Consider the following 72089-nt stretch of genomic DNA (forward strand, 5'->3'; position numbering starts at 1 on the left):
AATAGTTAGTGTAGGGTCTGTAAAGCCTGCCAAATCAAACAAACAGTCCTTCTCAGGACTAATATCCATCCCAGATATCAGGCAGGCAGGCAGGCAATCTATATAGGAGACGCAGTGGTTATACCAGCAAACGCTGCACTACAGTCCTGTGTGCTCCTGTTGCTGAAATTTCTGGACTTAGCTCCAGGTCTTTTTTCATCTAAATCCTCTTTTTTTTTTTCCTCCTTCACACTGTACAAATACCCGTCTTATTAACCTTTTGGTGTCCCCCGCCCCCCAAAAAAAAGGAATAGTGTCTCCCTGATTGTTCAGACACAAATATATCTGTTTAAAATAGTCTGGTGTAGGCCAGAGAAATAAAAGTGTGGTTTTGCAGTTCCACGGTTCAAACCTCTGTATTATCTACTTTTGGGCCATTTCTACCTAAAATAAAAACAGTTTGAGTGTGTCGCTCACTGTTCAGCCGCAAAAATAGCTATTTAAAAAAGTCTGGTATACACCAGTAAATTATAACTGTGGTTTTGCTGTTCCACGGTAAAAAAATCTCTATTATCCAGCTTTTGGTATTTTTTCCGTAAAGAAAAACAGTAATAGTGTCTCCTGATTGTTCAGACACCAATATATCTGTTTAAAAGAGTCTGGTGTAGGCCCGAGAAATAGAAGTGTGGTTTTGCAGTTCCACGGGTCAAATCTCTGTATTATCCTGCTTTTGGCATTTCTTGCCGTAAAGAAAAACAGTAATAGTGTCTCCTGATTGTTCAGACACAAATATATCTGTTTAAAACAGTCTGACTGTGGTATACACCAGTAAATTATAACTGTGGCTTTGCCGTTCCATGGTAAAAAAACTCTATTATCCAGCTTTTGGCATTTTTTGCCGTAAAGAAAAACAGTAATAGTGTCTCCTGATTGTTCAGACACAAATATATCTGTTTAAAAGAGTCTGGTATATACCAGTAAATTATAACTGTGCTTTTGCCGTTCCACGTTAAAAAATCTCTATTACCCAGCTTTTGGTATTTTTTCTGTAAAGAAAGACAGTAATAGTTTCTCACTGATTGTTCAGACACAAATATATCTGTTTAAAAGAGTCTGGTGTAGGCCCGAGAAATAGAAGTGTGGTTTTGCAGCTCCACGGTTCAAACCTCTGTATTATCCACTTTTGGGCCATTTTTACCTAAAAAAAAACAGTTTGAGTGTGTCCCTCACTGTTCAGCCGCAAATATATCTATTTAAAAAAGTCTAGTATACACCAGTTAATTATAACTGTGGTTTTGCCATTCCACGGTAAAAAATCTCTATTATCCTGCTTTTTGTCATTTTTTGCCATTAAAAAAAGGAATAGTGTCTCCCTGATTGTTCAGACACAAATATATCTGTTTAAAATAGTCTGGTGTAGGCCAAAGAAATAGAAGTGTGGTTTTGCAGTTCCACGGTTCAAACCTGTGTATTATCCACTTTTGGGCCATTTTTACCTAAAAAAAACAGTTTGAGTGTGTCCCTCAACTGTTCAGCTGCAAATATATCTATTTAAAAAGTATGGTATACACCAGTAAATTATAACTGTGGTTTTGCCGTTCCACGGTAAAAAAATCTCTATTATCCAGCTTTTGGTATTTTTTCCGTAAAGAAAAATAGTAATAGTGTCTCCTGATTGTTCAGACACCAATATATCTGTTTAAAAGAGACTGGTGTAGGCCCGAGAAATAGAAGTGTGGCTTTGCAGTTTCACGTGTCAAATCTCTGTATTATCCAGCTTTTGGCATTTCTTGCCGTAAAGAAAAACAGTAATAGTGTCTCCTGATTGTTCAGACACAAATATATCTGTTTAAAAGAGTCTGGTATACACCAGTAAATTATAACTGTGGTTTTTCCGTTCCATGGTAAAAAATCTCTATTATCCAGCTTTTGGTATTTTTTCCGTAAAGAAAAACAGTAATAGTGTCTCCTGATTGTTCAGACACAAATATATCTGTTTAAAAGAGTCTGGTGTAGGCCCGAGAAATAGAAGTGTGGTTTTGCAGTTCCACGGGTCAAATCTCTGTATTATCCTGCTTTTGGCATTTTTTGACGTAAAGAAAAACTGTAATAGTGTCTCCTGATTGTTCAGACACAAATATATCTGTTTAATAGAGTCTGGTGTAGGTCCGAGAAATAGAAGTGTGGTTTTGCAGTTCCATGGGTCAAATCTCTGTATTATCCTGCTTTTGGCATTTTTTGCCGTAAAGAAAAACAGTAATAGTGTCTCCTGATTGTTCAGACACAAATATATCTGTTTAAAAGAGTCTGGTGTAGGCCCGAGAAATAGAAGTGTGGTTTTGCAGTTCCATGGGTCAAATCTCTGTATTATCCTGCTTTTGGCATTTTTTGCCGTAAAGAAAAACAGTTATAGTGTCTCCTGATTGTTCAAACACAAATATATCTGTTTAAAAGAGTCTGGTATACACCAGTAAATTATGACTGTGGTTTTGCCATTCCACGGGTCAAATCTCGGTATTATCCTGCTTTTGGCATTTTTTGCCGTAAAGAAAAACATTAATAGTGTCTTCATGATTTTTCAGACACAAATATACCTGTTTAAAAGAGTCTGGTGTAGGCCCGAGAAACAGAACTGTAGTTTTCCTCTTCAACGTTTCTAATCTGCTTTTTATTACCCTTTTTCCATTGATAGTGCGAGTGTAAGCTATTTTACTTCATTTACAATGGGCAAGGCGCGTGGCAAGGGACGTGGAACTGGACATTCTGGTGATGGTGCGTGCAGAGGACGGGGCCGTGGCCAAGGTGAAAATGTACCACAACCAACAGCCACATCTTCTCACTCTCAATTCTTGACCGAATTACTAGGGAAGCACAGAACAACACCAGTTTTACGACCTGATCAGTGTGAACAGGTTATTAATTGGATAGCAGATAATAGTTAAAGTTACCTGGGCACCACCACCTCCGGTCTGTCTTCCACACCGTCAAATCTTAGTAGCGGTGAGTCTCGACCGCATACTCCTCCTCACCCTGATGCTCCTTCCTCCCACCATGCCGAGTGTCGTCAGACAGCAACTGATCCTACACTTGGACACTCTGAAAAGCTGTTCACTGGTCCATTTCCAGATTTGTGCCCCTCGCCTGCTCCGCTTGAAATGGTGGAAGAGGAGATCCCATGCAGCGATGCCCAAATATTTGAACAGCCACGGCCACAGGAAGTCGACACTGGCAATTTGTCACAAGAGGTGGACGATGACGAGACACAATTGCCAGGAAGTGAGGAGGAGGATCGTGGTACGCAAGTGGAAGAGGAGGAGGTGGTGGATGATCTAGTAACTGACCCAATGTGGCAGGAGGACATACAGAGCGAGGCCAGCAGCACACAGAGTGAGGGAGGCAGAGTACCCCAACAGGCAGGAAGAAGCAGTGTGGTGGCCGCACACAGAAGGCAGGCAACAGTTCCCCGTAACACCAACACGAGGGATGTTGCCAGTACAATCTGTAGGTCTTCCAGAGTCTGGAATTTTTTTAAAGACTCTGCTGATAACCCCAAAAAGGCCATTTGTACCACCTGCCATGCAAGCATCAGCAGTAGTGTTGAGCCACCCCCGTAGTGTTCGAGTTCGGTTCGGTTCGTCGAACACCCGTGTGTTCGCCGAACTGTTCGTCGAACTGTTCGTCGAACACCTTCGAACACCGTTAAAACCAATGGCAGGCAAACAAAAACACATAGAAACACATAGAAAACACCTTCAAAGGTGTCCAAAAGCTGACAAACTGCTCAGAAGACACAACTAACACATGGAAAAGTGACAAGTACATATAGTCATGCGAAAAGAAAAGAGGTGGAGGAGTAAAAGGAGGGGGAGACACAGATATAGGCATGTCATGCCCTTCTAAAATCCAAAAAGTGAGAAGCCGAGACGGCCAGTCCGCTCCTGCCCGTGCCACCTCCGTGTCGCCGGGTTTGTGCCAGAGCCGCGGTGAACCCTGACGGCCAGCCCCCCTCTCCCAATACTGGTGCCTGTCCGCTGGTGGGTCGAGAGAGCCCCCCTGTGGTGGAGGCAGCTCTAAGCTTTTTAATTTAAATTGTCCCTCTAATTTGAATGAATACACTTTAAATCCATTTACAAGGATCTATTGGAGGGCAAGTCTCATGCCAGCAGCCGCGTAATTCCAGCTCCAGTAGCGTCCACTAAAGCTGCTGCAGTTAAAAAGCTTTTATAAGGATCGAGCTCGGCTGTCCACCGCAAGGCATCCTAGTGCCAGTCCCAGCCCCTATGCCTTGGGGTGCCTCCTGATGCTCTTCACTAAGTATCCCGTGGTCCCGAAGCATTTCCTTTGAAAAAATTAAGTGTCCAAACTACAGGTGGTGTAGCTTGCTTAACAGCCGGGATAATCCGCTGACTAGCAGACACTGCTACTAGGCACAAAGTATTTCCTGGGCTAGATGCAGTTAAAAATTTGTAAGTAGATACTCTCGTTGGATGCTGAGAAAGCATTCCATAGAGTCTCCTGGCACGCCATATATGATTCTCTTAAAATGCTTGGGGTAGGGGTCTAGGGGACCCTTTTATAGCCAAAATCACGGCCCTGTATCACAATACGTCACCTAGGCTGAAGATAAATGGAACTGTAGCACCGAGGGCTCGGTTGCTACAGACGTATTGCACCTCACCCAGAGGTGTGATATCTCACTCTCAGATAAGGATGGAGTGTGGATCAGGACCCGACACCTGCATGCATTACACCACATTGCCGTGGGGCAGGGCGACCAATATGCCCCTGAGATGGGCACGACAGTCCCTGTCCCTGGCTGGAGTGGGGGGAGGGAACACTGAGGAAGGGGAACCCTGCAGTGCAGGAGCAGGGAGGAAGCAGTTCCTGGGTGCATTGAGAAGGGAGTATAAAAGGTGGGCACCATCTTAGTTCAGTGCAGAGAAGTCTGAGCAGAAGTGGCAGGGAGCAGGGGCTCTGCATGAGCTCTGCTCCGGAGGCGGGCCTAGTAACAGAGGCCCAGGCCTGCAAGAGGGAGAAGGAAGGAAGAGGAGCGGAGAAGGCTCCAGGAACGAGGAATGAAGGGATCCCAGGGGTGCGGACGGGCGAGTCGCCACCGCACGCCCGAATCCACCTGCGTGGAGGGGTCAGGCCAAAGGGGGAGACCGGTCCACGAACTAGTGGAGGCAGGAAACGACCCTCAGCTAGAAACCGGAGGCTCTGACATTTTATGTGGCGCAGCCCCTTGCTCCACCCGCTAGGAAGGCACCACATAGGGTCAGGGAAACTGGCGCCAAGTTTACCAAGAGGAGGCCCGAGGCAGCCGGACAGAAGTGTTGGTAAGAAAGGCCAGACAAAGGACACACAAAGGGGGTCCTGTGAAGCGCTCCAAAGTTATCTGGGAGTTGTCTGAGCCCCTCACCTGGTGAGCACAGTACGACGTGGGCAGCCGTTACCTGCAGACGTGGTCTGGATAATAAGAACTGTGAGTAAAGGCCCTGAACTGCATCACTGACTCCGTGTCGTTACTGCTGCTGCCCTGCACCATCACCCCCATCCTCCGCATACACTGCCCTGAGGCTATACTCCTCCCGTGGGGAGTTATGCTATGCTCTGCTGCACCCACAACACCAGCCTTAGCGGTCTGCCCTGTAGCGGCGGTTCACTCTGACCGCAATCCACGGGTGGCGTAGTCGGACATTTAAACATCAAAACCACATAAATAGTTCCGCCACTGGTTTGACCGCCCTGAGCCACGGAACCGGATCGCCGCCACGAAGACTACAACCACCAGCATCCACCAAAAAGGGTCCGGCTCCGGGTGTCCCAAGGCCCAGGGGGTGCGTCAGAACATTTTCATCACCTTTCACAATCACCAATGGGACAAGGCAGGGATGTCCTCTGTCCCCTCTCTTATACATCCTAGTGACGGAGCACCTGCTCTCATCAATTCGCCATAACCCCAATATTAGGTGGATTGAGGTGGGAGGCACCGAGTACAAGTGCTCTCTATTTGCTGATGATGTCCTAGTATATATCACTCAATCACATATATCCATCCCTGCTGTTATGGCTGAAATAGATCACTTTGTTACATGGTAAAATTTTAAAATCAATGCAGCGAAGTCTGAGGCCCTCGATGTCTCCCTCCCTAAATCCATATAGGATTCCATCCAGTCCAACTTTCCCTTTGCCTGGCCCTCACAGGGTATCAAATACTTAGGAATTCCTATTCATAGAGACCTCTCCCATCTATGTTATCTTAATTTTGGGCCCTTTATTGAACAATTCCATACAGACCACGGTTGGCAAGTTGGAACTGTGAGATTCACTATGTGCACCACTGGTATTTTGTGGAAAAGCACATGTAAGATTCTGCAACAGTCTCTGCTGATACTCCTGCATGCGTGCATCCCTTTCTATGGCAGGAATAATTTCTGCAAATTTACTTTTGTACCGGGGATCTAACAGTGTAGCAACCCAGTAGTCAGGATTATTTCTAATTCTCACAATTCGAGGGTCATGTTGCAGGTAGTGCAGCAAGAAGGCACTCATGTGTGTTGCGCATCCAGGAGCACCAAGTCCCTGTTGTGTTGGTGGCGAGGTAACAATCATGCTTCCTTCCTCTGTCCTCTCCCCCCAACCTCGCACAACAGAAATGTGATCAAGGTCTCCCTCATCTGATGAGTCTTCCATCAGTTCGTCCTCCACTTCTTCCTGGGCTCCTGCACCTTCCTCACTAGTTTGGCTGCTACCATGCGCCCTGGTAAAATCATCTCCCCCACCCTCACATGCCTGCCGCCCTGGTGCTGCCGACCGTCTGGACCTTGCAGATGTTAGCCCTTCCGCATACAACTCCTCCTCCTCTACTTCCTCCACCTCCTCTTGTGCCACCACCTGACTCCGAATTCTGTTTAACATGTGCTCCAGCATGTAAATCACCGGAATAGTCATGCTGATAATGGCATCGTCAGCACTAAACATCTTCGTCGCCATTTCAAAACTGTGCAGAAGGGTGCATAGGTCCCTGATCTGAGACCACTCCTCCAGCGTGATTTGCCCCACCTCTGAATCTCGTTGGCCCAGGCTATACGTCAGAACGTATTGCACCAGGGCTTGTCGGTGCTGCCACAGTCGCTGCAACATGTGCAGAGTTGAATTCCACCGGGTAGGCACATCGCATTTTAGCCGGTGAAGTGGCAGGCCCAACGACTTCTGTAGAGATGTAAGTCGCTGAGCTGCGGGATGCGAACGGCGGAAGTGAGCACACAGCGACCGTGCCCTCTGCAGAAGGCCATCTAGTCTGGGATAGTGGGCTAAAAATTGCTGGACAACCAGGTTCAACACGTGAGCCATACAAGGCACGTGTGTGACATTGCCCCGGCGAAGGGCCGCACCCAGGTTTGCAGCATTGTCGCACACGGCCTTCCCTGGTTTCAGGTCCAGTGGAGACAACCATTCATGAAATTGGTTCTCCAGAGCTGACCACAACTCCTCAGCTGTGTGACTCACATTTCCCAGACATTTCAATGTAAAAACCGCCTGATGACGTTGAGCCCTACTGCCAGCATAGTAAGGAGGTGTGCAGGATCCCTTCTGCGCAGTTAGAAAGCTTGTGGCATGACCAGACAGGCTTTGGGTGCAGGTGGAAGACCGAGAGGAGGTTGAGGAGGCAGAAGCAGTGGAGGAAAAATGACATAAAGAGGATTGACGCACAACTCGTGAGGACGGCAAGACTTGGACAGCAGCCCCTTGTCCTGCTGTCACCATAGTTACCCAGTGCCCAGTCAGCGACATGTAACGCCCCTGTCCATGCCTACTCGTCCAAGTGTCTGTGGTGAAATGCACCCTGTCACACACAGAGTTTCTCAAAGAAGCGGTGATGTTGTGTGCGACATGCTGGTGGAGCGCAGGCACACCTTTCTTTGAGAAGTAGTGCCGACTGGGCATCTGGTACTGGGGCACTGCGACGGACATAAGGTCTCGAAAATCCTCTGTGTCCACCAGGCGGAAAGGCAGCATTTCTGTAGCCAAGAGCTTGCAGATGGTGAAATTCAACCTCTTAGCTTTCTCATGGCTAGGAGGAAATGGTCTTTTACTTGTCCACATCTGAGGGACCGAGGGCTGGCTATTGTGCTTAGACGGGGTTGATAAGGGTGTCCCCGGCAAACTGCCGGTCTGTGAGGAAGATGCAGGCGGACATGTTAGGTTGCCTTGATCCAAAGGTGGTGCTATAGATGTCGGACAGCGCTCAAGACCAGTTGGTGTTACCACCTCCAAAGAAAATGATGACCTGCCAATCACGCTGGCTGTTGCGGGTAAAGAGGTGGCAGGTCTGCGCCCCAAAACAGGTGTGACTGCTGTCCCCCCAGTCACAGAGGATGAAGAGGCCGCGGATGCACAAGATATGGCAGACGGTGGTTGGCCCGGCCGGCTAGACCGCATTGTAGCACACTGAGCTTCCCACTGCAACTTATGCTTCATGTCCATGTGCCGGTTCATGCATGAAGTACTCAAACTATGTATTTTTTGGCCTCTACTTAGCTTTTGCTGACAAATGTTACAGATAACACGAGTTGGGTCATCTTTATCGATCTGAAAAAATGCCCAGGCTATGCAAGGCTTAGCACCCATGCGACCTGAAGAGCCACCACGACTTGTGGTGAGAGGCAGAGTTGTGTTGGAGGATGCAGTTGTTGACGTGCTTCCAGTACTACGTCTCTGTCCAGGAAGGCGCAACCTGACCTCGTCGTCACTAGCATCTTCCTCCACCTCCTCTGCTGACCTCATCTCTTGGCTGACTGTGGGTTGACAGTAAGTGGGATCTCCGACCTCATCATCATCACCCTGTGCGTTATCACACCCGTCGTCCTCAGAGCCAACCTGTTCCTGCCCTGACAAAAAACTAAAGTTGTCGCTCCAATCAGGTATTTGAGTCTTATCATCGTCTTCCTCATTGTCTCCACCAACAGGAGTTACAGTTTTGGAATGAGGGTCTACATTATGGTCAGAACCTTCTGCGTCTGGTCCTGGATCCGACTCATAAAGATTCTGGGCATCAGTGCAGATCATTTCCTCGTCTGGATTCACAGAAGCGCTGGAGTCGACCTCTGATTCCCAGGCTATAGTATGAGTAAACAGCTCTGCAGACTCAACCATCTGTTCTACCTCATACTCAGACGGGCAGCTGGAGATTTGGGAGCTGTGAGGAAGCAAGTGCGATTTGGGTGACACCTTTGAGGACTGGAGTATTTGTGATGTTGAAGTTGATGTGGAGGAGAGCCCACTTAAAGGAGCACTTGATATCCGTTGAAGCACCTGCTGTTTTTCTGCCTCATCTGGAATTTGTAGCGATTGGCGTGGCCGTAAGAAAGGGATCTTATCACATTGTCCGCTAAAAGAAGTAGACATTTTAGTTTGGCTGGAAGATGGTCTTTCTTCTGCACCTACCCCACGGACACAACCTTTTTTCCCCTTCCCAACACGCCTATTCCCCTTTCCACCAGCAGCAGGCCTTTTTCCACTCATTTTGGTGGTTAACTAATTCACAACTCTGGAGTTGTTTGCACAAAAAAACAATGGATGGTAACCGAGCAGACCTGAGTGGCCAAACTGTGGTATTAGGCCAAAACTATTGGCTGGGTTAGATGCAGAAAAAAATTATTTTTAATTTGCAACCTGATGGAGGTCAGTATAGATGGACTAATAGACCAAGTCCCACACACCGCTAGAAGTCCAAATATTTTTTCAGAGCTAGATGCAGAAAATTTTTTTATTCAATTTGCAACCTGATGGAGGTCAGTATAGATGGACTAATAGACCAAGTCCCACACACTGCTAGAAGCCCAAATATTTTTTCAGAGCTAGATGCAGAAAAAAATTATTTTTAATTTGCAACCTGATGGAGGTCAGTATAGATGGACTAATAGACCAAGTCCCACACACCGCTAGAAGCCCAAATATTTTTTCAGAGCTAGATGCAGAAAAAAAATATTTTTAATTTGCAACCTGATGGAGGTCAGTATAGATGGACTAATAGACCAAGTCCCACACACCGCTAGAAGCCAAAATATTTTTTCAGAGCTAGATGCAGAAAAAAATTATATTCAATTTGCAACCTGCTGGAGGTCAGTATAGAAGGACTAATAGAACAAGTCCCACACACTGCTAGAAGCCCAAATATTTTTTCAGAGCTAAATGAAGAAAAAAATTATTTTTAATTTGCAACCTGATGGAGGTCAGTATAGATGGACTAATAGACCAAGTCCCACACACTGCTAGAAGCCCAAATATTTTTTCAGAGCTAGATGCAGAAAAAAATCATTTTTAATTTGCAACCTGATGGAGGTCAGTATAGATGGACTAATAGACCAAGTCCCACACACTGCTAGAAGCCCAAATATTTTTTCAGAGCTAGATGCAGAAAAAAATTATTTTTAATTTGCAACCTGATGGAGGTCAGTATAGATGGACTAATAGACCAAGTCCCACACACCGCTAGAAGCCCAAATATTTTTTCAGAGCTAGATGCAGAAAAAAATTATATTCAAATTGCAACCTGCTGGACGTCAGTATAGAAGGACTAATAGAACAAGTCCCACACACCGCTAGAAGCCCAAATATTTTTTCAGAGCTAAATGAAGAAAAAAATTATTTTTAATTTGCAACCTGATGGAGGTCAGTATAGATGGACTAATAGACCAAGTCCCACACACTGCTAGAAGCCCAAATATTTTTTCAGAGCTAGATGCAGAAAAAAATTATTTTTAATTTGCAACCTGATGGAGGTCAGTATAGATGGACTAATAAACCAAGTCCCACACACCGCTAGAAGCCCAAATATTTTTTCAGAGCTAGATGCAGAAATTTTTTTTATTCAATTTGCAACCTGATGGAGGTCAGTATAGATGGACTAATAGACCAAGTCCCACACACTGCTAGAAGCCCAAATATTTTTTCAGAGCTAGATGCAGAAAAAAATTATTTTTAATTTGCAACCTGATGGAGGTCAGTATAGATGGACTAATAGACCAAGTCCCACACACTGCTAGAAGCCCAAATATTTTTTCAGAGCTAGATGCATAAAAAAATTATTTTTAATTTGCAACCTGATGGAGGTCAGTATAGATGGACTAATAGACCAAGTCCCACACACCGCTAGAAGCCCAAATATTTTTTCAGAGCTAGTTGCAGAAAAAAATTATATTCAATTTGCAACCTGCTGGAGGTCAGTATAGAAGGACTAATAGAACAAGTCCCACACACTGCTAGAAGCCCAAATATTTTTTCAGAGCTAAATGAAGAAAAAAATTATTTTTAATTTGCAACCTGATGGAGGTCAGTATAGATGGACTAATAGACCAAGTCCCACACACTGCTAGAAGCCCAAATATTTTTTCAGAGCTAGATGCAGAAAAAAATTATATTCAGTTTGCAACCTGATGGAGGTCAGTATAGATGGACTAATAGAATGATGCTATGCCCAAAAGATTTTACTTCACTAGGTGCAGTAAAAAAATTGGTATTCTATACACAGGTGGTATATCTTGCAACACAGATAGGCTACTCCACTGACTAACACACTCTGCAATAGGCCAAAAAGGATTAGCTTTGCTAGATTCAGCCAAATGCTGTGAAAAAAACTTGCACAGCACTGGCACAGACCTGCCTGGCAAAAACTGATAGGAACTGATGTAACCTAGTCCTGAAAAGGACTCCAATTACAATTAGTCTTTACTCCCACAATCTATCTATTTAAGAGCACAGACCTGCCTGATAAAAGTCGTAGGAAATGCTGTAACCTAGTCCTTAAAAGGACTGCAATCACAACTATTCCCTACTCCCAAGCTATCTGTATATTTGTGCGAAAATTGGCTTGAAATTAACAAGGTATAGCACACACAGCAACAGCGGTGCCGTCTAACACGCAGCTGCAGCAGTGAGAAAATGGTGGCGACGGGGAAAATGGCTTGGTCTTATAGGGCAAGGACATGTGACATACACTGCCAATCACACATGCCCTTGCTTGTGTGAAAAAAAGCACTTCGCTCCGTGTGTGCGCTGCTGATAGGCTGACAGATTGCACCTCCCCACTGCAAATGCGGGAGAGAGAAAAAAAAATGGAGATCTTCATTGTTCCTGCAGAGATCCATCCCCTGCCCCTCCCCCCGCCCCGCTGTACACTCAAACTGCGTATTAACATTAATTTTCATCATTACTGAGAAAAAATCCAGTTATGATTTTGGTGCACGAACAGTTATCGAACATAACCTCGAACAGCCGAATTTTTCTCAAATTGTTCGTGTTCGCCGACCGGCTCGAACACCGCCCAAAACAGCTCGAATTTGAGATTGGCGAACAGTTTGAGGAGAACAACGCTCATCTCTAATCAGCAGGGGTGACAAAACTACCAGCCTGACCACCACCAGCATGATCAGGCACATGGCAGCAAAGCACCCGACTTTGTGGGGTGAACCCCAGGGTCCACGACCAGTGTCAGCGGGTGTCACCACTGCTTCTTCCGCTGTTGTGTGTGCAATAGAACCCCCTGTTGTGTGTGCAAGGCAATCCCCTGTCCATACTGCATGCAAAGATGCCCCCTCCTCTCAGTCTTCACTTGTTATGGCAGTTTCTCAAGAAACAGCATCATTTCCACGTCCCACCGCAGCGTTCAATTGTCCATATCCAAGACCTTTGAACGAAAGCGGAAATTCGCAGCCAACGCCCCACAGGCCACTGTCCTAAATTCGCACATTTCACGACTGCTTGCGTTGGAAATGCTGCCTTTTAGGCTCGTGGAGACGGAATCCTTCAGCAACCTTATGGCAGTCCCTCGGTACTCGGTCCCCAGCCGACGCTATTTTGCCCGGTGTGCCATCCCCGCACTACACAAGCACATGTCTCAAAACATCTGCCGTGCCCTCAACAACGCAGTTACTGGGAGAGTCCACCTGACAATGGACACGTGGACAAGTGCTTGTGGCCAGGGACGGTACATCTCCCTGATGGCACACTGGGTAAACATAGTGGAAGCCGGGACCCAGTTGGACCTTGGGACGGAACACATCCTCCCCACACCGAGGATTGCGGGCCCTATGTGAGTCAGAGTTGCCCCTACAGTGTACTGCTCCTGCGCATCATCCTCCTCCTCCTCCTCATGTTCCATCTCAGATATCACCACATCAGTTACAAGCTGGAAGCAGTGCAGTACTGCCTCCGCCAAGCGGCAACAGGCTGTGCTGAAACTCATAAGCTTAGGTGAGAAACCTGACACTGCTTGTGAGTTGTGGACAGCTGTGAAAGAGCAGGCATATCTGTGACTGAGACCGCTGAACCTACATCCAGGTATGGTCGTGTGTGACAATGGCCGTAACCTGGTGGCGGCTCTGAGGCGAGGCAAGATCACACACGTACCATGCCTGGCTCGTGCTTTTTAGTGCCGCTGGGGGAATTATAACTGATAAGCGCACTCGCCTGTCAACTGACAATGCTGAAAAGCTGACCCTTATCAAAATGAACAAGGGCTGGAGTGGGCCAGACTTCTCATCACCACCAAATGACAGCAGAGTAACATAAAGTTAAATCCACTGTGTTATTTCGGGAGGTGTATTCACATGCACCACTTCACACCCACACATGGGTATACGCTTCCTCATTTCGGCTGTTTTAAGCTCTTCTCCTTATCCTCAGCCTCCATCACCACTATACCACCAGGGTGACCATGGTCCATGTTGCCATTATTGAAAGTTCCTCCGTCCTTATTTTTGTCAGCTTTTGCTTGGAAGGCATAAGCAAAGACTATGGGAGACCCACTCCCCAATAATGGGAATAATGTTTGTAATATGCTGTACTGCATGGCTCTTGTAAGGGGCATTGCAAGTTCCTCCGTCCTTAATTTTTGTCAGCTTTTGCTTGGAAGGCATAAGCAAAGACTATGGGAGACCCACTCCCCAAAAATGGAAATAATGTTTTTAAGATTCTGTACTGTATGGCTCTTGTAAGGGGCATTAAAACCATTTTATTAAGCTACTGTGACCTCCACCACTTTTCCAAGGGGCATTAAAACAGTCTTGTTAAGCTACTGTGACCTCCTCGTCTCTACCAAGGGGCATTAAAACTGTCTTGTTAAGCTACTGCGACCTCCACGTCTCTTCCAAGGGGCATTAAAACTGTCTTGTTAAGCTACTGCAACCTCCACGTCTCTTCCAAGGGGCATTAAAACCGTCTTGTTAAGCTACTGTGACCTCCACCACTTTTCCAAGGGGCATTAAAACAGTCTTGTTAAGCTACTGTGACCTCCACGTCTCTTCCAAGGGGCTTAAAAACTGTCTTGTTAAGCTACTGCGACCTCCACATCTCTTCCAAGGGGCATTAAAACCGTCTTGTTAAGCTACTGTGACCTCCACGTCTCTTCCAAGGGGCATTAAAACTGTCTTGTTAAGCTACTGCAACCTCCACCACTTTTCCAAGGGGCATTAAAATCGTCTTGTTAAGCTACTGTGACCTCCACGTCTCTTCCGAGGGGCATTAAAACTGTCTTGTTAAGCTACTGCGACCTCCACCACTTTTCCAAGCGGCATTAAAACCATCTTGTTAAGTTACTGCGACCTCCACGTCTCTTCCAAGGGGCATTAAAACTGTCTTGTTAAGCTACTGCGACCTCCACGTCTCTTCCAAGGGGCATTAAAACCATCTAGTCAAGCTACTGTGACCTCCACGTCTCTTCCAAGGGGCATTAATACAGTCTTGTTAAGCTACTGCAACCTCCACCACTTTTCCGAGGGGCATTAAAACCGTCTTGTTAAGCTACTGTGACCTCCACGTCTCTTCCAAGGGGCATTAAAAACGTCTTGTTAAGCTATTGCAACCTCCACCACTTTTCCAAGGGGCATTAAAACCGTCTTGTTAAGCTACTGTGACCTCCACGTCTCTTCCAAGGGGCATTAAAACCATTTTGTTAAGCTACTGCGACCTCCACCACTTTTCCAAGGTGCATTAAAACCATCTTGTTAAGCTACTGCGACCTCCACCACTTTTCCAAGGGGCATTAAAACCGTCTTGTTAAGCTAATGCGACCTCCATGTCTCTTCCAAGGGGCATTAAAACCGTCTTGTTAAGCTACTGTGACCTCCACGTCTCTTCCGAGGGTCATTAAAACCGTCTTGTTAAGCTACTGCGACCTCCACCACTTTTCCAAGGGGAATTAAAACCATCTTGTTAAGCTAATGCGACCTCCTTGTCTCTTCCAAGGGGCATTAAAACCGTCTTGTTAAGCTACTGCGACCTCCACCACTTTTCCAGGGGGCATTAAAACCATCTTGTTAAGCTACTGCGACCTCCACCACTTTTCCAAGGGGCATTAAAACCATCTTTTTAAGCTAATGTGACCTTCGTGTCTCTTCCAAGGGGCATTAAAATCGTCTTGTTAAGCTACTGCGACCTCCACCACTTTTCCAAGGGGTATTAAAACCATCTTGTTAAGCTACTGCGACCTCCACCACTTTTACAAGGGGCATTAAAACCGTCTTGTTAAGCTAATGCGACCTCCATGTCTCTTCCAAGGGGCATTAAAACCGTCTTGTTAAGCTACTGCAACCTCCATCATTTTTCCAAGGGGCATTAAAACCATCTTGTTAAGCTACTGCGACCTCCACCACTTTTCCAAGGGGCATTAAAACTGTCTTGTTAAGCTAATGCGACCTCCATGTCTCTTCCAAGGGGCATTAAAACCGTCTTGTTAAGCTACTGCGACCTCCACCACTTTTCCAAGGGGCATTAAAACCGTCTTGTTAAGCTACTGCGACCTCCACCACTTTCCCAAGGGGCATTAAATCCATCTTGTTAAACTACTGTGACCTCCACGTCTCTTCCGAGGGGCATTAAAACCGTCTTGTTAAGCTACTGCGACCTCCACCACTTTTCCAAGGGGCATTAAAACCGTCTTGTTAAGCTACTGTGACCTCCACGTCTCTTCCGAGGGGCATTAAAACTGTCTTGTTAAGCTACTGTGACCTCCACGTCTCTTCAAAGGGGCATTAATAGCGGCTTGTTAAACCACTCTGAACTCCACAGCTCTTCCGAGGGACATTGAAATGTTGTTTTTAATTACCTCTAACCTCCATGACTTTTCCAACGGGCATTGCATTTCCTCCTAATTTTAGTCAGCTTTTGCTTTTCAATGCAAAGGTGAAAACTAAGGGAGACCCACTCCCCAATAATGGGTAGAAGGTTTTTAGTACGCCGTAATCCACCTCTGTTTGAAGGGGCATTGCAGTTCCTCATAATTTTTGGAAAGCCTTCCATTCACTGCTTAGGCCAACAATGTACAGGAGACCCAGTTGCTATAAATAAAAAAAACGGTTTAGTTAAGGCCCTCTGACCTCCATGTCACTTCCATGGGGCATTGGAGTGCCTCGAAATTTTTGGTAGGCATTGCACTCACTGTATGCCCTATAACTGTGCAGCCGAACCGCACCTTTTGTTACAGAAACATATCCTACAAGACATATGTGGTTGACTAGCCTGATATTGATGTGAATTGTCCCTGTTCCTCCTGCTCTTTCTCCTTTGCCACCACCTCATCCATCATTTATCACCTGATGCTTTGTTTTAACAGGAGTCATAGAACTGGGATAGTAGCAGGAAAACATCCAGCAATCCTCGGAGGAGGTAGGATATGCGAAAAAACACTGACCACCTCAGGCCTAGCCGCTACTACATACATGCGCTTGCATTCCAAGAAAACAAAGCAGATGCTAACTTCTATCATCATCATCATGCTCCTCACCTTGGCACTCTCAACTCCCCTGATGGAGAAGCCAGGGCCCACCAGAGGAGTCTGGTTCTCTGGTGGGCTCGTCCAATGCTGCCCTAAAGCAGGCCAGGCTAAGAAAAGTGTGGGGGAAGTTCCCAGGAGAAATAGGGGTGGCTGGGGACCATTTATGGACACGCGACCGCCCCCAGGCGGCTGGGGACCGTGTGTGGACACCCAGCCGCGGGGCGGCTGGGGACCAAGTATGGACACCCGGCCGCTCCCTGGCGGCTGGGGACCGAGTGTGGACACCCGGCCGCCGGGTGGCTGGGGACTGAGTATGAATAACTCGCTGCTGAAGCAGCCATGAGGTAGTGGCCAGCTTCGACCTCCTTCAAACTAAAAGGCTCCATTTCAAGTGCAAGCTAGCAGTATGGCATTGCAGCCTGGGGGTGGGTGGGTGGGTGGCAGGCTGCACACTTACGCTTGCATTCCAAGAAAACAAAGCAGATGCTAACTTCTATCTTCATCATCATGCTCCTCACCTTGGCACTCTCAACTCCCCTGATGGAGAAGCCAGGGCCCACCGGAGGAGTCTGGTTCTCTGGTGGGCTCGTCCAATGCTGCCCTTATGCAGGCCAGGCTAAGAAAAGTGTGGGGGAAGGTGACAGGAGAAATCGGGTCGGCTGGGGACCGTTTATGGACACACGACCGCCCCCTGGCGGCTGGGGACCGTGTGTGGACACCCGGCTGCGGGGCGGCTGGGGACCGAGTATGGACACCCGGCCGCCCCCTGGCGGCTGGGGACCGAGCGTGGACACACGGTCGCCGGGCGGCTGGGGACTGAGTATGGATACCTCGCTGCCGAAGCAGCCATGAGGGAGTGGCCAGCTTCGGCCTCCTCCAAACTAAAAGGCCCCATTTCAAGTGCAAGCTAGCAGTATGGTATTGCAGCCTGCGGGTGGGTGGTTGGTTGGCTGCATATTTGCGCTTGCATTGCAAGGAATGGGGTAGGTACAATTGAACACTGCCCTGGGACAAGGACTTGCACGGGGATAGTTGCAAGTCTGCATCTTCTGATGCGGCAAGGATCACTACTGATGAGCACACTTTTAGGCAGTGACTTGGGTGTCAGAGATGCTTCCAGGGGTCTTCCCCATGCTGTTCCCATGTCTTTTCAGCACTGTATGCATGTGTCACACAGCACATGGCCAGATAAGTTTGTAAAATGTTAAAATGACATTTCCTGGTGAATGCATTTGTCACGGTTGAAAGCAATACAAAAGTGCAAAAACCCATAAAGAATGCTACTTGTGAACATAGCCCAACGTGTAGAGGAGTATTTTTGTTTTTGGTTATTTATTTTACCTTATACACAATTCTTAACCCTGGAAAGCAAATTCCTTAATATATTTCACAGGAAAACTGTTTCAGTTAAGTTTTTGAACGTTTTATTGTGAGCCCGTAAAAGTGGCTTAATATCTCTGACCACGTTGTTGACATCAGTGACCTGGGGGTCAGAAATGCTTCCTGGGGCGATCCCCATGCTGTCCCCATATCTTTTGAGCACTTTCACTATCGTTTTGGGCACTTTTTAGGCTTTCTACAGACTGCCGGGGGTGCCGCCGCAAAAATGCTCGGGTCTCCCATAGACTAACATTGGGCTCATTGCTTGGGTCGAGCACCCGAGTATCATGGTGTTTATTTTTTTTAATGTGTGCAGTGATGGGGGGCCATGCAAACCAGGATAGAGGGGCCATACATACCAAGATTGGGATGAGGGGGCCATGTATACCTGGATTGGGTCTGAGGGGGCCATGCATATCAGAATTGGGGATGAGGGGGCCATGCATACCAGGATTGGGGATGAGGGGGCCATACATACCAGGATTGTGGATGAGGAGGCCATGCATACCAGGATTGGGGATGAGGGGGCCATGCATACCAGGATTGGGGATGAGGCGTGCCATATATACCAGGATTGGGGATGAGGGGGCCATGCATATCAGGATTGGGGATGAGGGGTGCCATATATACCAGGACTGGGGATGAGGAGGCCATGCATATCAGGATTGGGGATGAGGGGGCCATGCATTTCAGGATTGGGTATGAGGGGAGCCATGCATACTAGTATTGGGGATGAGGGGTGCCATACATACCAGGATTGGGGTTGAGGGGTGCCATACATACCAGGATTGGGGATGAGGGGTGCCATACATACCAATATTGAGGATGATGAGGTCATGCATACCAGAATTGGGTTGAGGGGAGCCATGCATACCAGGATTGGTGATGATGGGGTCATGCATGCCAGGATTGGGGATGAGGGGTGCCATGCACACCTGGATTGGGGATGATGGGGCCATGCATACCAGGATTGGTGATGAGTGGGCAATACTTACCAGGATAGGGAAATTTACCAGTAGCTGCTGCATTTCCCACTCTAGGCTTATACTCGGGTCAATAGGTTTCCACAGTTTTTTGTGGTAAAATTAGGTGCCTCGGTTTATATTCGGGTCGGCTTGTACTCGAGTATATAAGGTACTTTTATTCTTTTTTTTTTCATAATAATATTTATTTATTGGTACAGTATATTTTTATTTTTTTGGATTATTTTTTCATTTTGTTTAAAATATTTTTACAATTTGTTTTTTACTTTTTTTACAATGTTGTTTACTTTTATACTTTATCCCACTATGGGACTTTCATTTTTTGGTAGCAGATCGCTTGCACAGCATAGGGATGCAGCAGTATCTCTGTGCTATGCAGGCTGTCAGCCCCTGCAGACAGAAGTTAGATAGATCGTGCACTGAGCATGATCTACCTAACTTGCTAATGCCTGGTGACCTGGACAACATCAAGTCACCATGGCAACGATCGGGACCCAGCGCACACAGCACGGGACCCCGGATACAAGGTAAGAGGGGCGCTCTTACCGCTGCATGCCCCAGAAATGCTGCGATTGACTTCGATCACAGTATTTCGGGGGTTAATGAGTCGGGAGCAGTGTGGAACCACTCCTGACACATAGTACTGGGTGTCATCTGTGAGAATCAGCTGACACCCAGCGGTGATCACCCCGCACAGCTTCTGTGTGGGCGCGATCACATTGTGCATAATAGTATGTACCTGGTCCAATAGACCCAGGGACGTACTATTACTGACAATGTCAGAAAGGGGTTAAATATAACTAGGGAGAGAGAAACTAATTAACACAACCTTTGAAGCAGAGACCACCTGCTGGGCACAGGTGATTAAAACAGGATATCTGCTGGGGAAAAGACAGTAAGCTGTGACATCTGTTTACGCAGGAGAGGAGAAGTGCAAAGGCTGCCTTTTTTTCCAAGGAAGAAGCATCCTGGGTACAAAGGATTTTTTCTGAAAGTGGTCCAGATATTGTGTCTTCATTGTTCAGATATAAATACTTGGATTTTGTATCAATCCAATATTTATGGGATATAGCAAAGGGACAAACAGAACGCATTCACTCACATCACTGTAGGGCCATTAGAACCCTTCCAACATAATAACGATCCAATGATGCATTGTCACGCAAAGTGTTGGAAAGACTAAGTGCAACACAAAGGCAAGGGTGGAAGGGAGCCCAGACTCTAGAGATAAGGGGGGGTGGAGACCTCCTATGTTGATCTGATATCACCCTGTCTCCCCTGACAGTCCCTATTTTGGCTCCTCGCCAATCGCCGCACAGGAACCTATACCCTGTTTTTCCCTAGCGCTTGACCCTGGATAGGGAAGGGGGGATGAGCACTAGTCGATCCCCACTAACAACTAAAGACAACAAGGGAGACACACAGGGGAAAGTAACTTAGCTTTAGCCAACTTCAGAGAGATAACTCCAAACATCCTCCTAGCACCACAGAGGAAGTTAGCAGTTTGAGAGCTCCAGCATTCACAAGGAAACATGTGAGTATCACCGGCCCCTCCCTGCTGCAAAGTGAAACTATTTATACACCCAATTAGAGCAGGAGGGAGGTAGCCACTGGGTCCTAGCGTGAGACAGTTTAGGAAGATGTCTGTAATGCCAAATGTACAGATCTTCTGCAACCAACTGCAGGGCGACTGTCTGTCCCATCTGACACACCCGTGACATGCAAACCAGACCATGTTTGATCTCTATGCAATGGTAAAATCATGATAATAAATATGACATCAATATCTACTGCCTGGAACCTTCAGGGCCAAAGATATTCTGTAAATTGGGGATCTCATAAAATTCTAACAGACCAAGCACATTCCACAATCTGCCCCATCATGAGGTCATCAAGGGGATGTATGTGGGAGTAACTTTGAGCTAATAAAAAGCAGTATTTGGGTCTGGGTTATTTGTCAGTACTTGGAAGACATAGTTCGCTGTGGTTCTGTCCATTTTCCCAATCAGAGTGCTTCCCTCTGCTAAGATCTAAGCCACTTCCATTATCAGGTTTGTTATTCCTTTTTATTTTACTGGTTTAGGGCTAGTAACAATGATATGATTTGACAGTAACATTTTTTATTTAGCAATTTATAGATTTTTTACCTGCTATTTTTTATTTATTCATTAAATGTATTTATGTTACACATTGTGCCCTCATAAGGTCATAAAACACCTTTTGCGAGGCATTTCAATATTTTTATTTTCATCTTATTTCCCTTGTAACTGGGGCCAGTTACTGGACTCAGTTACAGGGGAAATGCAGCCTGCTGATTCCTTAGCAGAGCTGTCTGGGTTTCCTATGACATCTGTCTATGGAGGAGGAAGTGCCATCAGCACTTATGCACTGTGTACAGTCATGGCCAAAAGTTTTGAGAATGACACCAAAATTATATTTTCACATGATCTGCTGGCCTCTGGTTTTTATTAGTGTTTGTCTGATGTTTATATCACATACAGAAATATAATTGCAATCATATTATGAGTACCAATAGGTTATATTGACAGTTAGAATGAGTTAATGCAGCAAGTCAATATTTGCAGTGTTGCCCCTCCTTCTTCAAGACCTCTGTAATTCTCCCTGGCATGCTCTCAATCAACTTTTGGACCAAATCCTGACTGATAGCAGTCCATTCTTGCATAATCAATGCTTGCGTTTTGCCAGAATTTGTTGGTTTTTGTTTGTCCACCCGTCTCTTGATGATTGACCACAAGTTCTCAATGGTATTAAGATCTGGGGAGTTTCCAGGCCATGGACCCAAAATCTCTATGTTTTGTTCCATGAGCCATTTAGTTATCACCTTTGCTTTATGGCAAGGTGCTCCATCATGCTGGAAAAGGCATTGTTGGGCGCCAAACTGCTCTTGGACGGTTGGGAGAAGTTGCTCTTGGAGGACATTCTGGTACCATTCTTTATTCATGGCTGTGTTTTTAGGCAAGACTGTGAGTGAGCCGATTCCCTTGGCTGAGAAGCAACCCCACACATGAATGGTTTCAGGATGCTTTACAGTTGGCATGAGACAAGACTGGTGGTAGCGCTCACCTCTTCTTCTCCGAATAAGCTGTTTTCCAGATGTCCCAAACAATCGAAAAGGGGATTCATCAGAGAAAATGACTTTGCCCCAGTGCTCAGCAGTCCACTCCCTGTACCTTTTGCAGAATATCAGTCAGTCCCTGATGTTTTTTCTGGAGAGAAGTGGCTTCTTTGCTGCCCTCCTTGAAACCAGCCCTTGCTCAAAGAGTCTCCGCCTCACAGTGCGTGCAGAAGCACTCACACCAGCCTGCTGCCATTCCTGAGCAAGCTCGGCACTGCTGGTAGTCCGATCCCACAGCTGAAACAGTTTTAAGATACGGTCCTGGCGCTTGCTGGTCTTTCTTGGGCGCCCTGGAGCCTTTTTGACAACAATGGAAGCTCTCTCCTTGAAGTTCTTGATGATGCGATAGATTGTTGACTGAGGTGCAATCTTTGTAGCTGCGATACTCTTCCCTGTTAGGCCATTTTTGTGCAGTGCAATGATGGCTGCACATGTTTCTTTAGAGATAACCATGGTTAACTGAAGAGAAACAATGATACCAAGAACCAGCCTCCTTTTAAAGTGTCCAGTGATGTCATTCTTACTTAATCATGACTGATTGATCGCCAGCCCTGTCCTCATCAACACCCACACCTGTGTTAATGGATCAATCACTAAAACGATGTTAGCTGCTCCTTTTAAGGCAGGACTGCAATGATGTTGAAATGTGTTTTGGGGGTTAAAGTTCATTTTCTGGGCAAATATTGACTTTGCAAGTACAGTAATTGCTGTTAAGCTGATCACTCTTTGACATTCAGGAGTATATGCAAATTGCCATTACAAAAAATGAAGCAGTAAACTTTGGAAAAATTACTATTTGTCTCATTCTCAATACTTTTGGTCATGACTGTATAAAGTTATAGAGAAGTCGCAGATGATACTAAACCATCTATGCATGCTTTATGTGGACTGCAGCTGTATCCAACAGCCGGATTTCATTTCCTGCAGCTACACGATCGTGTGCAGATGCGCTAATGTGCAGTGACATTTTAGAACGTCACTGCAGAGTAGGAGCCGGACCACCCTGACATTTAAAGTCTATGGATGGTTCAGATACATTAAAACTAGAGCCAGAATGTGTTTCCAAATAAATTTTAAAACCTAATCTAAACATTAATTTGTAATCAAGGGTCCAACTAAAGGGGGTTCTAAGGTAGTGGGTCTTAAGTGACTTATTCCACATAAGAAGAATCCAGTTTTATAAATAGGGCATGGTAGAGGAGCTACTTCTACAAATTTACATTGAGGCCCAGGAGCTGTAAAGGGCTTTTCCAGTAGCAAAAAAAATATTACCTGTATATAATGTATTTGATAACTTCCAGATCGGTGGGGATCCAAATCACTGAGGTTCCCACAATCAATAAAACAGGGCACTTTTCCCCTCGTCTGAATGGAGTGGCAGTGTGCATACTCGACCATTGTTCTTTTCATTCCTTGTGGACTGCCGGAGAAAGCTTCTTACTGAAATACCCATTTAAGTTACAGCTCTGTTATGTTTATTTCAAGGAGTCACGAGTTTCACTGTTTGATTGTATAGCAATTTAAGAAGCGCACATTTTCATACCTATCATTTTAATCTGTACTAAGTGTGGTAACTTATAATATCTGATTTTCCATTGAGTCATTCATTTTTTATTGCTTAGTGAATCTGCATTAAAATGTCAGCAGAAGAAAAGTAAATTTCATAGTAATTAACAGATGGCAGACCTGATAGTTTGCTGGAGGACAGTAAATCATTATGGCATATAATATATATTCAACATGCATTATTTATATGCATATACTGACCTACAACTGCCTTTATGATGATGAAGTTTTGAATATGCATTTCAGCAGCTCTTGGCCTGATTAAATAAAGGTTGCTTTGTGATTTAACTTATTAACATAGCTTGTTCTGCTAAGAAGTGATTGACATAAAAAGCTACAACGATTTGCATTTTTACGATAACATGCAATACAACAATGAATTTAACTCTTACCTGGTAAGAGATATGCATATACAAGAAATGCAGTTTGTAGTTAAAACATTACATAACATTACATACATTGCTTAGATGAATAATGTGTGATTATTTTTTATAACACATACATATTTAGCGTTCCCCGTCATTGAGGCTTTGGTTCACTATATGTGTAATAATTGTCTTAAATTTTTCTTGCTGCTATGTTATTTGAGAATATTTTTTATAATAATTCAAGCCTTACTGTGAAGTCAGCAATCCGTGCATTAACATCTTTGAAAGATTAGGGTAAGCATGTGCTTATACACAGCATGTCATGTGTTAAAGCATAGGTACAGAGAAACAGCCTCAGTCTGATTAGACAATAGGTTACTTTAAATCTCTTTTAGACAAGACGCTAAAAAACTCTAGAAATAGAGGGTAATTATATCATGGGTCTATTAATAGTGGTCTGGCAGCTCTAAAAGCTACCTTAGACAGACTTTGCGCAAGCCACTTCATTTACTAGATTCCCGGTCTTGCCCTGGCCTTCACCCTTTAATTCCTGCACAGGGATCTGGACTTACACAGGAGTCCCTGGGTTGGGCCCACAGAGTCAACTGCTGGCTGGTGGTGCAGACTGGCAGACGTGGTCAGGTAACCTGGTGACAACCAGGAGGTTCCCTTTGGTCATGGGACAAAATAAAAAAACAGAAATCAGGGAATAGGTCAAGGTCTATAATGGGGAAAAGCACTACAACAGGAGCTGAAACCTAGAGATGTAAACCAGGCAAGTGAAACTGTATCCAGCAGCTCCCAAAACCAAGCTGGGAGTATTAGTAGGGTGTGGTGCTGTCTGATTGGCCAAGCCAGAGAAAGTGCTTATAACTCCATCTGGACAGGACAAAAACCCATGCTGCCAGACTGGATGGTACTACAGGTCCCTGCCACTGTAGTCCATGTGGCTGGAGTCTGCCCCTCTCAGAGATTCTGGTCTTGACGTCTCCCACATCACCTGTTCCACCTGCAGAATGAATATGGCTGCACCTGATGACTTGTACGGAAGTACAAATACAAAATAAAGGAACACTAAACCTAGAAATGAAAGCTCAATTTAAAGAGATGACAAATGTTCCATTATCTGCAGCAAAGGTGTACCTAGGTTTTCTGGCACCCGGGTCAAGAATTCAGTTTTGCGCACCCACCCTTCATCCCAAGCGCACATGTGATTTGCACACTGCCGTATAACTGCACGGACTTGCCGGCACCTCTCCTGACCTGAGCATGACAGCATGATGGATTTCTTTGCTGCTGTTAAGGTCAGGTCGAGAGAGGTGCCGACCAGTATGAGGCTATGATGCGATCCTCGCACAAGAAATACAGCAGTGTGTCTCTGCCATTACAGTCACATGCTGATGAGCTGCAATTCCTAATTCTCTCAATGTCCAGTGAAAAACTGAGAGAAGCAAGAAGAGAAGCTAGTTGTCACATGACCGTAATATTGAAAATCGCATATGAGTGAATCTCCCACACACACACAATAAATTTTCCCCAGCTCCGTTACACTAAATCTTCCCCCACACACAGTAAATTTCTCCCAGCCCCGTTGCACTAAATCTCCTCAACACAGTAAATTTCCCCCACTACAGTAAATCTCCCCCACCACAGTAAATGCCCCCTCACACAGTAAATCTCCCCCAGCCCTGTTACACTAAATGCCCCCCACACACAGTAAATCTCCTCCAGCCCCGTTACACTAAATCTCCTCCAGCCCCATTACACTAAATCTCCCCCCTGCACACAGTAAATCTCCCCCAGCCCCATTACACTAAATCTCCTCCACACAGTAAATACCTGCCACACAGTAAATGCCCCCTCACACAGTAAATCTCCCCCAGCCCTGTTACACCTAATCTCCCCCCCACACACAGTAAATCTCCTCCTGCCCCGTTACATTAAATCTCCCCCAGCCCCGTTACACTAAATCTCCCCACCACAGTAAATACCCCCACACACAGTAAATATGTGGCGTCCCTGTGGGCCCAGTTGCCACAGATGTACTGCATCTCACCTAGAGGTGTGGTACCCCACTCTCAGGTAAGGAGGGAATACTACCCGGGACCCACACATCTACATACAGCACTACACCACTCCAGACAAGCAGGAGGGGCAAGATGCACTTGTCCACTGCTGAGCCCTGTCCCTGGCTGGAAGGGGAGGGGAACCAAGAGAGGGGGAACCATGTAGTGGGTGTGGTGTGGGTGGAGGAAGAAGATCAGTGGAGCACAGACAGAAAGGGTATAAAAGACAGAGAGAAACATCTAGAAGGGTCCAGAGTCCAGTCCTGCTAAGGAGAGCAGTACAGAAGGGTCCATGCTCCTGGCTCCAGTGCTTGGAGCAGGAGTTCAGGAGAGTGAGGAGTGGAGAGAAGAGAGGAGCAGTGAGGAGGGCTCCAGGAAGACAGAAGGATCCCAGGGGCACGGCGAGTGCAGAGGCCACCCATGCGCCTGAATTCACGCTGACGTGGAGGGATCAGGCCGCAGAAGGGGACTGGCCCCAAAACTAGTGGAGAACAACCAGGCACAGCAAGCCAACAGCAGGCTGCAGCATTTTCAAGTTATTGAAGCCAAAACCCAAAATTACATCGCTGAAAAGGTGGCCACATAGGGTCCAGGGGACAGCATGTCGCCCGACAAGGCCCGAGGCCACTGGCTTGGGACACTGATTGTGAGGCGCAGGGCAGGAGGGTGAGAGCCAGCGCAAGGAGACGACCGGGAAAGGTACATAGAACGGGGTCCCGTTTAAGTGCTCCTGAGGTACCTGAGAGTTTGCTGGACCACTACCCCAGAGGACACCGGACGACATGGGCGGTTACACACTGGTAACAGTAACCTGGAGTCTTGAACAACTGTGAGTAAAACCTGAAGACTGCACCTAACTGTGTCCTTGAATAATTGCTGCGCCATCACCAGCCGTGCACTGCACCGCACGAACAAACATCTACCTCATAAAATCTCAATATACTGCCCTGGGGCTTAGCTCTGCCCGTGGAGAGCTGCACTATCTCTGCTGCATCATCATCAGCCCCAGTGGATCTGCACCGCAGCAGCGACCCCCTATAGCTGCATACCACGGGTGGTGTCACGAACATTATCTCTAAAAACTTTATTCCCCTTTTAATTTCCCTTTAATTGACCGCCTTGTGTCACGGACCGGGTCACTGCCACCGTGACGACCCCCAGCACCGACCGGCCCAGCTACCGAGTACCCCACGGCCCAGGGGGCGCGTCAAATACATCCACAAACAGTAAGTACCCCCACAGTAAATGCTTCCCACACACTAAATCTCCCCCATCACAGTAAATACCACCTCACAGTAAATACCCCCCACACACAGTAAATACTCCCTGACACACAGTAAATACCCCCCCGAGAGTAAATACCCCCACGCACAGTAAATACCCCCCAGACAGTAAATACTCCCTCACAGTAAATATCCCCCAACAAAGTAAATATCCCCCAGCCCCCATTACATTTAATCTCCGGTGTCTTCAGCTCCACTAATGTGGAGCACTTACCACCAATGCTCTTTGCACTTCTGGGCACTGGTGAATAACGTTAGCAGCGTGATCACATGACCTGATCACGCTGCTGGCATCGCTCTGACCTGGAAGTCAGAGTTTCAATTGTTCTCGCGACGAAGCACGTGAGAACAATTGTTCACTAGGAGCTGGCGCACTGCATGTTCTGTGAGCCAGCTGTCCGCTTGACAACCAGCTCAGAGAACAGCCGACTCCCAGTCTGGGGGTTGGCAAAATGCAGATGCCAGGGGAGACACTTCGGACCTCTGCACTGGGCGGCCCGACTGCGCCCCCCAGGCCAGCTGCACCCGGGACACATTCACTGCCTACTCCCCCACCCCACCCAATACACCTCTGATCTGCAGGACCCTTTCACATTCCGATGGAAGTCTCGCAGAGAACATCGTTATTATTTCCTACTGATCTTTTTATTATTTTTCTGTGTGTATCTTCCATGTTTGTTCTTTCTTTTAAGACTACAACTTGGTATCTGTTTAATATCACATGCTAATGTGGATTTAAGCTGGTTGTACAGTGGCATGTAAAAGTTTTTGCACCCATGGTCAAAATTATTGTGAAAAGTTAAGCAAGTTGAAAATGAAATGATCTCTAAAAGGTCTAAAGTTAAAGATGACACATTTCTTTTGTATTTTAGGCAAAAAAATATACACTGCTCAAAAAAATAAAGGGAACACTTAAACAGCAGAATATAACTCCAAGTAAATCAAACTTCTGTAAAATCAAACTGTCCACTTAGGAAGCAACACTGATTGACAATTAATTTCACATGCTGTTGTGCAAATGGAATAGATAATAGATGGAAATTATTGGCAATTATCAAGAACCACTCAATAAAGGAGTGGTTCTGCAGGTGGGGACCACAGACCACATCTCAGAACCAATGCTTTCTGGCTGATGTTTTGGTCACTTTTGAATGTTAGTTGTGCTTTCACACTCGTGATAGCATGAGACGGACTCTACAACCCACAGAAGTGGCTCAGGTAGAGCAGCTCATCCAGGATGGAACATCAATTCGAGCTGCGGCAAGAAGGTTTGCTGTGTCTGTCAGCGTAGTGTCCAGAGGCTGGAGTCGCTACCAGAAGACAGGCCAGTATGCCAGGAGACGTGGAGGGGGCCGTAGGAGGGTAAAAACCCAGCAGCAGGACCGGTACCTCCGCCTTTGTGCAAGAAGGAACAGGAGGAGCACTGCCAGAGCCCTGCAAAATGACCTCCAGCATTCCACAAATGTGCATGTGTCTGCACAAACTGTTAGAAACTGACTCCATAAGGGTGGTATGAGGGCCCGACGTCCACAGATGGGGGTTGTGCTCACAGTCCAACACCATGCAGGATGCTTGGCATTTGCCACAGAACACCAGGATTGGCAAAGTCGCCACTGGCGCCATGTGCTCTTCACAGATGAAAGCAGGTTCACACTGGGCACATGTGACAGACGTGACAGAGTCTGGAGATGCCGTGGAGAGCGATCTGCTGCCTGCAACATCCTTCAGCATGACCGGTTTGGCAGTGGGTTAGTAATGGTGTGGGGTGGCATTTCTTTGGAGGGCTGCACAGCCCTCCATGTGCTCGCCAGAGGTAGCCTGAATGCTATTAGGTACCGAGATGAGATCCTCAGACCCCTTGTGAGACCATATGCTGGTGCGGTTGGCCCTGGGTTCCTCCTAATGCAGGACAATGCCAGACCTCATGTGGCTGGAGTGTGTCAGCAGTTCCTGCAAGATGAAGGCATTGAAGCTATGGACTGACCCGCCCGTTCCCCGGACCTGAATCTGATTGAGCACATCTGGGACATCATGTCTTGCTCTATCCACCAACGTCACATTGCACCACAGACTGTCCAGAAGTTGGTGGATGCTTTAGTCCAGGTCTGGGAGGAGATCCCACAGGAGACCATCCGCAACCTCATCAGGAGCATGCCCAGGCATTGTAGGGAGGTCATACAGGCACGTGGAGGCCACACACAATACTGAGCCTCATTTTGACTTGTTTTAAGGACATTACATCAAAGTTGGATCAGCCTGTAGTGTGTTTTCCACTTTAATTTTGGGGGTGACTCCAAATCCAGGCCTCCATTGGTTAATAAATTTGATTTCCATTGATGATTTTTGTGTGATTTTGTTGTCAGCACATTCAACTTTGTACAGAACAAAGTATTCAATGTGAATATTTCATTCATTCAGATCTAGGATGTGTTATTTGAGTGCTCCCTTTATTTTTTTGAGCAGTGTTCATTACAGACCGAAAGTCTGGACACACCTTCTCATTTAAAGATTTTTCTGTATTTTCATGACTATGAAAATTGTACATTCACACTGAAGGCATCAAAACTGTGAATGAACACATGTGGAATAATATACTTAACAAAAAAGTGTGAAACAACTGAAAATATGTCTTATATTCTAGGTTCTTCAAAGTAGCCACCTTTTGCTTTGATGACTGCTTTGCACACTCTTGGCATTCTCTTGATGAGCTTCAAGAGGTAATCACTGGAAATGGTCTTCCAACAATCTTGAAGGAGTTCCCAGAGATGCTTAGCACTTGTTGGCCCTTTTGCCTTCACTCTGCGGTTCAGCTCACCCCAAACCATCTCGATTGGGTTCATGTCTGGTGACTGTGGAGGCCAGATCATCTGGCGTAGCACCCCATCACTCTCCTTCTTGGTCAAATAGCCCTTACACAGCCTGGAGGTGTGTTTGGGGTCATTGTCCTGTTGAAAAAAAAATGATGGTCCAACTGAAAGCAAACCGGATGGAATAGCATGCCGCTGCAAGATGCTGTGATAGCCATGCTGGTTCAGTATGCCTTCAATTTTGAATAAATCCCCAACAGTGTCACCAGCAAAGCACCCCCACACCATCACACCTCCTCCTCCATGCTTCACGGTGGGAACCAGGCATGTAGAGTCCATCCGTTCACCTTTTCTGCGTCGCACAAAGACACGGTGGTTGGAACCAAAGATCTCAAATTTGGACTCATCACCAGACCAAAGCACAGATTTCCACTGGTCTAATGTCCATTCCTTGTGTTCTTTAGCCCAAACAAGTCTCTTCTGCTTGTTGCCTGTCCTTAGCAGTGGTTTCCTAGCAGCTATTTTACCATGAAGGCCTGCTGCACAAAGTCTCCTCTTAACAGTTGTTAAAGAGATGTGTCTGCTACTAGAACTCTGTGTGGCATTGACCTGGTCTCTAATCTGAGCTGCTGTTAACCTGCGATTTCTGAGGCTGGTGACTCGGATAAACTTATCCTCAGAAGCAGAGGTGACTCTTGGTCTTCCTTTCCTGGGGCGGTCCTCATGTGAGCCAGTTTCTTTGTAGCGCTTGATGGTTTTTGCAACTGCACTTGGGGACACTTTCAAAGTTTGCCCAATTTTTCGCACTGACTGACCTTCATTTCTTAAAGTAATGATCGCCACTCGTTTTTCTTTACTTAGCTGCTTTTTTCTTGCCATAATACAAATTCTAACAGTCTATTCAGTAGGACTATCAGCTGTGTATCCACCAGACTTCTGCACAACACAACTGATTGTCCCAACCCCATTTATAAGGCAAGAAATCCCATTTATTAAACCTGACAGGGCACACCTGTGAAGTGAAAACCATTTCCAGTGACTACCTCTTGAAGTTCATCAAGAGAATGGCAAGAGTGTGCAAAGCAGTCATCAAAGCAAAAGGTGGATACTTAGAATATAAGACATATTTTCAGTTGTTTCACACTTTTTTGTTGTTTATATAATTCCACATGTGTTAATTAAAAGTTTTGATGGCTTCAGTGTGAATGAGCAATTTTCGTAGTCATGAAAATACAGAAAAATCTTTAAAAGAGGTGTGTCCAAACTTTTGGTCTGTACTGTATATCTTTTCATCTTTTACATTATAAAAACTACAAGGAAATTGGACTGATGCAAAAGTTTGTGCATCATTGGAGATGTGTGTGCTCAGATAACTTTGACCAAGGTTTCAGACCTTAATTAGGGTTATGGCTAGTTCACTATCATCGTTACGATAGGCTAGGTGATGCAAATTTCCCAGCTTTATAAAAACCTAGCCTCCTCTAACCTTGTGACAAAAAACATCAGCCATGGGTTCATGACTGAATAGTATTGGCACAGGGAACATTTAACGGGTAGAGGGAAAAATGGATGAAATGAAATTTGAACAAATTGTTGATGCAACATAACACTATCTGTAAAAAAACTGTTGAAAAGAGTTGAAAAGAGCATAGCTTCTATAAATGGATAATGATCCTAAGCACACGTCAAATTCCACACTAGACTACCTCCAAAGGCGCAGGCTGAAGGTTTTACAATGGCCCTCAAAGTCCCCTGATCTGGACATCATTCAAAACCTGTGGCTAGACCTCAAAATAGCAGTGCATGCAAGAAGACCCAGGAATCTCACAGAACAGGAAGAATTTTCCAAGGAAGAATGGGTGAAAATCCCTTAAGCAAGAATTGAAAGACTCTTGGCTGGCTACAAATGCATTTATAAGCTGTAATACTTTCACAAGGGGGTTCTACTAGGCACTAACAATGCAGGGTGCCCAAACTTTTGCATTGGCCCATTCTCCTTTTTTATAATTTTTAAAATGTAAAAGATAAAAATATTTTTTTTTTTCTAAAATACAAAGGAAATGTGTCCTATTTAACTTTAGGCCTTTTAGAGGTCATTTCATCTTCAACTTGCTTAACTGTTCACAATAAGGGCTCTTTCACACGTCAGTATCTCCAGTACGAGTGGTGACAGTTTCCACACTTACCGGAGACACTGACACATGCAGACCCATTCAAATGAATGGATCTGTGAACACCTCAGTGTGTTTTTGTGGACCGTGTGTCCGTGTGCTCCACACGGAGACAAGTCTGTTTTTTTGTGGACACACAGTCCACAAAACGTACCACACAGATGACATCCTTGTGTCATCCGTGTGACACGTACTGGCGCCTGGGAATCGCGCTGCTCCCAAGCGCCGGTGCTGAACGCCGCCCTCATCATGGTTCTCTGTGATCAGCACCAGCAGGCACCATGATGAGGGTAGTAGAAGTGTACTCTCAGTGTCTCAAAATTAAGAATAAAATAATAAAATCCTTATACTCACCTCTCCTAGGTGTCCCCCACTGTCATCCATACAATCGCTGCTGCCAAGGAGCCGGGGAGAATTAGCCTCTCCGGAGCTGCTAATGAAAATTGGATGAAGAACACTGATGACACTTGAATCATTTTTGCATACATGATAAATAACTGATATTTGAATGAGGCCTAAATGGATACTGGAAAACACTTGAGGAAAAAAATAAAAAACAAAACAAGTGAATACATACAGAATAGGCTTCAAAAAGGCACAAATTAATAACAAGCTGAATACACCAAAAACTAGACAAAAAGGTGCAAACTCAATAATTAATTCAGCGCTATTTCTTTAGGTAATTCCTTTTTCCAATGGATCAGTGTATATTCACATCTGATTTTCAATACTATTTAGTCATGAAGGTTCACTGGTGTCATAATACATTTAATTTCCTAACAGTCTTAGGGTGTGTTCACACTGCATATTTTTCCAGCGGTCAAAAAGCCAGGTCTGCAAGTAGAGGATGCTTTGAATGTTTTTTTTTCTCTAGGGTTTGGTAAACCTGAAGTGTACTCTTTAATTTTAGTGTCTTTTGCTCCTTTTCAATATTTTTTTCCTTTGCCATTTTTTCAGCATTTTATTACTGTTGTTTTCCCAACATTTTCTTTAATTCTATTAAAAAGAAAAAACCACTAGCAATTTTTGAAGCAAAAACACTGACAAAATGCTCAAAAAATTACCCAGGCGACTTCTAGGCATCTTTTCAGGTTTCCCCTAGACCTTATTATAAAGTACTGAGCCTCTTCTTAGCAGAAAAAATCAGCAGAATGTACATTACTTCTTTTAGTTGCTTTTCGTCTCTGAAAGCCTGAAGCTTTTAAAAGATGTTCAAAAGCCTATACAGATGAACAGCGAGTCGTTTTCCCATGCAAATTAATAGAACCATTCTTTTGATTTTTTTTGTGGTTTTGCAGCCATCTTTTCAGTTTTCCCACTCAAACATAGTGGTGAAAGATACATTTTGTTCATAACCTTAACAAAGTTGCATAGATAAATACCTTTATATGCACTCTATGACAAAAAGTATATGAAAACCTGACCATCACAAATACACTGATCAGCCATAGCATTAAAACCTGTATCTGCCACCAGGATATTAACAGCAAATTCTTTAAGTTTTGCAAATAGTGCGGTGTGGCCTCCATGGATATAACCTGTTTTTCAAGCACATCCCACAAATACTCAATCTGAATAAGATCTGGAGAATTTGGAAGTCAACATTTTGAATCTCCAAGTTTTCCCAGAAGAATATTGCTTCACCTTCTTCACCTGCATCCTGATACCATATCTTTTGCAGGTAGGTGGGGCACACAAGATTTAAAAGAAAATATGTTTAATCAGACCAGGCAATCACAGTCCATTGTTTTATAGTTCAATTCAAACAATTGAAGAAAGTGGCAGCAATCAACGTTAAATTCTTCAGTCCCTATATTAATTTTTCAACATAACATTATGGCCCCGATTCATCAAGACTTGAGATTCTGAGACTGGTCCTGATTCATTAAGAGGGGTACCCCTTCCACAAATCTTACTCCAGTCTCAGCTGGAGTAAGATTTGTGGAGTAGTCAATTATGCTGCTTGTTATGAATTTTACAAGCGGGGGTCGCAACACCCCTGTCCCATCCCAGTTCTGCCTGCTTTGTTGGAGCGAGAATGGTGTGAAGATGGCAAAAGTCACATATTTTTGTGCAACCTTGCGTTTACGAGTCACAAGAAAATGTGACTTTTCAACATTTTTTTCGCAAGAATTCTAGCGAAAAAGCTTTGTTGAATCACCCCTATTGTGTATGAGAAAAGAAGTTTACTGGCTTTTATGTGTGACACGTGTGTGCATCCTTGAGTGCAAGTGCCATTTTCTTCTATTATTTGGATATTTGATACATCGCACAAGATGTGCTATTTTGGTAGTGCTCTGAATCAGTCACCTAGCCATTACAATCTGACCCTTCTCACATGAATTTAGATCTGTACGTTTGCCTAGTAATCCTCTTGTAACAAACCAAATTCAAGATATGATCGTTTTCTTGATAACTAATATGTCTCACCCGTGACATGTGCTGTAATATTATGGCCATGATTTTCGACAAGACATTTGAAAATCATGGGAATTAATATGGATTACTACTTTTGCAGCTATCACAGCGGCCTTTATTCTAGGATGGCTTTCTAAAAGATTTTGGAGCAATTTTTTCCTATTGAGTCAAAATAAGATTTATACTGCTTGACACTGATACGGATTGAGCAGAAGTTCTGGCTTGCAATCCATGATCCAATTTTTCACAAAGTGGTTCAATGGGTTTGAGGTAATAATTCTGCTCAGGTTTTTCAAGGTGCTTCACACTTAATTTGTCAAACCATGTGTGGCACCCCAGGGGTCTGGTTTCCACAGTAACAGCAGTGTTATGTCTGAGAGCAGGTGGGAGGTCTCTTGGTCAGGAATCCTATGCATGCCACACCTCCTGCCCAGTCCTGGGAGGGGAAGGACTTCCCCTATATAAACCTGGGGCTGAGGCAGGGTTAAAGAAGAAGAGTAGAGAGAAGAAGAGAAGCAGTGATAGGAAAGAAAGATCAGGAGCTCTGTGGGAGTCGTGCTAAGAGGAGATCAGGGCTGGAAGCTGTAGAGCTCGCCCTGATTGAAGATTTCTTACCGGACCCGGAGTCCGAGGCTGTGGGGACTAACTCCTACCCAGCAGCAGAAACCGACCGGCAGGGGATTTCAGGTCCTCTGGCCCAGAAACCCGAAGGCTCGGTCACACGTGTGGGACCAGCACCGCCGTCGTGGAGCGGAAGCTAATAGAAGGCCCCGAGTCACCGGCCATACGGGTGAGCACCACACGGTACACTCAGGGACGTGGGCTACCTTTACCCGCCTCTAGCAAGGTAGCCAGAAGAGTACAATTAGTTGGGGAGGCCTACAACTCCGCCTGGCCAAGGGGGATCCCATCTGCTCAAGGACTGACCAGGCCCCGACCGCTAGCCAGTACTCCGGGAGGGTCTATCTTTGTCACCAGTAAAGACCCTGAACTACACCGTATCGTCTCTGAGTGATTCCTGCTACCCCCATCATCCACGTCGGCTGCCCTGAGGCCATACCCCTCCCGTTGGGGGTTATACCATCCACGCTGCACCATCCTCCCACCGGCCTCAGCGGTTTGCCCTGCAGCGGCAGCTCCATAGCTGCATTCAACGGGTGGCGTAGTCGTTCTACATCTACTGCTAATATACCGCCACTTAGTCTGACTCCCTGGGCACGGACCGGGTCACCGCTACGAGACTACTACCCCTATCAGATCCGGCTCCGGGTAGTCCCTGCGTGCGCAACGCTGCATCACATAGGCCCAGGGCGCGTCAACTTTTGGCGTAGTCGGCAGGATCTCGTGCCCGCAACCACCGGGTACTGCGTGCCTGAAAAAGACTGTTCAAACTTACCAGTGGTGAAGATTCCCGCCATCCGGCGCCATCTTCTACCTTCTTCCCGCCATCCGTGGAGTTTTCCCGCCGTTGGACGCCATCTTGAAGACGCCGCGCGGGAAGAAGAGGGGCGTGGACTCCGAAAGCGCGCGAGAACTGAAGCCCCGCCTCACGTCCGGACGTTGCGTAAGGTCCTGGAAGGAGCCCAGCAGACGCCGACGTCACAGGAGCGCGACGGAAGGTCCTCAACCCTGACGATCCACTGCGGAGCCGCGGCCTACGGAAGAGGATCATCGCAAGGTAGGCCACGGTCCACTAGGGGGGAGGAAGATGTCGGATACGGAGGAGAGCTTCACTGCCTCAACCCCCGCCAGCGCCACCGCTGCTGCAGTCATGCCTTTCACCATGCCCTATATCCCGGGAGCGGCCTGGCTACCCCAGTACTCAGGGGAGTCACATACTCTGCATGACTTTAGAGAAAAGCTGGATAGCCTCTTCCAGGTGTACCCCCTCACAGAAGAGCAAAAAGTGAGCATCCTGGTGGCCCAATTAACTGGGGCAGCCCAAAGGGAGGTAAAGTCCTGGCCACCTGGGGGAAGGACTGTCGCAGGGATACTAACCCGGCTGAAGGATACCTTTGATACCCGCACCTCAGCCGAGATCAAGCTTAGATTCTACGGGTGCAAGCAGCGAGCACAAGAGAGTATAAGGGACTATGCACTAAACCTACAAGAGGCCCTGAGAGCCATTAAGCAGACCGACCCTGACGGCGTGGGAGACGAGGACCGGCTGTTGACTGAACAATTTATAGAGGGTTTATATTGCAATGCCCACCGAACCCAGTTGCGGGCAATGGCCTTACAGGACTCTCATCTGGGATTTGCACAGTTCAAGGACAGAGCCATCCGGGTGCTCCGAGAACCGGCACCAGGTGGCGTTGTGACCCACAGACGCCCCACTACCACTTACCACCAAGAGGCGGCGCCCTTGTCGGCAGGGCCTGTGGGAGCTGATGCGCAGGCTTTGAACAATGACCCGGCTCCCGACCTGCACCATCAGGTCCAAGAGCTAGCTAAAAGCGTTGCTGCGCTAACCCGAACTGTGCAGTCTTTACAGGTTTCTACTCCAGGGAAGATCCAGCTGGCATCCGGACCGGAGGACATCCCGTGGCGCCGACCAAGGAGGACCCCACCAGCCAGAGGAAGACCCAGCGACCGATACAACGAGGACGGACAACCTATCTGCCGCCGCTGCAATCAACCCGGACATATGGCAAGGTACTGTCCTTTAAACTGGCACAACCTAGGGTAGAGGGCCAACCCCTAGGAAAAAGATCATCAGGCCCATCAAACTGGCGTGACAAATATGTGGGAGGACGTCCAGTCTTGCCTGTGGTACTGGATGGCATTCCTATGAGTGCCCTACTGGACACTGGGTCACAGGTCACCACCATCCCGTACGTGCTCTTCAAGCAGTACTGGAATGACTCGGATATAACCCGCTACCCTGACGACGACTTGAGTATCATCGCCAGCAATGGTCAGCCCGTGCCACAGATCGGATTTAAAGAGGTGACCATTAAAATCGGTAGAGTCGAGCTGGCAGCCCAGGGACTGATCATTGTGGACATTGATAAGTGCGAGAGTCACCCTAAGATAACTCTAGGAACTAATGTAATTGAAAATTGTCTTGCAGAGGTGATTTTTATTTTACAGCAGGTTGCCAAGAACGCCAGCTCCGGCCAGCAGCGAGTGCTCCAAAAAGAGATCCGGGCACTGATGCGACGGCAACAGGTGCAACTCTCCGGCGGTGAGATTGGTAGCGTGAGAATGTGTGACCCTTTCCCTATTGCCATGCCCCCAAAAAGTGAAATGATGATTTGGTGCCGGGCGGCTATTGGTCTGAGAGGTAGAGATTACCAGGCAATGGTAGAACCAGTTTACTCAGACAGTAGGCCCACCATTTTGACAGCACGGGGGGTGGTCAATGTATGCCATGGGAGGGTGCCCGTTCGCATAATAAATATCGGGAAGAGGGAAGTGTACCTGCCCCGGTATGCCACGCTAGCCAAATTGTATACCATCAATCAGAATTCTATACAGTCCGTAGAACCCTTGCCTCCATCTTCTCCGGAGGAAGGTAACGGCTCTAAACAACAAATGGAGGATTGGTGTCAGCAACTACATTTGGGTACTGACTCCACTCCCTCCCACCAGAAACAGGGAGTCTACCGGGTGGTTCAAGAGTACGAGAGAGTGTTTAGTAAACACCCGTTAGACTTCGGGCGAGTCAAGGGGGTAGAACATCACATCCCCACGGGAGACCATCCTCCCATAAAAGAGAGGTATCGACCCGTACCCCCTGCACACTACAAACACGCCAAGGGGATGCTTAGAGACATGAAGGAGGCTGGGGTAATCAGGGAAAGCTGTAGCCCCTGGGCAGCTCCACTAGTCTTGGTCAAAAAGAAAGACAACACCATGAGAATGTGCGTAGATTACCGGAAAATAAACCGTATCACACACAAAGATGCGTACCCCTTACCAAGAATAGAGGAGTCTTTGGCTGCTTTAAAATCTGCTAACTTCTTCTCCACCTTGGATCTCACTAGCGGGTACTGGCAGGTTCCTGTAGCAGAGGCGGATCGGGAAAAGACCGCATTCACCACCCCGATGGGACTTAGTGAGTTTACCTGCATGCCGTTTGGACTCTGCAACGCACCAGGAACCTTCCAGCGATTGATGGAGTGCTGTCTGGGACACCGGAACTTTGAGACGGTCCTGTTATACCTGGACGATGTCATCGTCTACTCCAAAACCTACGAGGACCACCTGAAGCACCTGGCGGAAGTGTTTGAAGCTCTGGCAAGTTACGGCCTAAAGGTGAAACCCTCCAAGTGTCACCTCCTGAAGCCAAAGGTGCAGTACCTGGGACACGTGGTGAGTGCTGACGGAGTGGCTCCCGACCCTGATAAGATCACCGCAATTAAGGAATGGCCAAGCCCCTCCAGTGTAAAGGAAGTGAGGCAGTTCCTCGGGTTGGTAGGCTACTACCGAAGGTTCATATCCGGTTTCACCAAAAAGGCAGCTCCTATGCAGGACCTCCTGATAGGCCAGTCCAGGAAGGCCAAGAACCAGAAGCCGCCCTTCAGATGGGAGAAGTTGGAAGAAGAGTCCTTCCGCCAGCTGAAGATGGTCCTCACGGGGGATGAAATCCTGGCGTACCCTGATTATAGCCAACCCTTTATCCTCTACACCGACGCCAGTAACATCGGGCTAGGAGCCGTACTATCCCAGATCCAGCAGGGGAAAGAACGGGTAATTGCTTACGCCAGCCGAAAACTGCGACCCACCGAAAGAAATCCTGAGAATTACAGCTCATTTAAGCTAGAGTTCCTGGCAGTGGTGTGGGCAGTCACCGAACGCTTTAAGCACTACCTCGCTTCTTCCCGGTTCACCGTGTACACGGATAACAACCCGTTGACACACCTGGACACTGCAAGACTCGGTGCCCTAGAGCAGAGATGGATGGCCCGCTTGTCCAACTATGAGTTTACAATCAAATACCGGGCAGGACGCTCCAATACCAACGCGGACGCCCTGTCCAGGATGCCAAACCTACCGGACGAGGGTGAGGATTCAGAAGATTTGGAAGAGGTCGAACTCCCTGCGTTCCACCGTCATGGGACTATCCAGTATTCCCACCGTGTAAGGGGTAAGCAAGCCGCTACGTTCAACCCCTTACCTCACTACAACTGGGCGGAAATGCAAGACAGTGACCCTGCCGTCCGGCTGGTGAAGGAGATGCTGACTCAGCCAGAAGCTCGCCTTGACCCAGACGCTCCGGAGGAGGCCAAGCAACTGTGGGCAGAGAAGAGTCGACTGTTCCTTTACAAGGGGAAGTTGTGCCGCAGAATGGTTAACTCCCGGACGCATGAACTGATCTGGCAAGTAGTGGTGCCAAGAAGGGACGCAGCTATGGTGATGGAGGCATACCACGACGGGGCTGGGCACTTCGGATGGAAGAAGCTGGAGTTCCTGCTGCGCGGGCGGTTCCATTGGGTAGGCATGAGAGGAACCATCGAGAGGTGGTGCAGAGACTGTGGCCCATGCAACCTAAGAAGGAAGGACCGTGCCAGCCAGAAGACCCCCCTTAAGTCCATCGTCACCCGGCAGCCGTTGGAACTGGTAGCCTTGGATCATGTAAAACTGACCCCAAGCAGAAGTGGCTACGTCTACGCATTAACCATCGTGGATCACTACTCCCGGTTCTTGGTTGTCGTCCCCGTCAAGGACTTAACGGCTCAAACAGCAGCTAGAGCCTTCCAGCAGCACTTCTGCCGTCCACACGGCTACACAGAGCAGGTGCTGACGGACCAGGGACCTGCCTTTGAAGCGGAGGTCTTCCAAGAGTTCTGTACTCTGTATGGCTGCCGGAAGATCAGGACGACACCCTATCATCCGCAAACTAATGGACTTTGTGAGAAAATGAACCAGGTGGTGATAGATCTTCTAAAAACATTGCCCCTGGAAGAGCGCAGTCTGTGGCCTGAGAAGCTGCCCGACCTGGTGGACCTATACAACTACATCCCTGTAGGTTCCACCAACTGTACCCCGGCTTACCTAATGAGGGCAAGACCCGGTAAGCTACCTGTTGACCTGGAGATGGGAGTCCTGACACCCGAGGACACTTCACCGGAAGCAGACTGGGACACAGAGAGGCAGCAGCAGTACCAGAAAGTACAGGAGAGCGTGGAGCGAAGTCTCTGTCTAGCTAGGGAAAGACAAGAGAAAACTTACAACCAGTATGCTCCCGCTGTTCCCTTGGTACCCGGAGAGCAGGTCTTGAAGAGGAAAAGACGGCTCCACAAGTTGGACGACCAGTGGGAGAAGGACCCGTACATCGTACTGCCCTCAAGCCACGACAACCCGAAGGTCTGTACCATCAGTAAAGACGGAGGGGAAACCACAACCATTGTATCCCGGGATCACCTGAAGAAGTGTCCCGAACAGCTACGGAATCCTGAAGAGGAACAAGAAGACCCTCGACCCGTAGAGGAAAGGGAAGATGTGGTTAGTACTGTGCTCGGAGACTTCCCTCGGTCCTGGACTCAAGTCAATGGTGCAGTTGTGGTACCCGTCCTCACGTTCCTCCAACCAGCATCCCAAGTCCTCACGGAGCAACCGGTAGAGCTGGAAGAACAGCCGGTCCAGGAGGCAGAAGACTCCACACAAGCAGATCAGGAGGATCAACCCTCTGCTTATAGTGAGCCTGCCATACCCTTAGTGAGCCAAAGAGCCTGTAGACAGCTGCCCAGTTTACCCTTGACAGCTCCTACACCCTGTAGTTCAGGGCCAGACAGTCAGCTCCGTAGGTCCACTAGGGCCACTAAAGGCCAGTTACCCGCACGTTGGAGAATTTGAAGTGTTTAAATTGTTTTATTTGTGGTCACCTGTCTGTTACTTGTAAATAATTATGTGTTTCTAGTTATTTTTAGGAGTCCTTGGTGGATTTACCGGGAATCCTTGTACAATTGGTTGGAGCGTAACTTAGGAATGGACTAAAGACTGTTAAGGACTCGGGGCAGGACAGACCCCTACCTGGTTACGTCTCCCTGTTTTGGTGAAATGGACACCTTGCTTTTCTTCAAAAACTGCACCCGGTTGCGGACACGCCGTGACCATTCTAATATGTTTTTTTTCTATTGTACCGTTTCTGTTTGTATTGGTTATGTTTTTCTAAAATATGTTTAGTCCCGGAGTACTAAATTTCACTAGGGGGGAATGTGGCACCCCAGGGGTCTGGTTTCCACAGTAACAGCAGTGTTATGCCTGAGAGCAGGTGGGAGGTCTCTTGGTCAGGAATCCTATGCATGCCACACCTCCTGCCCAGTCCTGGGAGGGGAAGGACTTCCCCTATATAAACCTGGGGCTGAGGCAGGGTTAAAGAAGAAGAGTAGAGAGAAGAAGAGAAGCAGTGATAGGAAAGAAAGATCAGGAGCTCTGTGGGAGTCGTGCTAAGAGGAGATCAGGGCTGGAAGCTGTAGAGCTCGCCCTGATTGAAGATTTCTTACCGGACCCGGAGTCCGAGGCTGTGGGGACTAACTCCTACCCAGCAGCAGAAACCGACCGGCAGGGGATTTCAGGTCCTCTGGCCCAGAAACCCGAAGGCTCGGTCACACGTGTGGGACCAGCACCGCCGTCGTGGAGCGGAAGCTTCTAGAAGGCCCCGAGTCACCGGCCATACGGGTGAGCACCACACGGTACACTCAGGGACGTGGGCTACCTTTACCCGCCTCTAGCAAGGTAGCCAGAAGAGTACAATTAGTTGGGGAGGCCTACAACTCCGCCTGGCCAAGGGGGATCCCATCTGCTCAAGGACTGACCAGGCCCCGACCGCTAGCCAGTACTCCGGGAGGGTCTATCTTTGTCACCAGTAAAGACCCTGAACTACACCGTATCGTCTCTGAGTGATTCCTGCTACCCCCATCATCCACGTCGGCTGCCCTGAGGCCATACCCCTCCCGTTGGGGGTTATACCATCCACGCTGCACCATCCTCCCACCGGCCTCAGCGGTTTGCCCTGCAGCGGCAGCACCATAGCTGCATTCAACGGGTGGCGTAGTCGTTCTACATCTACTGCTAATATACCGCCACTTAGTCTGACTCCCTGGGCACGGACCGGGTCACCGCCACGAGACTACTACCCCTATCAGATCCGGCTCCGGGTAGTCCCTGCGTGCGCAACGCTGCATCACATAGGCCCAGGGCGTGTCACATGTCTGTATGAACCATGCTTCTTTTACAGAACTGAACTGCAATACCAAAGCCACAGCCTATTGAAAACATTGGCAATAAAGCTGCCGCATTATGCTAATCTCTAAGACTTAAAGAAGCACTCCCATCAAAGTTTTTAAGAAATTGCAATCATCATAATTAGTGATGAGCGAATGTGCTCGCCACTACTCGGTACTCGACCGAGCATCATGGTGCTCGACAAGCTCGGCGAGTATTTCCAGGTTGCTCGGGTGGGAACTCTGGTCCCTGCCCTGCATGTTTGGCGCTCTTTAGAGAACCAATGAACAGGCACGGATTACTTGCCACGCACTGTAATGCTGTAGCCATGTTGGCTGTGGGCATTACAGTGATTGGCTGGCCGCACAGCGTCATCAGGTCTATATAAGGCCTGGCGCCGCTATGCTCGTCACAGTCTACCCCGGAACCAGGCAGAGTGGGGAGAGCTGCCGCTGAGTCAGGGAGAGATTTGCTTGTTTATAATCCAGCTGCATATATTCAGTGGTGATAGCAGGAGTTAGGCAGGCAGGCAGTGTATGTGGCAAACTGAAGTGCATGATGCAGCACAAGAGGGTCCATTGAACGTTCTGTCTGCTGCTGCTGTTCTTACATATATTTGTAGACATAGCCCCATATATCAGGAGCCAGGGCAAATTTTTTTTTATCGTAATCCTGGTTATTTGCTTAAAAAACAGGCAGGCAGGGCATGTGACAGACTGCAGTGCATGATACAGCACAAGAGGGTCCATTGCATGTTCAACTTCTGAGTGATCCTGCTGTGACAAATATTTGTATCAGGTATCAAGGGGCTAAGGCAATTTTTTTTATCTTAATCCTGGTTATTTGCTTAAAAAGCAATCCAGAGTACATCATTTTTCTGCTCCATTTGCTTGTTATCACTGCAGAATACAGCCAGATCTTTTCCATATTACAGCGATAAAAATCCAGAAATTTGAACTGAATGTGGAAAATATTGGCCTCCTTTTCCATTTTGTTGCAGTGTGTCGGTCAAGCTATTCACATTAGGTCTCTGTGAAGAATAATATTAGTAAACTACAGGCCTGCTATTTAAAACCGTGGTTCTTTGTGAGACGTATCACATATAACAGCGTTCCAAAATCAGCCATTTCTGCCTTCCATTTCCATTTCGTTGCAGTGTGTCTGTCAAGCTATTCACACTGGGTCTCTGTGAAGAATAGTATTAGTAAACTACAGCCCCACTATTTAAAACCGTGGTTCTCTGTCAGACGTATCACATATAACAGCGTTCCAAAATCAGCCATTTCTAGTGAACGTGGAAAATATTGTCCTCCATTTAAAATGGGCAAGGTGCGTGACAAGAGACGGGAAAGTTGATGTGATGGTGATGGTGAATGCAGAGGCCGAGGCTGGACGTGGCCGCGGGCAAGCTGAAATTGTGCCACAACAAACACCCACATCTTGTCGCTCCACCTTCCTGTCCCAATTACTAGGGAAACACAACTATTGAACCCAGAGCAGTGTCAAAAGGTTGTTGGTTGGATAGCAGATAATGCTTCCAGTCACTTTGCCACCACCACCCTGTCTTCGACACGGTCAAGTCTCAATAGCCGTGAGTCTGGACCGCATAGTCCTCACCCTGATCCTCCTTCCTCCCACCATGCTGAGTGCCCGGAGACAACTCATACCACACTTGAACACTCAGAAGAGCTGTTCACTTTTCCCTTTGCACATTCAGGCCTCTCACCCAGCCAGCTTCAAGCGAGGCAAGAGGAGAACGGCGCATGTAGCGATGCCCAAATATTTGAGCAGCCACGATCACATGAAGGCAATGGTGGGAAAGTGCATATACTGTCGCAAGAGGTGGATGATGATGATGAGACACAATTGCCAGAAAGTCAGGAGGAGGACCAGGGTGCGAAAGTTGAAGACGAGGTGATGGATGATATAGTAACTGACCCAACAAAGCAGGAGGACATGCAGAGCAAGGACAGCAGCACACAGGGGGAGGGAGACATAGCACCACAACAGGCAGGAAGATGCAGTGTGGTGGCCGCAGACACAAGGCGGGAAAGCGTTCCCCATAACGCCAACACGACGGAAGTTGCCAGTACAACTGTCAGGTCTTCCCGAGTCTGGTTGTTTTTTAAAGACTCTGCAGATAACCCCAAAAAGGCTATTTGCACCACCTTCCAGGCCAGCATCAGCATAGGTTACAAAACTAGCAGCCTGACCACCACCAGCATGATCAGGCACATGGCAGCAAAGCACCCGACTAAGTGAGCCGAACCCCAGGGTCCAGAAACAGTATCTGCGGGTGACATAAATTATTCTTCAGCTGTTGTGCATGCACGCCAATCCCCCGTCCACGGCGCATGTGAAGATGCCTCCGGCCCTGCACTTGTCGTTGCACGCTCTCAACTAGCACCATCGGCAAGCACATCCACGTCCTTGTCCCAGTGCAGCGTTCAGTTGTCCGTACTCCAGTCCTTGGAACGCAAGCACAAATATGCAGCCAACGCCCCACAGGCCACACTACTAAATTCAGACATTTTGCGAATTCTTGCGCTCAAAATGTTGCCTTTTAGGCTCGTAGAAATGGAAGCTTTCCGCAACCTGATAGCGGCAGCCATCCCTCGGTACTCGGTCCTCAGCCGCCACTATTTCTCCCGGTGTGCCATCCCTGCATTACACGAACATGCGTCCCACACATTAGCCGTGCCCTCAACAACGCAGTTACTAGAAAAGTCCACCTAACCACAGACACGTGGACAAGTGCTCGTAGGCACGGTACATCTTGCTGATGGCACACTGGGTTAATATAATGGATGCTGACACCGAGTCAGACCATAGAACGGAACACGTCCTCCCGACACCGACTATTGCGGGCCCTGGGTCAATCAGTGTTTCCCTCACATTCTACAGCTCCTGTACCTCCTCCTACTCCTCCTCTTCAGCCTCCATCTCCAAAATGACCACATCAGTCACAAGCTGGAAGCACTGCAGCACTGCCTCGGCCAAGCAGCAACAGGCTGTGCTGAAACTAATATGATTAGGTGACAAACTGCACACCGCTGAAGAGTTGTGGACAGCTCTGAAAGAGCACGCAGATCTGTGGCTGACACCGCTGACCCTATAGCCAGTCGTGCGTGACAATGGGCAGAACCTGGTGGCGGCTCTCAAGTGAGGGGAGCTCACACACGTACCATTCCTGGCCCATGTGCTTAAGCTCATGGTTCAGCGGTTTTTCAAAGCCTACCTGGATCTTCCGGATCTGTTTGTCAAAGTACGCCGAGTGTGTGCCCATTTTAGAAAGTCAGCTACAGCTTCCGGCTCCCTTGTCGTGCTTCAGCAGTGTTTGCAGCTTCCAGCTCACCGACTGGTGTGCGATGACCCCACGCGTTGGAACTCTACATTAGAGATGAGCAGTGTTCGAATTGAACTGTTCGCCAATCTCAAATTCGAGCTGTTTTGGGCGGTGTTCGAGCCGTTCGACGAACCCGAACGATTTGCAAAAAATTCGGCTGTTCGAGGTTATGTTTGATAAATGTTCGTACACCAAAATCGTAACTGGATTTTTTCACAGTAATACTGTTAATCAATGTTAATAGACAGTTTCAGTGTAGAGTGGGCGGGGGGAGGGGCAGGGGATGGATCTCTGCAGAAATAATGCCAATCTCCATTTTTTTTTCTTTCCCGCATTTACAGTGGGCAGGTGCAGTCTGTCAGCCTATCAGCAGCGCACACACGCAGCGAAGTGCTTTTTTTCACACAAGCAAGGGCATGTGTCATTGGCTGTGTATGTCACATGTCCATGCCCTATAAGACCCAGCCTTTTTCCCCGTCGCCACCATTTTCTCACTGCTACAGCTGAGTGTTAGACGGCACCGCTGCTGCTGTGGGCGCTATACTTTCTAATTGTGTGAATTGCAAGCAAATTTTCTGTTAAATAGACAGATAGGTTTAGGGAATAGGGACTAGTTGTAATTGCAGCCCTTTTGAGGGCTAGGTTATAGCAGTTCCTAGCACTTTTTGCAAGGCAGGTCTGTGCCAGTGCTGTGCAAGTGTTTTTCACAGCATTTGGCTAAATGTAGCTAAGCCAATCCTTTTAGGCCTCTAGCAGTGTGTGTTAGTCAGTGGAGTAGCCTATCTGTGTTGCAAGCAACACCACCTGTGAATCTAATAACATTTTTTTACTGCATCTAGCCCAGTAAATCCTTTTGGGCATAGTAGCAGTGTCTGGTAGTCATTGGAGTAGCCCATCTGAACCAAGCTACACCACTGTGTATCAAATAACATTTTTTTACTGCATCTAGCCCAGTAAATCCTTTTGGGCTTGTAGCAGTGTCTGTTAGTCATTGGAGTAGCCCATCTGAACCAAGCTACACCACTGTGTATCAAATAACAATTTTTTACTGCATCTAGCCCAGTAAATCCTTTTGGGCATAGTAGCAGTGTCTGGTAGTCATTGGAGTAGCCCATCTGAACCAAGCTACACCACTGTGTATCAAATAACATTTTTTTACTGCATTTAGCCCAGTAAATCCTTTTGGGCTTGTAGCAGTGTCTGTTAGTCATTGGAGTAGCCCATCTGAACCAAGCTACACCACTGTGTATCAAATAACATTTTTTTACTGCATTTAGCCCAGTAAATCCTTTTGGGCATAGTAGCAGTGTCTGGTAGTCATTGGAGTAGCCCATTTGAACCAAGCTACACAACTGTGTATCAAACAACATTTTTTTACTGCATCTAGCCCAGTAAATCCTTTTGGGCCTGTAGCAGTGTCTGTTAGTCATTGGAGTAGCCCATCTGAACCAAGCTACACCACTGTGTAGCAAATAACAATTTTTTTACTGCATCTAGCCCAGTAAATCCTTTTGGGCATAGTAGCAGGGTGTGTTAGTCAGTGGAGTAGCCCATCTGAACCAAGCTACACCACTGTGTATCAAATAACAATTTTTTACTGCATCTAGCCCAGTAAATCCTTTTGGGCATAGTAGCAGAGTGTGTTAGTCAGTGGAGTAGCCCATCTGAACCAAGCTACACCACTGTGTATCAAATAACAATTATTTACTGCATCTAGCCCAGTAAATCCTTTTGGGCCTGTAGCAGTGTATGTTAGTCAGTGGAGTAGCCCATCTGAACCAAGCTACACCACTGTGTATCAAATAACAATTTTTTACTGCATCTAGCCCAGTAAATCCTTTTGGGCCTGTAGCAGTGTCTGTTAGTCATTGGAGTAGCCCATCTGAACCAAGCTACACCACCTGTGTATCAAATAACAATTTTTTACTGCATCTAGCCCAGTAAATCCTTTTGGACATAGTAGCAGTGTCTCGTAGTCAGTGGAGTAGCCCACCTGTGAAGCAAGCTACACCGCCTGTGTATCTAATAAAATTGTTTTACTGCATCTAACCCAGCCAATCCTTTTGGGCTAGTACCACAGTTTGGCCACTCAGCTCTGCTCGGTTTCCATCCATCGTTTTTTGTGCAAACAACTACAGAGTTGCCAATTAATTAACCACCAAAATGAGTGGCAAAAGGCCTGCTGCTGGTGGAAAGGGGAATAGGCGTGTTGGAAGGGAAAAAAAGGTTGTGTCCGTGGGGTAGGTGGTAAAGCGATGGGCATGGAAGACTCATCAGATGAGGGAGACCTTGATCACATTTCTGTTGTGTGAGGTTGGGGGGAGAGGGCAGAGGAAGGAAGCATGATTCTTACCTCGCCACCAACACAACAAGGACTTGGTCCTCCTGAATGCGCAACACACATGAGTGCCTTCTTGCTGCACTACCTGCAACATGACCCTCGGATTGCCAGAATTCGAAGTAATCCCGAATACTGGGTTGCCACTAGAGATGAGCGTTGTTCTACTCGAACTGTTCGCCAATCTCAAATTCGAGCTGTTTTGGGCGGTGTTCGAGCCGTTCGGCGAACACGAACAATTTGAGAAAAATTCGGCTGTTCGAGGTTATGTTCGATAACTGTTCGTGCACCAAAATCATAACTGGATTTTTTCTCAGTAATGATGAAAATTAATGTTAATACGCAGTTTGAGTGTACAGCGGGGTGGGGGGAGGGGCAGGGGATGGATCTCTGCAGGAACAATGAAGATCTCCATTTTTTTTTCTCTTTCCCGCATTTACAGTGGGGAGGTGCAATCTGTCAGCCTATCAGCAGCGCACACACGGAGCGAAGTGCTTTTTTTCACACAAGCAAGGGCATGTGTCATTGGCAGTGTATGTCACATGTCCTTGCCCTATAAGACCAAGCCATTTTCCCCGTCGCCACCATTTTCTCACTGCTGCAGCTGCGTGTTAGACGGCACCGCTGTTGCTGTGTGCGCTATACCTTGTTAATTTCAAGCCAATTTTCGCACAAATATACAGATAGCTTGGGAGTAGAGAATAGTTGTGATTGCAGTCCTTTTAAGGACTAGGTTACAGCATTTCCTACGACTTTTATCAGGGAGGTCTGTGCTCTTAAATAGATAGGTTGTGGGAGTAAAGACTAATTGTAATTGGAGTCCTTTTCAGGACTAGGTTACATGAGTTCCTATCAGTTTTTGCCAGGCAGGTCTGTGCCAGTGCTGTGCAAGTTTTTTTCACAGCATTTGGCTGAATCTAGCAAAGCTAATCCTTTTTGGCCTATTGCAGAGTGTGTTAGTCAGTGGAGTAGCCTATCTGTGTTGCAAGATATACCACCTGTGTATAGAATACCAATTTTTTTACTGCACCTAGTGAAGTAAAATCTTTTGGGCATAGCATCATTCTATTAGTCCATCTATACTGACCTCCATCAGGTTGCAAATTAAAACTAATTTTTATCTGCATCTACAGTACCTCTGAAAAAATATTTGGGCTTCTAGCAGTGTGTGGGACTTGTTCTATTAGTCCATCTATACTGACCTCCATCAGGTTGCAAACTGAATATATTTTTTTCTGCATCTACCTCTGAAAAAATATTGGGCTTGTAGCTGTGTGTGGGTCTTGTTCTATTAATCCATCTATACTGACCTCCATCAGGTTGCAAACTGAATATAATTTTTTTCTGCATCTAGCTCTGAAAAAATATTTGGCCTTCTAGTAGTGTGTCGGACTTTCTCTATTAGTCCATCTATACTGACCTCCATCAGGTTGCAAACTGAATATATTTTTTTCTGCATCTACCTCTGAAAAAATATTGGGCTTCTAGCTGTGTGTGGGTCTTGTTCTATTAATCCATCTATACTGACCTCCATCAGGTTGCAAACTGAATATATTTTTTTCTGCATCTACCTCTGAAAAAATATTTGGCCTTCTAGTAGTGTGTCGGACTTTCTCTATTAGTCCATCTATACTGACCTCCATCAGGTTGCAAATTAAAAATAATTTTTATCTGCATCTACAGTACCTCTGAAAAAATATTTGGGCTTCTAGCTGTGTGCGGGACTTGTTGTATTAGTCCATCTATACTGACCTCCATCAGGTTGCAAACTGAATATATTTTTTTCTGCATCTACCTCTGAAAAAATATTTGGCCTTCTAGTAGTGTGTCGGACTTTCTCTATTAGTCCATCTATACTGACCTCCATCAGGTTGCAAATTAAAACTAATTTTTATCTGCATCTACAGTACCTCTGAAAAAATATTTGGGCTTCTAGCAGTGTGTGGGACTTGTTCTATTAGTCCATCTATACTGACCTCCATCAGGTTGCAAACTGAATATATTTTTTTCTGCATCTACCTCTGAAAAAATATTTGGCCTTCTAGTAGTGTGTCGGACTTTCTCTATTAGTCCATCTATACTGACCTCCATCAGGTTGCAAATTAAATCTAATTTTTATCTGCATCTACAGTACCTCTGAAAAAATATTTGGGCTTCTAGCAGTGTGTGGGACTTGTTCTATTAGTCCATCTATACTGACCTCCATCAGGTTGCAAACTGAATATATTTTTTTCTGCATCTACCTCTGAAAAAATATTGGGCTTCTAGCTGTGTGTGGGTCTTGTTCTATTAATCCATCTATACTGACCTCCATCAGGTTGCAAACTGAATATATATTTTTCTGCATCTACCTCTGAAAAAATATTTGGCCTTCTAGTAGTGTGTCGGACTTTCTCTATTAGTCCATCTATACTGACCTCCATCAGGTTGCAAATTAAAACTAATTTTTATCTGCATCTACAGTACCTCTGAAAAAATATTTGGGCTTCTAGCAGTGTGTGGGACTTGTTCTATTAGTCCATCTATACTGACCTCCATCAGGTTGCAAACTGAATATAGTTTTTTCTGCATCTACCTCTGAAAAAATATTGGGCTTCTAGCTGTGTGTGGGTCTTGTTCTATTAATCCATCTATACTGACCTCCATCAGGTTGCAAACTGAATATATTTTTTTCTGCATCTACCTCTGAAAAAATATTTGGCCTTCTAGTAGTGTGTCGGACTTTCTCTATTAGTCCATCTATACTGACCTCCATCAGGTTGCAAATTAAACTAATTTTTATCTGCATCTACAGTACCTCTGAAAAAATATTTGGGCTTCTAGCAGTGTGTGGGACTTGTTCTATTAGTCCATCTATACTGACCTCCATCAGGTTGCAAACTGAATATATTTTTTTCTGCATCTACCTCTGAAAAAATATTGGGCTTCTAGCTGTGTGTGGGTCTTGTTCTATTAATCCATCTATACTGACCTCCATCAGGTTGCAAACTGAATATAATTTTTTTCTGCATCTAGCTCTGAAAAAATATTTGGCCTTCTAGTAGTGTGTCGGACTTTCTCTATTAGTCCATCTATACTGACCTCCATCAGGTTGCAAATTAAAACTAATTTTTATCTGCATCTACAGTACCTCTGAAAAAATATTTGGGCTTCTAGCAGTGTGTGGGACTTGTTCTATTAGTCCATCTATACTGACCTCCATCAGGTTGCAAACTGAATATATTTTTTTCTGCATCTACCTCTGAAAAAATATTGGGCTTCTAGCTGTGTGTGGGTCTTGTTCTATTAATCCATCTATACTGACCTCCATCAGGTTGCAAACTGAATATATTTTTTTCTGCATCTACCTCTGAAAAAATATTTGGCCTTCTAGTAGTGTGTCGGACTTTCTCTATTAGTCCATCTATACTGACCTCCATCAGGTTGCAAATTAAAACTAATTTTTATCTGCATCTACAGTACCTCTGAAAAAATATTAGGGCTTCTAGCAGTGTGTGGGACTTGTTCTATTAGTCCATCTATACTGACCTCCACCAGGTTGCAAACTGAATATATTTTTTTCTGCATCTACCTCTGAAAAAATATTGGGCTTGTAGCTGTGTGTGGGTCTTGTTCTATTAATCCATCTATACTGACCTCCATCAGGTTGCAAACTGAATATATTTTTTTCTGCATCTACCTCTGAAAAAATATTTGGCCTTCTAGTAGTGTGTCGGACTTTCTCTATTAGTCCATCTATACTGACCTCCATCAGGTTGCAAATTAAAACTAATTTTTATCTGCATCTACAGTACCTCTGAAAAAATATTTGGGCTTCTAGCAGTGTGTGGGACTTGTTCTATTAGTCCATCTATACTGACCTCCATCAGGTTGCAAACTGAATATAGTTTTTTCTGCATCTACCTCTGAAAATATATTGGGCTTCTAGCTGTGTGTGGGTCTTGTTCTATTAATCCATCTATACTGACCTCCATCAGGTTGCAAACTGAATATATTTTTTTCTGCATCTGCCTCTGAAAAAATATTTGGCCTTCTAGTAGTGTGTCGGACTTTCTCTATTAGTCCATCTATGCTGACCTCCATCAGGTTGCAAATTAAAACTAATTTTTATCTGCATCTACAGTACCTCTGAAAAAATATTTGGGCTTCTAGCAGTGTGTGGGACTTGTTCTATTAGTCCATCTATACTGACCTCCATCAGGTTGCAAACTGAATATATTTTTTTCTGCATCTACCTCTGAAAAAATATTGGGCTTGTAGCTGTGTGTGGGTCTTGTTCTATTAATCCATCTATACTGACCTCCATCAGGTTGCAAACTGAATATAATTTTTTTCTGCATCTAGCTCTGAAAAAATATTTGGCCTTCTAGTAGTGTGTCGGACTTTCTCTATTAGTCCATCTATACTGACCTCCATCAGGTTGCAAACTGAATATATTTTTTTCTGCATCTACCTCTGAAAAAATATTGGGCTTCTAGCTGTGTGTGGGTCTTGTTCTATTAATCCATCTATACTGACCTCCATCAGGTTGCAAACTGAATATATTTTTTTCTGCATCTACCTCTGAAAAAATATTTGGCCTTCTAGTAGTGTGTCGGACTTTCTCTATTAGTCCATCTATACTGACCTCCATCAGGTTGCAAATTAAAAATAATTTTTATCTGCATCTACAGTACCTCTGAAAAAATATTTGAGCTTCTAGCTGTGTGCGGGACTTGTTGTATTAGTCCATCTATACTGACCTCCATCAGGTTGCAAACTGAATATATTTTTTTCTGCATCTACCTCTGAAAAAATATTTGGCCTTCTAGTAGTGTGTCGGACTTTCTCTATTAGTCCATCTATACTGACCTCCATCAGGTTGCAAATTAAAACTAATTTTTATCTGCATCTACAGTACCTCTGAAAAAATATTTGGGCTTCTAGCAGTGTGTGGGACTTGTTCTATTAGTCCATCTATACTGACCTCCATCAGGTTGCAAACTGAATATATTTTTTTCTGCATCTACCTCTGAAAAAATATTTGGCCTTCTAGTAGTGTGTCGGACTTTCTCTATTAGTCCATCTATACTGACCTCCATCAGGTTGCAAACTGAATATATATTTTTCTGCATCTACCTCTGAAAAAATATTTGGCCTTCTAGTAGTGTGTCGGACTTTCTCTATTAGTCCATCTATACTGACCTCCATCAGGTTGCAAATTAAAACTAATTTTTATCTGCATCTACAGTACCTCTGAAAAAATATTTGGGCTTCTAGCAGTGTGTGGGACTTGTTCTATTAGTCCATCTATACTGACCTCCATCAGGTTGCAAACTGAATATAGTTTTTTCTGCATCTACCTCTGAAAAAATATTGGGCTTCTAGCTGTGTGTGGGTCTTGTTCTATTAATCCATCTATACTGACCTCCATCAGGTTGCAAACTGAATATATTTTTTTCTGCATCTACCTCTGAAAAAATATTTGGCCTTCTAGTAGTGTGTCGGACTTTCTCTATTAGTCCATCTATACTGACCTCCATCAGGTTGCAAATTAAACTAATTTTTATCTGCATCTACAGTACCTCTGAAAAAATATTTGGGCTTCTAGCAGTGTGTGGGACTTGTTCTATTAGTCCATCTATACTGACCTCCATCAGGTTGCAAACTGAATATATTTTTTTCTGCATCTACCTCTGAAAAAATATTGGGCTTCTAGCTGTGTGTGGGTCTTGTTCTATTAATCCATCTATACTGACCTCCATCAGGTTGCAAACTGAATATAATTTTTTTCTGCATCTAGCTCTGAAAAAATATTTGGCCTTCTAGTAGTGTGTCGGACTTTCTCTATTAGTCCATCTATACTGACCTCCATCAGGTTGCAAATTAAAACTAATTTTTATCTGCATCTACAGTACCTCTGAAAAAATATTTGGGCTTCTAGCAGTGTGTGGGACTTGTTCTATTAGTCCATCTATACTGACCTCCATCAGGTTGCAAACTGAATATATTTTTTTCTGCATCTACCTCTGAAAAAATATTGGGCTTCTAGCTGTGTGTGGGTCTTGTTCTATTAATCCATCTATACTGACCTCCATCAGGTTGCAAACTGAATATATTTTTTTCTGCATCTACCTCTGAAAAAATATTTGGCCTTCTAGTAGTGTGTCGGACTTTCTCTATTAGTCCATCTATACTGACCTCCATCAGTTTGCAAATTAAAACTAATTTTTATCTGCATCTACAGTACCTCTGAAAAAATATTAGGGCTTCTAGCAGTGTGTGGGACTTGTTCTATTAGTCCATCTATACTGACCTCCATCAGGTTGCAAACTGAATATATTTTTTTCTGCATCTACCTCTGAAAAAATATTGGGCTTGTAGCTGTGTGTGGGTCTTGTTCTATTAATCCATCTATACTGACCTCCATCAGGTTGCAAACTGAATATATTTTTTTCTGCATCTACCTCTGAAAAAATATTTGGCCTTCTAGTAGTGTGTCGGACTTTCTCTATTAGTCCATCTATACTGACCTCCAACAGGTTGCAAATTAAAACTAATTTTTATCTGCATCTACAGTACCTCTGAAAAAATATTTGGGCTTCTAGCAGTGTGTGGGACTTGTTCTATTAGTCCATCTATACTGACCTCCATCAGGTTGCAAACTGAATATAGTTTTTTCTGCATCTACCTCTGAAAATATATTGGGCTTCTAGCTGTGTGTGGGTCTTGTTCTATTAATCCATCTATACTGACCTCCATCAGGTTGCAAACTGAATATATTTTTTTCTGCATCTGCCTCTGAAAAAATATTTGGCCTTCTAGTAGTGTGTCGGACTTTCTCTATTAGTCCATCTATACTGACCTCCATCAGGTTGCAAATTAAAACTAATTTTTATCTGCATCTACAGTACCTCTGAAAAAATATTTGGGCTTCTAGCAGTGTGTGGGACTTGTTCTATTAGTCCATCTATACTGACCTCCATCAGGTTGCAAACTGAATATATTTTTTTCTGCATCTACCTCTGAAAAAATATTTGGCCTTCTAGTAGTGTGTCGGACTTTCTCTATTAGTCCATCTATACTGACCTCCATCAGGTTGCAAATTAAACTAATTTTTATCTGCATCTACAGTACCTCTGAAAAAATATTTGGGCTTCTAGCAGTGTGTGGGACTTGTTCTATTAGTCCATCTATACTGACCTCCATCAGGTTGCAAACTGAATATATTTTTTTCTGCATCTACCTCTGAAAAAATATTGGGCTTCTAGCTGTGTGTGGGTCTTGTTCTATTAATCCATCTATAATGACCTCCATCAGGTTGCAAACTGAATATAATTTTTTTCTGCATCTAGCTCTGAAAAAATATTTGGCCTTCTAGTAGTGTGTCGGACTTTCTCTATTAGTCCATCTATACTGACCTCCATCAGGTTGCAAATTAAAACTAATTTTTATCTGCATCTACAGTACCTCTGAAAAAATATTTGGGCTTCTAGCAGTGTGTGGGACTTGTTCTATTAGTCCATCTATACTGACCTCCATCAGGTTGCAAACTGAATATATTTTTTTCTGCATCTACCTCTGAAAAAATATTGGGCTTCTAGCTGTGTGTGGGTCTTGTTCTATTAATCCATCTATACTGACCTCCATCAGGTTGCAAACTGAATATATTTTTTTCTGCATCTACCTCTGAAAAAATATTTGGCCTTCTAGTAGTGTGTCGGACTTTCTCTATTAGTCCATCTATACTGACCTCCATCAGGTTGCAAATTAAAACTAATTTTTATCTGCATCTACAGTACCTCTGAAAAAATATTAGGGCTTCTAGCAGTGTGTGGGACTTGTTCTATTAGTCCATCTATACTGACCTCCATCAGGTTGCAAACTGAATATATTTTTTTCTGCATCTACCTCTGAAAAAATATTGGGCTTGTAGCTGTGTGTGGGTCTTGTTCTATTAATCCATCTATACTGACCTCCATCAGGTTGCAAACTGAATATATTTTTTTCTGCATCTACCTCTGAAAAAATATTTGGCCTTCTAGTAGTGTGTCGGACTTTCTCTATTAGTCCATCTATACTGACCTCCATCAGGTTGCAAATTAAAACTAATTTTTATCTGCATCTACAGTACCTCTGAAAAAATATTTGGGCTTCTAGCAGTGTGTGGGACTTGTTCTATTAGTCCATCTATACTGACCTCCATCAGGTTGCAAACTGAATATAGTTTTTTCTGCATCTACCTCTGAAAAAATATTGGGCTTCTAGCTGTGTGTGGGTCTTGTTCTATTAATCCATCTATACTGACCTCCATCAGGTTGCAAACTGAATATATTTTTTTCTGCATCTGCCTCTGAAAAAATATTTGGCCTTCTAGTAGTGTGTCGGACTTTCTCTATTAGTCCATCTATACTGACCTCCATCAGGTTGCAAATTAAAACTAATTTTTATCTGCATCTACAGTACCTCTGAAAAAATATTTGGGCTTCTAGCAGTGTGTGGGACTTGTTCTATTAGTCCATCTATACTGACCTCCATCAGGTTTCAAACTGAATATATTTTTTTCTGCATCTACCTCTGAAAAAATATTGGGCTTCTAGCTGTGTGTGGGTCTTGTTCTATTAATCCATCTATACTGACCTCCATCAGGTTGCAAACTGAATATATTTTTTTCTGCATCTACCTCTGAAAAAATATTTGGCCTTCTAGTAGTGTGTCGGACTTTCTGTATTAGTCCATCTATACTGAGCTCCATCAGGTTGCAAATTAAAACTAATTTTTATCTGCATCTACAGTACCTCTGAAAAAATATTTGGGCTTCTAGCAGTGTGTGGGACTTGTTCTATTAGTCCATCTATACTGACCTCCATCAGGTTGCAAACTGAATATATTTTTTTCTGCATCTACCTCTGAAAAAATATTGGGCTTCTAGATGTGTGTGGGTCTTGTTCTATTAATCCATCTACACTGACCTCCATCAGGTTGCAAACTGAATATATTTTTTTCTGCATCAACCTCTGAAAAAATTTTTGGCCTTCTAGTTGTGTGTCGGACTTTCTCTATTAGTCCATCTATACTGACCTCCATCAGGTTGCAAATTAAAACTAATTTTTATCTGCATCTACAGTACCTCTGAAAAAATATTTGGGCTTCTAGCAGTGTGTGGGACTTGTTCTATTAGTCCATCTATACTGACCTCCATCAGGTTGCAAACTGAATATATTTTTTTCTGCATCTACCTCTGAAAAAATATTGGGCTTCTAGCTGTGTGTGGGTCTTGTTCTATTAATCCATCTATACTGACCTCCATCAGGTTGCAAACTGAATATATTTTTTTCTGCATCTACCTCTGAAAAAATATTTGGCCTTCTAGTAGTGTGTCGGACTTTCTCTATTAGTCCATCTATACTGACCTCTATCAGGTTGCAAATTTAAACTAATTTTTATCTGCATCTACAGTACCTCTGAAAAAATATTTGGGCTTCTAGCAGTGTGTGGGACTTGTTCTATTAGTCCATCTATACTGACCTCCATCAGGTTGCAAACTGAATATAGTTTTTTCTGCATCTACCTCTGAAAAAATATTGGGCTTCTAGCTGTGTGTGGGTCTTGTTCTATTAATCCATCTATACTGACCTCCATCAGGTTGCAAACTGAATATATTTTTTTCTGCATCTACCTCTGAAAAAATATTTGGCCTTCTAGTAGTGTGTCGGACTTTCTCTATTAGTCCATCTATACTGACCTCCATCAGGTTGCAAATTAAAACTAATTTTTATCTGCATCTACAGTACCTCTGAAAAAATATTTGGGCTTCTAGCAGTGTGTGGGACTTGTTCTATTAGTCCATCTATACTGACCTCCATCAGGTTGCAAACTGAATATATTTTTTTCTGCATCTACCTCTGAAAAAATATTTGGCCTTCTAGTAGTGTGTCGGACTTTCTCTATTAGTCCATCTATACTGACCTCCATCAGGTTGCAAATTAAAACTAATTTTTATCTGCATCTACAGTACCTCTGAAAAAATATTTGGGCTTCTAGCAGTGTGTGGGACTTGTTCTAATAGTCCATCTATACTGACCTCCATCAGGTTGCAAACTGAATATATTTTTTTCTGCATCTACCTCTGAAAAAATATTGGGCTTCTAGCTGTGTGTGGGTCTTGTTCTATTAATCCATCTATACTGACCTCCATCAGGTTGCAAACTGAATATATTTTTTTCTGCATCTACCTCTGAAAAAATATTTGGCCTTCTAGTAGTGTGTCGGACTTTCTCTATTAGTCCATCTATACTGACCTCCATCAGGTTGCAAATTAAAATTAATTTTTATCTGCATCTACAGTACCTCTGAAAAAATATTTGGGCTTCTAGCAGTGTGTGGGACTTGTTCTATTAGTCCATCTATACTGACCTCCATCAGGTTGCAAACTGAATATATTTTTTTCTGCATCTACCTCTGAAAAAATATTGGGCTTCTAGCTGTGTGTGGGTCTTGTTCTATTAATCCATCTATACTGACCTCCATCAGGTTGCAAACTGAATATATTTTTTTCTGCATCTACCTCTGAAAAAATATTTGGCCTTCTAGTAGTGTGTCGGACTTTCTCTATTAGTCCATCTATACTGACCTCCATCAGGTTGCAAATTAAAACTAATTTTTATCTGCATCTACAGTACCTCTGAAAAAATATTAGGGCTTCTAGCAGTGTGTGGGACTTGTTCTATTAGTCCATCTATACTGACCTCCATCAGGTTGCAAACTGAATATAGTTTTTTCTGCATCTACCTCTGAAAAAATATTGGGCTTCTAGCTGTGTGTGGGTCTTGTTCTATTAATCCATCTATACTGACCTCCATCAGGTTGCAAACTGAATATATTTTTTTCTGCATCTGCCTCTGAAAAAATATTTGGCCTTCTAGTAGTGTGTCGGACTTTCTCTACTAGTCCATCTATACTGACCTCCATCAGGTTGCAAATTAAAACTAATTTTTATCTGCATCTACAGTACCTCTGAAAAAATATTTGGGCTTCTAGCAGTGTGTGGGACTTGTTCTATTAGTCCATCTATACTGACCTCCATCAGGTTGCAAACTGAATATATTTTTTTCTGCATCTACCTCTGAAAAAATATTGGGCTTCTAGCTGTGTGTGGGTCTTGTTCTATTAATCCATCTATACTGACCTCCATCAGGTTGCAAACTGAATATATTTTTTTCTGCATCTACCTCTGAAAAAATATTTGGCCTTCTAGTAGTGTGTCGGACTTTCTCTATTAGTCCATCTATACTGACCTCCATCAGGTTGCAAATTAAAACTAATTTTTATCTGCATCTACAGTACCTCTGAAAAAATATTTGGGCTTCTAGCAGTGTGTGGGACTTGTTCTATTAGTCCATCTATACTGACCTCCATCAGGTTGCAAACTGAATATATTTTTTTCTGCATCTACCTCTGAAAAAATATTGGGCTTCTAGCTGTGTGTGGGTCTTGTTCTATTAATCCATCTATACTGACCTCCATCAGGTTGCAAACTGAATATATTTTTTTCTGCATCAACCTCTGAAAAAATTTTTGGCCTTCTAGTTGTGTGTCGGACTTTCTCTATTAGTCCATCTATACTGACCTCCATCAGGTTGCAAATTAAAACTAATTTTTATCTGCATCTACAGTACCTCTGAAAAAATATTTGGGCTTCTAGCAGTGTGTGGGACTTGTTCTATTAGTCCATCTATACTGACCTCCATCAGGTTGCAAACTGAATATATTTTTTTCTGCATCTACCTCTGAAAAAATATTGGGCTTCTAGCTGTGTGTGGGTCTTGTTCTATTAATCCATCTATACTGACCTCCATCAGGTTGCAAACTGAATATATTTTTTTCTGCATCTACCTCTGAAAAAATATTTGGCCTTCTAGTAGTGTGTCGGACTTTCTCTATTAGTCCATCTATACTGACCTCTATCAGGTTGCAAATTTAAACTAATTTTTATCTGCATCTACAGTACCTCTGAAAAAATATTTGGGCTTCTAGCAGTGTGTGGGACTTGTTCTATTAGTCCATCTATACTGACCTCCATCAGGTTGCAAACTGAATATAGTTTTTTCTGCATCTACCTCTGAAAAAATATTGGGCTTCTAGCTGTGTGTGGGTCTTGTTCTATTAATCCATCTATACTGACCTCCATCAGGTTGCAAACAATATATTTTTTTCTGCATCTACCTCTGAAAAAATATTTGGCCTTCTAGTAGTGTGTCGGACTTTCTCTATTAGTCCATCTATACTGACCTCCATCAGGTTGCAAATTAAAACTAATTTTTATCTGCATCTACAGTACCTCTGAAAAAATATTTGGGCTTCTAGCAGTGTGTGGGACTTGTTCTATTAGTCCATCTATACTGACCTCCATCAGGTTGCAAACTGAATATATTTTTTTCTGCATCTACCTCTGAAAAAATATTTGGCCTTCTAGTAGTGTGTCGGACTTTCTCTATTAGTCCATCTATACTGACCTCCATCAGGTTGCAAATTAAAACTAATTTTTATCTGCATCTACAGTACCTCTGAAAAAATATTTGGGCTTCTAGCAGTGTGTGGGACTTGTTCTAATAGTCCATCTATACTGACCTCCATCAGGTTGCAAACTGAATATATTTTTTTCTGCATCTACCTCTGAAAAAATATTGGGCTTCTAGCTGTGTGTGGGTCTTGTTCTATTAATCCATCTATACTGACCTCCATCAGGTTGCAAACTGAATATATTTTTTTCTGCATCTACCTCTGAAAAAATATTTGGCCTTCTTGTAGTGTGTCGGACTTTCTCTATTAGTCCATCTATACTGACCTCCATCAGGTTGCAAATTTAAACTAATTTTTATCTGCATCTACAGTACCTCTGAAAAAATATTTGGGCTTCTAGCAGTGTGTGGGACTTGTTCTATTAGTCCATCTATACTGACCTCCATCAGGTTGCAAACTGAATATATTTTTTTCTGCATCTACCTCTGAAAAAATATTGGGCTTCTAGCTGTGTGTGGGTCTTGTTCTATTAATCCATCTATACTGACCTCCATCAGGTTGCAAACTGAATATATTTTTTTCTGCATCTACCTCTGAAAAAATATTTGGCCTTCTAGTAGTGTGTCGGACTTTCTCTATTAGTCCATCTATACTGACCTCCATCAGGTTGCAAATTAAAACTAATTTTTATCTGCATCTACAGTACCTCTGAAAAAATATTTGGGCTTCTAGCAGTGTGTGGGACTTGTTCTATTAGTCCATCTATACTGACCTCCATCAGGTTGCAAACTGAATATAGTTTTTTCTGCATCTACCTCTGAAAAAATATTGGGCTTCTAGCTGTGTGTGGGTCTTGTTCTATTAATCCATCTATACTGACCTCCATCAGGTTGCAAACTGAATATATTTTTTTCTGCATCTGCCTCTGAAAAAATATTTGGCCTTCTAGTAGTGTGTCGGACTTTCTCTATTAGTCCATCTATACTGACCTCCATCAGGTTGCAAATTTAAACTAATTTTTATCTGCATCTACAGTACCTCTGAAAAAATATTTGGGCTTCTAGCAGTGTGTGGGACTTGTTCTATTAGTCCATCTATACTGACCTCCATCAGGTTGCAAACTGAATATAGTTTTTTCTGCATCTACCTCTGAAAAAATATTGGGCTTCTAGCTGTGTGTGGGTCTTGTTCTATTAATCCATCTATACTGACCTCCATCAGGTTGCAAACAATATATTTTTTTCTGCATCTACCTCTGAAAAAATATTTGGCCTTCTAGTAGTGTGTCGGACTTTCTCTATTAGTCCATCTATACTGACCTCCATCAGGTTGCAAATTAAAACTAATTTTTATCTGCATCTACAGTACCTCTGAAAAAATATTTGGGCTTCTAGCAGTGTGTGGGACTTGTTCTATTAGTCCATCTATACTGACCTCCATCAGGTTGCAAACTGAATATATTTTTTTCTGCATCTACCTCTGAAAAAATATTTGGCCTTCTAGTAGTGTGTCGGACTTTCTCTATTAGTCCATCTATACTGACCTCCATCAGGTTGCAAATTAAAACTAATTTTTATCTGCATCTACAGTACCTCTGAAAAAATATTTGGGCTTCTAGCAGTGTGTGGGACTTGTTCTAATAGTCCATCTATACTGACCTCCATCAGGTTGCAAACTGAATATATTTTTTTCTGCATCTACCTCTGAAAAAATATTGGGCTTCTAGCTGTGTGTGGGTCTTGTTCTATTAATCCATCTATACTGACCTCCATCAGGTTGCAAACTGAATATATTTTTTTCTGCATCTACCTCTGAAAAAATATTTGGCCTTCTTGTAGTGTGTCGGACTTTCTCTATTAGTCCATCTATACTGACCTCCATCAGGTTGCAAATTTAAACTAATTTTTATCTGCATCTACAGTACCTCTGAAAAAATATTTGGGCTTCTAGCAGTGTGTGGGACTTGTTCTATTAGTCCATCTATACTGACCTCCATCAGGTTGCAAACTGAATATATTTTTTTCTGCATCTACCTCTGAAAAAATATTGGGCTTCTAGCTGTGTGTGGGTCTTGTTCTATTAATCCATCTATACTGACCTCCATCAGGTTGCAAACTGAATATATTTTTTTCTGCATCTACCTCTGAAAAAATATTTGGCCTTCTAGTAGTGTGTCGGACTTTCTCTATTAGTCCATCTATACTGACCTCCATCAGGTTGCAAATTAAAACTAATTTTTATCTGCATCTACAGTACCTCTGAAAAAATATTTGGGCTTCTAGCAGTGTGTGGGACTTGTTCTATTAGTCCATCTATACTGACCTCCATCAGGTTGCAAACTGAATATAGTTTTTTCTGCATCTACCTCTGAAAAAATATTGGGCTTCTAGCTGTGTGTGGGTCTTGTTCTATTAATCCATCTATACTGACCTCCATCAGGTTGCAAACTGAATATATTTTTTTCTGCATCTGCCTCTGAAAAAATATTTGGCCTTCTAGTAGTGTGTCGGACTTTCTCTATTAGTCCATCTATACTGACCTCCATCAGGTTGCAAATTAAAACTAATTTTTATCTGCATCTACAGTACCTCTGAAAAAATATTTGGGCTTCTAGCAGTGTGTGGGACTTGTTCTATTAGTCCATCTATACTGACCTCCATCAGGTTGCAAACTGAATATATTTTTTTCTGCATCTACCTCTGAAAAAATATTGGGCTTCTAGCTGTGTGTGGGTCTTGTTCTATTAATCCATCTATACTGACCTCCATCAGGTTGCAAACTGAATATATTTTTTTCTGCATCTACCTCTGAAAAAATATTTGGCCTTCTAGTAGTGTGTCGGACTTTCTCTATTAGTCCATCTATACTGAGCTCCATCAGGTTGCAAATTAAAACTAATTTTTATCTGCATCTACAGTACCTCTGAAAAAATATTTGGGCTTCTAGCAGTGTGTGGGACTTGTTCTATTAGTCCATCTATACTGACCTCCATCAGGTTGCAAACTGAATATATTTTTTTCTGCATCTACCTCTGAAAAAATATTGGGCTTCTAGCTGTGTGTGGGTCTTGTTCTATTAATCCATCTATACTGACCTCCATCAGGTTGCAAACTGAATATATTTTTTTCTGCATCAACCTCTGAAAAAATTTTTGGCCTTCTAGTTGTGTGTCGGACTTTCTCTATTAGTCCATCTATACTGACCTCCATCAGGTTGCAAATTAAAACTAATTTTTATCTGCATCTACAGTACCTCTGAAAAAATATTTGGCCTTCTAGCAGTGTGTGGGACTTGTTCTATTAGTCCATCTATACTGACCTCCATCAGGTTGCAAACTGAATATATTTTTTTCTGCATCTACCTCTGAAAAAATATTGGGCTTCTAGCTGTGTGTGGGTCTTGTTCTATTAATCCATCTATACTGACCTCCATCAGGTTGCAAACTGAATATATTTTTTTCTGCATCTACCTCTGAAAAAATATTTGGCCTTCTAGTAGTGTGTCGGACTTTCTCTATTAGTCCATCTATACTGACCTCTATCAGGTTGCAAATTTAAACTAATTTTTATCTGCATCTACAGTACCTCTGAAAAAATATTTGGGCTTCTAGCAGTGTGTGGGACTTGTTCTATTAGTCCATCTATACTGACCTCCATCAGGTTGCAAACTGAATATAGTTTTTTCTGCATCTACCTCTGAAAAAATATTGGGCTTCTAGCTGTGTGTGGGTCTTGTTCTATTAATCCATCTATACTGACCTCCATCAGGTTGCAAACTGAATATATTTTTTTCTGCATCTACCTCTGAAAAAATATTTGGCCTTCTAGTAGTGTGTCGGACTTTCTCTATTAGTCCATCTATACTGACCTCCATCAGGTTGCAAATTAAAACTAATTTTTATCTGCATCTACAGTACCTCTGAAAAAATATTTGGGCTTCTAGCAGTGTGTGGGACTTGTTCTATTAGTCCATCTATATTGACCTCCATCAGGTTGCAAACTGAATATATTTTTTTCTGCATCTACCTCTGAAAAAATATTGGGCTTCTAACTGTGTGTGGGTCTTGTTCTATTAATCCATCTATACTGACCTCCATCAGGTTGCAAAGTGAATATAATTTTTTTCTGCATCTAGCTCTGAAAAAATATTTGGCCTTCTAGTAGTGTGTCGGACTTTCTCTATTAGTACATCTATACTGACCTCCATCAGGTTGCAAATTAAAACTAATTTTTATCTGCATCTACAGTACCTCTGAAAAAATATTTGGGCTTCTAGCAGTGTGTGGGACTTGTTCTATTAGTCCATCTATGCTGACCTCCATCAGGTTGCAAACTGAATATATTTTTTTCTGCATCTACCTCTGAAAAAATATTGGGCTTCTAACTGTGTGTGGGTCTTGTTCTATTAATCCATCTATACTGACCTCCATCAGGTTGCAAACTGAATATAATTTTTTTCTGCATCTAGCTCTGAAAAAATATTTGGCCTTCTAGTAGTGTGTCGGACTTTCTCTATTAGTCCATCTATACTGACCTCCATCAGGTTGCAAATTAAAACTAATTTTTATCTGCATCTACAGTACCTCTGAAAAAATATTTGGGCTTCTAGCTGTGTGTGGGACTTGTTGTATTAGTCCATCTATACTGACCTCCATCAGGTTGCAAACTGAATATATTTTTTTCTGCATCTACCTCTGAAAAAATATTTGACCTTCTAGTAGTGTGTCGGACTTTCTCTATTAGTCCATCTATACTGACCTCCATCAGGTTGCAAATTAAAAATAATTTTTATCTGCATCTACAGTACCTCTGAAAAAATATTTGGGCTTCTAGCTGTGTGCGGGACTTGTTGTATTAGTCCATCTATACTGACCTCCATCAGGTTGCAAACTGAATATATTTTTTCTGCATCTACCTCTGAAAAAATATTTGGCCTTCTAGTAGTGTGTCGGACTTTCTCTATTAGTCCATCTATACTGACCTCCATCAGGTTGCAAATTAAAACTAATTTTTATCTGCATCTACAGTACCTCTGAAAAAATATTTGGGCTTCTAGCAGTGTGTGGGACTTGTTCTATTAGTCCATCTATACTGACCTCCATCAGGTTGCAAACTGAATATATTTTTTTCTGCATCTACCTTTGAAAAAATATTTGGCCTTCTAGTAGTGTGTCGGACTTTCTCTATTAGTCCATCTATACTGACCTCCATCAGGTTGCAAATTAAAACTAATTTTTATCTGCATCTACAGTACCTCTGAAAAAATATTTGGGCTTCTAGCAGTGTGTGGGACTTGTTCTAATAGTCCATCTATACTGACCTCCATCAGGTTGCAAACTGAATAGATTTTTTTCTGCATCTACCTCTGAAAAAATATTGGGCTTCTAGCTGTGTGTGGGTCTTGTTCTAATAATCCATCTATACTTACCTCCATCAGGTTGCAAACTGAATATATTTTTTTCTGCATCTACCTCTGAAAAAATATTTGGCCTTCTAGTAGTGTGTCGGACTTTCTCTATTAGTCCATCTTTAGTGACCTCCATCAGGTTGCAAATTAAAACTAATTTTTATCTGCATCTACAGTACCTCTGAAAAAATATTTGGGCTTCTAGCAGTGTGAGGGACTTGTTCTATTAATCCATCTATACTGACCTCCATCAGGTTGCAAACTGAATATATTTTTTTCTGCATCTACCTCTGAAAAAATATTGGGCTTCTAGCTGTGTGTGGGTCTTGTTCTATTAATCCATCTATACTGACCTCCATCAGGTTGCAAACTGAATATATTTTGTTCTGCATCTACCTCTGAAAAAATATTTGGCCTTCTAGTAGTGTGTCGGACTTTCTCTATTAGTCCATCTATACTGACCTCCATCAGGTTGCAAATTAAAACTAATTTTTATCTGCATCTACAGTACCTCTGAAAAAATATTTGGGCTTCTAGCAGTGTGTGGGACTTGTTCTATTAGTCCATCTATACTGACCTCCATCAGGTTGCAAACTGAATATAGTTTTTTCTGCATCTACCTCTGAAAAAATATTGGGCTTCTAGCTGTGTGTGGGTCTTGTTCTATTAATCCATCTATACTGACCTCCATCAGGTTGCAAACTGAATATATTTTTTTCTGCATCTACCTCTGAAAAAATATTTGGCCTTCTAGTAGTGTGTCGGACTTCCTCTATTAGTCCATCTATACTGACCTCCATCAGGTTGAAAATTTAAACTAATTTTTATCTGCATCTACAGTACCTCTGAAAAAATATTTGGGCTTCTAGCAGTGTGTGGGACTTGTTCTATTAGTCCATCTATACTGACCTCCATCAGGTTGCAAACTGAATATAGTTTTTTCTGCATCTACCTCTGAAAAAATATTGGGCTTCTAGCTGTGTGTGGGTCTTGTTCTATTAATCCATCTATATTGACCTCCATCAGGTTGCAAACTGAATATATTTTTTTCTGCATCTACCTCTGAAAAAATATTTGGCCTTCTAGTAGTGTGTCGGACTTTCTCTATTAGTCCATCTATACTGACCTCCATCAGGTTGCAAATTAAAACTAATTTTTATCTGCATCTACAGTACCTCTGAAAAAATATTTGGGCTTCTAGCAGTGTGTGGGACTTGTTCTATTAGTCCATCTATACTGACCTCCATCAGGTTGCAAACTGAATATATTTTTTTCTGCATCTACCTCTCAAAAAATATTGGGCTTCTAGCTGTGTGTGGGTCTTGTTCTATTAATCCATCTATACTGACCTCCATCAGGTTGCAAACTGAATATAATTTTTTTCTGCATCTAGCTCTGAAAAAATATTTGGCCTTCTAGTAGTGTGTCGGACTTTCTCTATTAGTCCATCTATACTGACCTCCATCAGGTTGCAAATTAAAACTTATTTTTATCTGCATCTACAGTACCTCTGAAAAAATATTTGGGCTTCTAGCTGTGTGTGGGACTTGTTGTATTAGTCCATCTATACTGACCTCCATCAGGTTGCAAACTGAATATATTTTTTTCTGCATCTACCTCTGAAAAAATATTTGGCCTTCTAGTAGTGTGTCGGACTTTCTCTATTAGACCATCTATACTGACCTCCATCAGGTTGCAAATTAAAAATAATTTTTATCTGCATCTACAGTACCTCTGAAAAAATATTTGGGCTTCTAGCTGTGTGCGGGACTTGTTGTATTAGTCCATCTATACTGACCTCCATCAGGTTGCAAACTGAATATATTTTTTTCTGCATCTACCTCTGAAAAAATATTGGGCTTCTAGCTGTGTGTGGGTCGTGTTCTATTAATCCATCTATACTGACCTCCATCAGGTTGCAAACTGAATATATTTTTTTCTGCATCTACCTCTGAAAAAATATTTGGCCTTCTAGTAGTGTGTCGGACTTTCTCTATTAGTCCATCTATACTGACCTCCATCAGGTTGCAAATTAAAACTAATTTTCATCTGCATCTACAGTACCTCTGAAAAAATATTTGGGCTTCTAGCAGTGTGTGGGACTTGTTCTATTAGTCCATCTATACTGACCTCCATCAGGTTGCAAACTGAATATATTTTTTTCTGCATCTACCTCTGAAAAAATATTTGGCCTTCTAGTAGTGTGTCGGACTTTCTCTATTAGTCCATCTATACTGACCTCCATCAGGTTGCAAATTAAAAATAATTTTTATCTGCATCTACAGTACCTCTGAAAAAATATTTGGGCTTCTAGCTGTGTGCGGGACTTGTTGTATTAGTCCATCTATACTGACCTCCATCAGGTTGCAAACTGAATATATTTTTTTCTGCATCTACCTCTGAAAAAATATTTGGCCTTCTAGTAGTGTGTCGGACTTTCTCTATTAGTCCATCTATACTGACCTCCATCAGGTTGCAAATTAAAACTAATTTTTATCTGCATCTACAGTACCTCTGAAAAAATATTTGGGCTTCTAGCAGTGTGTGGGACTTGTTCTATTAGTCCATCTATACTGACCTCCATCAGGTTGCAAACAGAATATATTTTTTTCTGCATCTACCTCTGAAAAAATATTGGGCTTCTAGCTGTGTGTGGGTCTTGTTCTATTAATCCATCTATACTGACCTCCATCAGGTTGCAAACTGATTATATTTTTTTCTGCATCTACCTCTGAAAAAATATTTGGCCTTCTAGTAGTGTGTCGGACTTTCTCTACTAGTCCATCTATACTGACCTCCATCAGGTTGCAAATTAAAACTAATTTTTATCTGCATCTACAGTACCTCTGCAAAAATATTTGGGCTTCTAGCAGTGTGTGGGACTTGTTCTATTAGTCCATCTATACTGACCTCCATCAGGTTGCAAACTGAATATATTTTTTTCTGCATCTACCTCTGAAAAAATTTTGGGCTTCTAGCTGTGTGTGGGTCTTGTTCTATTAATCCATCTATACTGACCTCCATCAGGTTGCAAACTGAATATATTTTTTTCTGCATCTACCTCTGAAAAAATATTTGGCCTTCTAGTAGTGTGTCGGACTTTCTCTATTAGTCCATCTATACTGACCTCCATCAGGTTGCAAATTAAAACTAATTTTTATCTGCATCTACAGTACCTCTGAAAAAATATTTGGGCTTCTAGCAGTGTGTGGGACTTGTTCTATTAGTCCATCTATACTGACCTCCATCAGGTTGCAAACTGAATATATTTTTTTCTGCATCTACCTCTGAAAAAATATTGGGCTTCTAGCTGTGTGTGGGTCTTGTTCTATTAATCCATCTAAACTGACCTCCATCAGGTTGCAAACTGAATATATTTTTTTCTGCATCTACCTCTGAAAAAATATTTGGCCTTCTAGTAGTGTGTCGGACTTTCTCTATTAGTCCATCTATACTGACCTCCATCAGGTTGCAAATTAAAACTAATTTTTATCTGCATCTACAGTACCTCTGAAAAAATATTTGGGCTTCTAGCAGTGTGTGGGACTTGTTCTATTAGTCCATCTATACTGACCTCCATCAGGTTGCAATCTGAATATAGTTTTTTCTGCATCTACCTCTGAAAAAATATTGGGCTTCTAGCTGTGTGTGGGTCTTGTTCTATTAATCCATCTATACTGACCTCCATCAGGTTGCAAATTAAAACTAATTTTTATCTGCATCTACAGTACCTCTGAAAAAATATTTGGGCTTCTAGCTGTGTGTGGGACTTGTTGTATTAGTCCATCTATACTGACCTCCATCAGGTTGCAAACTGAATATATTTTTTTCTGCATCTACCTCTGAAAAAATATTTGGCCTTCTAGTAGTGTGTCGGACTTTCTCTATTAGTCCATCTATACTGAGCTCCATCAGGTTGCAAATTAAAACTAATTTTTATCTGCATCTACAGTACCTCTGAAAAAATATTTGGGCTTCTAGCAGTGTGTGGGACTTGTTCTATTAGTCCATCTATACTGACCTCCATCAGGTTGCAAACTGAATATATTTTTTTCTGCATCTACCTCTGAAAAAATATTGGGCTTCTAGCTGTGTGTGGGTCTTGTTCTATTAATCCATCTATACTGACCTCCATCAGGTTGCAAACTGAATATATTTTTTTCTGCATCAACCTCTGAAAAAATTTTTGGCCTTCTAGTTGTGTGTCGGACTTTCTCTATTAGTCCATCTATACTGACCTCCATCAGGTTGCAAATTAAAACTAATTTTTATCTGCATCTACAGTACCTCTGAAAAAATATTTGGGCTTCTAGCAGTGTGTGGGACTTGTTCTATTAGTCCATCTATACTGACCTCCATCAGGTTGCAAACTGAATATATTTTTTTCTGCATCTACCTCTGAAAAAATATTGGGCTTCTAGCTGTGTGTGGGTCTTGTTCTATTAATCCATCTATACTGACCTCCATCAGGTTGCAAACTGAATATATTTTTTTCTGCATCTACCTCTGAAAAAATATTTGGCCTTCTAGTAGTGTGTCGGACTTTCTCTATTAGTCCATCTATACTGACCTCTATCAGGTTGCAAATTTAAACTAATTTTTATCTGCATCTACAGTACCTCTGAAAAAATATTTGGGCTTCTAGCAGTGTGTGGGACTTGTTCTATTAGTCCATCTATACTGACCTCCATCAGGTTGCAAACTGAATATAGTTTTTTCTGCATCTACCTCTGAAAAAATATTGGGCTTCTAGCTGTGTGTGGGTCTTGTTCTATTAATCCATCTATACTGACCTCCATCAGGTTGCAAACTGAATATATTTTTTTCTGCATCTACCTCTGAAAAAATATTTGGCCTTCTAGTAGTGTGTCGGACTTTCTCTATTAGTCCATCTATACTGACCTCCATCAGGTTGCAAATTAAAACTAATTTTTATCTGCATCTACAGTACCTCTGAAAAAATATTTGGGCTTCTAGCAGTGTGTGGGACTTGTTCTATTAGTCCATCTATATTGACCTCCATCAGGTTGCAAACTGAATATATTTTTTTCTGCATCTACCTCTGAAAAAATATTGGGCTTCTAACTGTGTGTGGGTCTTGTTCTATTAATCCATCTATACTGACCTCCATCAGGTTGCAAAGTGAATATAATTTTTTTCTGCATCTAGCTCTGAAAAAATATTTGGCCTTCTAGTAGTGTGTCGGACTTTCTCTATTAGTACATCTATACTGACCTCCATCAGGTTGCAAATTAAAACTAATTTTTATCTGCATCTACAGTACCTCTGAAAAAATATTTGGGCTTCTAGCAGTGTGTGGGACTTGTTCTATTAGTCCATCTATGCTGACCTCCATCAGGTTGCAAACTGAATATATTTTTTTCTGCATCTACCT

Source organism: Phyllobates terribilis, unplaced genomic scaffold (genome assembly GCF_046119375.1).
Source record: "Phyllobates terribilis strain yellow unplaced genomic scaffold, ASM4611937v1 Scaffold_2__4_contigs__length_985480577, whole genome shotgun sequence".
Taxonomy (NCBI): domain Eukaryota; kingdom Metazoa; phylum Chordata; class Amphibia; order Anura; family Dendrobatidae; genus Phyllobates; species Phyllobates terribilis.